At 43.4% G+C, this 67,994-nt stretch overlaps 1 protein-coding gene across 2 annotated transcripts; it reads right to left on the reverse strand.

Moving 5' to 3' along the window:
* Positions 1-869: 869 nt before the first annotated feature.
* Positions 870-13,518, reverse strand: fsta (follistatin a). 2 transcript variants are annotated; one of them, XM_036934621.1, is made up of 6 exons: positions 13,296-13,518; positions 11,868-12,059; positions 11,113-11,331; positions 10,523-10,747; positions 5,713-5,943; positions 870-2,656 (listed from the first exon to the last, which is right to left on the reverse strand). In XM_036934621.1, the coding sequence occupies exons 1-6, from the start codon at positions 13,387-13,389 to the stop codon at positions 2,565-2,567; spliced, it is 1,053 nt and encodes a 350-aa protein (XP_036790516.1). In that variant the 5' UTR covers positions 13,390-13,518; the 3' UTR covers positions 870-2,564.
* Between the last annotated feature and the right edge of the window lie 54,476 nt (positions 13,519-67,994).

A 67,994-nucleotide genomic window follows, 5' to 3' on the forward strand; every position in this document is an offset into this window, starting at 1 on the left:
GGACAAACCCCATGATTCAGCTGGCTAGGATCAACCCCATGAATTTGCTAGCTAGGACCAACCCCATGAATTTGCTAGCTAGGACCAACCCCATGAATTTGCTAGCTAGGACCAACCCCATGAATTTGCTAGCTAGGACCAACCCCATGAATTTGCTAGCTAGGACCAACCCCATGAATTTGCTAGCTAGGACCAACCCCATGAATTTGCTAGCTAGGACCAACCCCATGAATTTGCTAGCTAGGACAAACCCCATGAATTTGCTAGCTAGGACCAACCCCATGAATTTGCTAGCTAGGACCAACCCCATGAATTTGCTAGCTAGGACCAACCCCATGAATTTGCTAGCTAGGACCAACCCCATGAATTTGCTAGCTAGGACCAACCCCATGAATTTGCTAGCTAGGACCAACCCCATGAATTTGCTAGCTAGGACCAACCTCTTACAGACACACCTCTTAGTATAATATAAACAACAAAGCGTCTCAACGTAAGTTTGATCTAGGCACATGTATCAGATTAGGTAGGAGTGCTGATCTAGGATCAGTCCATATGATCATATTAGTTATGATTTAACATTATAGACTGATCTCAGATCAGCACTCCTACTTGAGATCATTCTGCCTTAAACAGCATTATTGTTACTCAATACATCTATGGAGACACATTTCATAGGGCTTGTAGTCAATGTAATTTCTTAAGGGCCCAAGATATGGATCAATTTATATTGCATATCACAGTGTTGAATTCTTTGGTGAAATACTTTTTTGGTGTTTTGGTGTCAGTGATTTTTAAAATATCTAATACGTTTTGTATATCAAAGACAGTGAGATTTCAGTCTCCTTTACGAGTCAGAAACAACAAACATGTAAGGATTAAAAAAAAAACGTTTTTTATTGTTTTACTCTTCATATCTGTACAAATACCATCAGACTTTCTGTATGTACACATGACATTTACATTTAAAAAAAATAACTATATACTTATAACAGAATTTTGTATTTCTCTTGTGATTTGTTAAAAATGAAAATGTGTTCTGAGAAAAACAACGGCAGTATGAGAAAAGCAAAGTGATGAGGATTACTACAGTGTATGTGTATAGCATTTTAGTCAGGTGAGCTCTGCAAGAGCTACATGGAGCACAACGTTGGCAGCACACAAATGTTCATGGCACATCTTGTGACAAAAATCAAGTGTTGCCGCCCCCCCCCCCCCCCCCCCCCCCCCTGGGTTAGACAGACATCTCCATTGGGGAAACACATTGTAGGGTAGGGAGTAAATAAGGCTGCATTCATAACCAAGTGGGAATTCAATTCCATTCCATTCAGGAAGTACACTGAAATTCCAATTCTCTTCAATGAGGAACATTTTTTAATTGGGTTTACTTCCTGAAAACGCGTGGAATTAAAATAGATTTGACCCCCAACAACTGTCCCTTTAGCAAGTTATAATAATGGGTTAGACAAAAAAACAAAAAAAGCAGAAACATTTCTGTACATAAAATGATTGACAGATAAGATTCCTCCCCATAAATAAACACACCGTAGGCTAAAGCATGCATTGATGTGTGAATGATAAACATCTGTGATAGAGATATCTAACAGTGAGGACATAGGTAGGTTAGTACAGCACAGGGAATCATGAGAGTCCGCTACAGCTTACAGAATGGAGACGGAAACTTCACTCAATAAATAACACTGCTTCTCTTTGGAGAAATATATCTTTCTTCATTATATATAAAAAATAAAAAATGAAGGAAGGAAGGAAAAAAATAAACAGGACAACAAAACCAATAGAAACAAGTGGTAACAATAACATGGTACATAGTAATCCTGAACATTGTAAATGTATAAATTATTTTAAAAAAATAACACAAAACACAGTATAAATAAAACATCTAGCAGAACTGAACAATATGTATAAATAAGCATATACATATGTACTGTACAGTATGGACAACATGAGACCTGGCCCTAGGACTGTTCCCTTCGTGGAGACCAGGCAGGTAGATAGACAGCCTATCCAACCAATAAGGAGAGCATGTGGATATGATAGACAGATTATCCAACCAATAAGGAGAGCATGTGGATATGATAGACAGCTTATCCAACCAATAAGGAGAGCATGTGGATATGATAGACAGATTATCCAACCAATAAGGAGAGCATGTGGATATGATAGACAGCTTATCCAACCAATAAGGAGAGCATGTGGATATGATAGACAGATTATCCAACCAATAAGGAGAGCATGTGGATATGATAGACAGATTATCCAACCAATAAGGAGAGCATGTGGATATGATAGACAGATTATCCAACCAATAAGGAGAGCATGTGGATATGATAGACAGCTTATCCAACCAATAAGGAGAGCATGTGGATATGATAGACAGATTATCCAACCAATAAGGAGAGCATGTGGATATGATAGACAGATTATCCAACCAATAAGGAGAGCATGTGGATATGATAGACAGCTTATCCAACCAATAATGAGAGCATGCGGATATGATAGACAGCCTATCCATCCAAGAAGGAGGTCAGGTGGATATGATAGACAGTCTATCCATCCAATAAGGGGGACAGATGGATGTGAACCATGTAGTCCTGATCTTCTTGCTCCTCCTCCTCTTCCTCGCGGTCTTCTGTTATGGCTAGATGGGAGAATATATGATAGCTGGTGTATGAATAAAGAGCACAACAGCAACGCAGCAGAAAAATATTCAGTGAAGGTTCTCAAAAGCCCCGCCCCCCCCGCCCCCCACTCCCGGCACAAAGCCACAGGAAAGCGTGGTGGTGTTGGCATGTTTCAGGGAAGAGACGGGACTTGGCAGGGAGGAGGGGGGGGGGGGGGGGGGCGAGGGGTATGAGGTATTCAATGGCTTTCTCTTCTTTTTTTTTTTTTTAAAAGTCTCCTTTTGTCTCAGACACAGTACAGTGGCTGCCATTGGGCGGAGTGTTTCTCTGGGGTCACAGCAGTTTGACCTATGAAACCCCTATCGAGCAGGACATGAGCCAGGCCAACCACAGAGCTTTGATTTTTGGAAAATGTAAAAGGCAAGAGAGACAACAATACAAAACGAGCAGTACCTCATCAAATCCAAAAGGGATTTGTTTTTATATATATACATATATTCTGATAGACAACATTCATTACATTCAACACACACAGCAGTCAGTACAGATAGATGGATAGAACACGTGTTAATTTTCTACAAGAAGAAAGTGACTGAGGAGAAATAAGATAAAAAAAATTCTGCAAGCTGCTACTTCTGCTTATAGGGTAAATGCTTCTTTCATGAGGTGATCATGGCAAAGGTCCTTTAAAAGAAGTTGTAATCTACACGTACCTTAATAAGGCACATTTACATTAAAGTAGTCAGTCGAACATCATATAATCATGTAGTGTAGTGGAGGAAATGTAGTCAGTCGAACATCATATAATCATGTAGTTTAGTGGAAGAAATGTCGTCAGTCGAACATCATATATAATCATGTAGTTTAGTGGAAGATGTCCACTCTGACTCTATATTACATGTTAGCAGAGTGGTGTGTGTTGTCATTCTGACTCTATATTACATGTTAGCAGAGTGGTGTGTGTTTTCATTCTGACTCTATATTACATGTTAGCAGAGCGGTGTGTGTTTTCATTCTGACTCTATATTACATGTTAGCAGAGTGGTGTGTGTTGTCATTCTGACTCTATATTACATGTTAGCAGAGCGGTGTGTGTTGTCATTCTGACTCTATATTACATGTTAGCAGAGTGGTGTGTGTTTTCATTCTGACTCTATATTACATGTTAGCAGAGCGGTGTGTGTTGTCATTCTGACTCTATATTACATGTTAGCAGAGCTGTGTGTGTTGTCATTCTGACTCTATATTACATGTTAGCAGAGCGGTGTGTGTTTTCATTCTGACTCTATATTACATGTTAGCAGAGTGGTGTGTGTTGTCATTCTGACTCTATATTACATGTTAGCAGAGCGGTGTGTGTTGTCATTCTGACTCTATATTACATGTTAGCAGAGCGGTGTGTGTTTTCATTCTGACTCTATATTACATGTTAGCAGAGTGGTGTGTGTTGTCATTCTGACTCTATATTACATGTTAGCAGAGCGGTGTGTGTTGTCATTCTGACTCTATATTACATGTTAGCAGAGCGGTGTGTGTTGTCATTCTGACTCTATATTACATGTTAGCAGAGCTGTGTGTGTTTTCATTCTGACTCTATATTACATGTTAGCAGAGTGGTGTGTGTTGTCATTCTGACTCTATATTAAATGTTAGCAGAGTGGTGTGTGTTGTCATTCTGACTCTATATTACATGTTAGCAGAGTGGTGTGTGTTGTCATTCTGACTCTATATTACATGTTAGCAGAGCGGTGTGTGTTTTCATTCTGACTCTATATTACATGTTAGCAGAGTGGTGTGTGTTGTCATTCTGACTCTATATTACATGTTAGCAGAGCGGTGTGTACCATTACAGACATAGTCTATTTTGAATTGATTGATTACACCCCAAAATAAAAAACATAATGCATTATTAACATAAAATTAGCAATGTGACCATGGAATGTCGAAGCTGTAAAGATATTACCATTATCTGTCTGTCTCGATGAAAAATAAAATTAAAACTATGACAATAAAAATAAATTAAAAACTGCACGGAAGTGAGATTATGACCACAAACTCGATGTTAAATACTGAACATTTCACTGTTCTAATTGTAAAAGTTAGTCTCTTGTTATTTTCATGGAGTTAGCATCTCGACCTCTCCCCCCCAAAAAAGAGTAGTTCTCTTTTGAACTGTCCTTAACCTGTTGATATATACAGTGGAGAGAACAAGTATTTGATGCACTGCCGATTTTGCAGGTTTTTCTACTTACAAAGCATGTAGTGGTCTGTAATTTTTTAGCATAAGTACACTTCAACTGTGAGAGACGGAATCTAAAACAAAACTAAGGAAGGGCTCCGTAAGAAGCATCTCAAGGTCCTGGAGTGGCCTAACCGGTCTCCAGACCTGAACCCAATAGAAAATCTTTGGAGGGAGCTGAAAGTCCGTATTGCCCAGCGACAGCCCCGAAACCTGAAGGATCTAGAGAAGGTCTGTAAGGAGGAGTGGGCCAAAATCCCTGCTGCAGTATGTGTAAACCTGGTCAAGAACTACAGGAAACCTAAGATCTCTGTAATTGCAAACAAAGGTTTCTGTACCTAATATTAAGTTATGCTTTTCTGATGTATCAAATACTTATGTCATGCAATAAAATGCAAATTAATTACTTAAAAATCATACAATGTGATTTTCTGAATTTTTGTGTACCTATGTGTACCATAGTGTACCCTATGATAAAAAAATTACAGACCTCTACATGCTTTGTAAGTAGGAAAACCTGCAAAATCAGCAGTGTATCAAATACTTGTTCTCCCCACTGTAGATATATATTTTTAAAAACTTTTACGTTTGTTTTTGCAGATTTTTTTGTTATTTTTTGTTAGAGAAGCCAGCAACACAGACAACATCATGCAAGTTCTCCCATTCTCAAGTCCTTTCAGATGCGTTAAGCTGTGCTGAGCTGTGCCGGGTGGGTGGGGGGGTGGGCGGGGGGCGGTGTAGGAGTTTGCAGGGGCGGGGGCTCAAGACGAGACGAGGGAGGGATTATTGTTGGGAAAGATCATGGAATTGTCTTTTGCTGTGGTGATTACTTACAGTTGCAAGATCCTGAATGCTTAACCTCCAGGAGCGTTCCCAGAGAGCAGGCAGTCTGCTTCATAACACACTCTGAGGGGTAGGTGGTGTTGTCGCTGGCGCACACCGCCTCGTCCATCCGGCTCTCTGGACACGCCTCCTCACAGAGGGAGCAGCGGCCTCGGCTCATCCTGGCGTCCCACAGACACTTCTTTCCCACACTGCATTGGATGTCCTCGCACGACTTGGCCTCTGGAGCCAGAGAGAGGAGAGGAGAAGAAAGACGGAACTTATCAGACTGACGCCTCGTTGGTGCTGCTTGGCATATCACCATGTAACCGTAGTGGGTCGTGGTGAGTCATATCACCATGTAACCGTAGTGGGTCGTATTGAGTCATATAACCATGTAACCGTAGTGGGTCGTGGTGAGTCATATCACCATGTAGTGGGTCGTGGTGAGTCATATCACCATGTAACCGTAGTGGGTCGTGGTGAGTCATATCACCATGTAACCGTAGTGGATCGTAGTGGGTCGTCGTGAGTCATATAACAATGTAACCGTAGTGGGTCGTGGTGAATCATTTCACCATGTAACCGTAGTGGGTCGTGGTGAGTCATATCACCATGTAACCGTAGTGGGTCGTATTGAGTCATATAACCATGTAACCGTAGTGGGTTGTGGTGAGTCATATCACCATGTAACCGTAGTGGGTCGTGGTGAGTCATATCACCATGTAACCGTAATGGATCGTAGTGGGTCGTCGTGAGTCATATAACCATGTAACCGTAGTGGGTCGTGGTGAGTCATATCACCATGTAACCGTTGTGGATCGTATTGAGTCATATAACCATGTAACCGTAGTGGGTCGTGGTGAGTCATATCACCATGTAACCGTAGTGGGTCGTGGTGAGTCATATCACCGTGTAACCGTAGTGGATCGTAGTGGGTCGTATTGAGTCATATAACAATGTAACCGTAGTGGGTCGTGGTGAGTCATATCTCCATGTAACCATAGTGGGTCGTGGTGAGTCATATAACCATGTAACCGTAGTGGATCGTATTGAGTAATATAACCATGTAACCGTAGTGGGTCGTAGTGAGTCATGTCCTATGTTAGGTCACGTTTGGTCAAGTATCATTGTAGTGGGGAGGAAAAACGTCCTCAGCTGTGTTGCGGGTAATGTTGCCAACTTCAGGAAACAATCAGACGTCCATCATATTCTAAACAGTAACAAGTACAAAGTAGACCCAGGTACACTGAACATCCACAGCTTCAATGGCTCTGCTTGGAGAACCTCCATTTATGTGGAATGTTGGCAAAGAGAATCAGGCCATAGAAATAGAATGTTTAGAACGAATACCGATGAGTTTACCAGTCAGATTGCCAGGGTTAGGGGCTCTAAATCCCTTCTATAGATTACATTTCTATGGTAAAGCCTACATTCAGACTATATTGTAAGTACTGTACAGCATGGTTAAGAACTGAAATCATTTTCCAATTATTTCCTTCGGAACAGAACCACTATTTTTTCCCCATTCTGTTCCACTGTTCCGACCAGCATAATACAATTCTGGTGAGAACAAAATAAAAGTACCGGATTCAATCGTTCCTTTCAGTTCCTTTTTTTTAACCTGTGATATATATTTTTTTATTTTACATTTAGCTCCAGAGCGGGCAAGCTAGTTGTTGACATTGTGTGATGGACAAGTGTACGGCGCGAGATGCGACAGAAATGTTAAGGGTTGGGAGATAGCGAGAGAGAGGATGCAGGAGGTGGCTTGAAGCCCTGGGGAGTGGGGGGAGTGGTGGTACAACTGGTTGGGAGATAGCGAGAGAGAGGGTGCAGGAGGAGGCTTGAAGCCCTGGGGAGTGGTGGTACAACAGGTTGGGAGATAGTGAGAGAGAGGATGCAGGAGGAGGATTGAAGCCCTGGGGAGTGGGGGGAGTGGTGGTACAACAGGTTGGGAGATAGCGAGAGAGAGGATGCAGGAGGAGGATTGAAGCCCTGGGGAGTGGGGGGAGTGGTGGTACAACAGGTTGGGAGATAGAGAGAGAGGGTGCAGGAGGAGGCTTGAAGCCCTGGGGAGAGGGGGGAGTGGTGGTACAACAGGTTGGGAGATAGCGAGAGAGAGGATGCAGGAGGAGGATTGAAGCCCTGGGGAGTGGGGGGAGTGGTGGTACAACAGGTTGGGAGATAGAGAGAGAGGGTGCAGGAGGAGGCTTGAAGCCCTGGGGAGAGGGGGGAGTGGTGGTACAACAGGTTGGGAGATAGCGAGAGAGAGGATGCAGGAGGAGGATTGAAGCCCTGGGGAGTGGGGGGAGTGGTGGTACAACTGGTTGGGAGATAGCGAGAGAGAGGATGCAGGAGGAGGATTGAAGCCCTGGGGAGTGGGGGGAGTGGTGGTACAACAGGTTGGGAGATAGAGAGAGAGGGTGCAGGAGGAGGCTTGAAGCCCTGGGGAGAGGGGGGAGTGGTGGTACAACAGGTTGGGAGATAGCGAGAGAGAGGATGCAGGAGGAGGATTGAAGCCCTGGGGAGTGGGGGGAGTGGTGGTACAACAGGTTGGGAGATAGAGAGAGAGGGTGCAGGAGGAGGCTTGAAGCCCTGGGGAGAGGGGGGAGTGGTGGTACAACAGGTTGGGAGATAGCGAGAGAGAGGATGCAGGAGGAGGATTGAAGCCCTGGGGAGTGGGGGGAGTGGTGGTACAACTGGTTCAAAAGTTGGTTTATGTCTTTTCTGGGGCCTGGAGTTTTTTTCTGATCTCATGATCTGGTCAGGTAAAACTCTGGGCCATGACAGGGTCTTGATGTCAGACATGGTGCTGTTTTTAAATGCATTGGGGTCATGCAGAGACTATAGGTTGACAGGCTTTCTTTCTGTATTCAGCTGTGAATAAGCTACATTTGGTTATTATGATGTGTATTAAAAATAATATAATATAATTTAGCAATGTAACTCATTTTAACGTTGTAAAATAGGACCCTGCCCCTTTATAAGACAATTGCATTCCAAAAGCGATATGGACCTGGCTACAGTAAGTTAGTCAAGACTAATGATAAAGAGTATTTTGTAGCTTTCAATTAGCAGACTAGCAACAGTAGCCAGCGTATTGCTACTCTGTCCACTTATTGGTTTACTTTTGTAAATCTCTTTCCCTAAAATGAATAAGCTCCGCGAGTAGATAGGTGGACGCTTCTTTCAGCTCTGGACAGCTCGCGTGTGCTGTGTGAACGTAGCTATCAACTTCTGTACCGCTCGAGAAGTTGTGATTCGTTAGAGTCGTAGTGGATGAACAGCCAATCATATTGCTTAAATACAAAGAGCACAACTTTTCATGAGTTTAGTCATCAACGGGTTTTTTAAATGATAAGAGGTAAGTGTTGGAACTGGAACGAGACCTGTTCTATTTTTAAAAAAAAACATATTTGGTTCTGTTCCCTGAACCGGTTCCAACCCCTGGTGTACAGTGTGAGTTGGGACGGATTTGAGTGTCCCAAGAGGGACCACAGTACGTAGGCCATGTCCAGAAATAACCCCTAGCCCCTTCCGTTAGAAACGTGTGGATCTCTTATGCTGCATTTACACAGGCAGCCCAATTCTGATATTTTGCCCAATTATTGGCAAAAAGATCTGATCTGATCAGTCAAAAGACCAATTAGTGGTGAAATATCTGAATTTGACTGCCTGTGTAAATGCAGCCTTAAAGAATTGGACATGTGTAAACCATATGGTTACGTGTCTAGAGGTTAGGGGCTAAAGTTTTTTTGGGGGGGGGACAGGCTGACTAAGCTGAATTACTGTATATACTGTTGCTTCAAAAGCTTAGGCCTACTGACTGATGCTACTCCTATGGATGCTCCCAGGAGACACTACTGACTGATGCTACTCCTATGGATGCTCCCAGGAGACACTACTGACTGATGCTACTCCTATGGATGCTCCCAGGAGACACTACTGACTAATGCATTTCCCCTTGGTGCGCTACTCCTATGGATGTTCCCAGGAGACACTACTGACTGATGCTACTCCTATGGATGCTCCCAGGAGACACTACTGACTGATGCATTTCCCCTGGTATGCTACTCCTATGGATGCTCCCAGGAGACACTACTGACTGATGCTACTCCTATGGATGCTCCCAGGAGACACTACTGACTAATGCATTTCCCCTTGGTGCGCTACTCCTATGGATGTTCCCAGGAGACACTACTGACTGATGCTACTCCTATGGATGCTCCCAGGAGACACTACTGACTGATGCATTTCCCCTGGTATGCTACTCCTATGGATGCTCCCAGGAGACACTACTGACTGATGCATTTCCCCTGGTATGCTACTCCTATGGATGCTCCCAGGAGACACTACTGACTGATGCATTTCCCCTGGTATGCTACTCCTATGGATGCTCCCAGGAGACACTACTTACTGATGCATTTCCCCTGGTATGCTACTCCTATGGATGCTCCCAGGAGACACTACTTACTGATGCATTTCCCCTGGTATGCTACTCCTATGGATGCTCCCAGGAGACACTACTGACTGATGCATTTCCCCTTGATGTGCTACTCCTATGGATGTTCCCAGGAGACACTACTGACTGATGCATTTCCCCTTGGTATGCTACTCCTATGGATGTTCCCAGGAGACACTACTGACTAATGCATTTCCCCTGGTATGCTACTCCTATGCATGTTCCCAGGAGACACTACTTACTGATGCATTTCCCCTTGGTATGCTACTCCTATGCATGTTCCCAGGAGACACTACTTACTGATGCATTTCCCCTGGTATGCTACTCCTATGGATGTTCCCAGGAGACACTACTTACTGATGCATTTCCCCTGGTATGCTACTCCTATGGATGTTCCCAGGAGACATGTCGCCCTCCTCAGATGGCACGCGCTGGTGTAGATGATCCCGTCGTTGCCACACAGGAACTGCTGCGGTGACGTCTGTTCAGGGCAGATCCGATTACAGGTCACACAGTACGCGTTATTTGTCTGGTCCACGACGCACGTGGAGCTTCCCGGGCACAAGACGTCACGGCAGGTCTCTGTCAGAACGAAAGGGAGTCAAATTAACATGGCGATTCATATCAGCAGAGTAACAAGCCAACCAGATGTCCCTTAATTAAACACCTGTGAATCGACCATTACTCACTGTGATCCAATAAAATGCAATCAGACTGAATCCCATTGGTTGCCTTTAGACAGGCATCCCCATTGGCTGCCTTTAGACAGGCTGCCCAATTCTGATCTTTGTTTCACTAATTGGTATTTTGACCAATTAGATCTGATGTGATTGGTCAAAAGACCATTATAATGGGAAACGTTTCCAAAGAATTGGATATGAATAAGTAGCTGATGTTATTATTATTATTATTTTAATGCATTGGGTCTGCCTGCCCGGTGAACTTACTTTTGCATTTGCCCTGGTACTGCACATCCAGGTCCAGATGGACTTTACATTTGGACTTGAGCAACGCGCACTCGTCTTTGTATGTCTTTCCATCCGACCCGCAGACAGGTCCTTTCCAAGTGACGTCGGAGCAGTCTGGCGCGCAGACGCAGCGCGGCTTACTTCTCCGGTTCATCTTGCAGCTCTTTCCGGGTCCACAGTCCACGTTGTCACACGTTTCTGGAGTTAGAAGAGATATCAATATATCAAGTTTATTAAATGATATGAAACACAATTATGGAGAATAGACAATGTTTAGACGCAACGAGGTCAATAAATTTTAAACGTGTCGACAAATTATTCTAATTGAGTTTTCACTTAAATATAAATTAAGTTGTAACATTGTTTTATACACAAGTCACAACTGTTGCTACCAGACTCTATGATTTCTAAATACACCTCCATTTAAACAATTTCCGCCAATCCCCCCTTCCCCAAAACACGAGTAAATATTGGACTATAAATTGTGCCTTCGTGTATTATACTAATGCTAAAATGTGTATTATATTTTATGAGACATGTACTTTATGTTCCCTATTCTTAAATTATATTAGTTCATTGTATTAGTTCTTATTGTTGTTGCATTGTGGAAAAGGAACCTGAAAGAAAGCATTTTGTTAGACTGTATAACGCGTGTATCCCATACATATATTTTGTTAGACGGGGTATACTGTATAACATGTCTATCCCATACATACGACTAATAAAACTTGAACCTTTGCAGGGTATGCAGTTAGGAGCTCCGCCGTTAAAGATCATCCACCGGAACAAGGTGCTGTTGGGTACATCCTCCTCGGTCCATGACGTCCCCAGCCTCCCGTTTCGACAACACTCCTCTCGGCTCATCCCCGGCACGTAGAGCACCTGACACCTCCCGTTCTTCCCTTGCTGTAACCAGCAGTTGCCAGCTGGAAACAAACATGAAAACGTCCCAGTCGTATTAAAGTCTGAAGCCAAAGCGCTGAGTTACTGACCCAGACAAGTGTTGTGTCTGGTTTTTTCTTCTTTTTTTTTTCCATCGTAATGAAAATATTTGGTTATCCCGTCACCAGTGTTCAATACTGAGAGCCCGTGTGATAAAACTGTATACAAAGTACTGAGTTATCCATGTTCAAAATGCAGACAGTGGAGCAATCTAGTTATATTGCCAATCCATTCTGTGTCCGATTATAACAGTCCAGAACAACAACTGTAGGCTATTCTTGACATTCATGAATTTTGACGCTCGAACTATACGCATGGTAGTGTAAAATCTGTTCCAAATATATTTGAGCAATTCGCATCCGTGGACGCAGATCACAACGAGACCTGTCATAGCAGCATTTTACGAATAGCTACCAAAACAACACGTTGCCCAAATACACATATGGACACCAACCAATACGACTAATTTGTAACTTTTTTTTGTTTAAGGGTGCATTTAAAACGGTTTATATTGTTGACGTTAATTTCAGCGGCAGAAAATGAAGGGACATTTTCTGTCATTATGTAATTTCTGAGCATCATTATCAGCAAACTGTATTAAAATCATTATCAATGTAACAATAATAAAGGTAGTACCGATCTCCATATGACAAATAGATCGGAAATGGGTTGGTTGCAACGCACATAAACAACATTCTATGGGTCAAATAATATGTGCTCACAAATTTCAAGCATTTTTCTCTGCCATGCACCGTCTCCAACTCTATCTCAGTTTGAGTTAACTGTGTATACAGCCACACCACACTGCTGCGTCCCATCATATTGACCGTAGCGGACTGGTGATATGGCAATCCGTGAAACTAACAAAAATGTATTGTATTACAGACTTGGAGAGCAAGTGGGAAAGAAATCCATCTAAAAATGCCATTCCATGTGCCTTGATCGTGTGGGCTAGAAAAAAAACGTGCAATAACATCTCGTTGAAACGACCCGAATGGCACCTGTTTAGTACAGTCAATCTGATCGTGAGCAATTTCAAACCAAATGGAAAGAATGTAGAACTCTCTTTGAAACGTTTGCAACACTGGAAATTCTGACACCGTTACAATTCACATCAAGACGCAGACAGAATAGGATACACTTTGCAGTAAAAGTTTTTTTGTTGTTGAGGGGGGTGGAGGGGGGGTCGAAAAGATTTGGAAAATATAATAATAATGTACCTTGTACTTTTTGATCTTCCATGAAATGACAGAGCCATATCAATAATATAATCATCCCTGGCTGGAGACGGAGTTTCTGTAGCATCCTGAGCATGGTGCTGGAGACGAAGTGAAGTGAACAAGGTATCGGGTATTGACACTAGCAGCGAAGCGAACAGAGTAAATCTGTTTAAAAGGTGGCTGTGAGTGCTGAATGAATGTCAGTCTGAGAATGCAGCGTCTCTTTTTAAATCTATAAGGGGTCTCGGGTCGTCTATCTGTGGTAGGCGGTCTTCTGGTCCGTGGGGGAGGGGAGAGGGAGAGAGGGATGTCCCCCCCCCCCGCCACATTTTTTTTGAAAAATTTCAATCCTAATCAGGTGACATCTATAGTCGCAATTTTCTCTGTCTGACCAAAAATAGTGTCATAAAAGTACACTTGATGGCAGATTACTTGCTTTTTTTCGTGTTCTAAGTCAATAATATATATATATTTTTTTTAAACAATAGAGGAGCAACAAGACACAGAGCAATAATAAGAAGACTAGCAGGACCAGCATCTACCAGCTGTTAACGTATATGACCTGGTTTATTTCAGTGTGACCTCAATTAATTAAATACATTCAATTTTATCCCTACTTTGATGGCAAAATAAAAGTATAGGCCGCTATTACGGCAACCATAAACGATTTATACTAGGCCTACTGAAACTAGCACTACTAACACCAACAGGGTTAATTATAATAGTAATAACACCTACTGTAATTATAATGTTAAATAATTGCCACGCTAATATTAATATAACCTATATGTAACCTATCAATACTTCATCTACATAAAACAGGCAAAATGCATATCAAGTCTACGGGCCGGGAATTCCCCAACTTCAGATGACTGGGTTACCATGGATATTGTTTTCCCCGACAACTGCAGATAAACGTGTTCATCTTTTAACTAGTCTATTGGAATGACCTGTCCATGCTGCCTACCAATAATACATTTCAGAGTACATACAGGAAGGGATGATAATATTAGATGAGGCAGTTGTTTTGAGTTTCTGATAAATATAACTAACCCCGTTTCTGAATAGTCTTCAGTGTGACGGAGAGTATTACATTTAAATACTATCTATGTAGGCTAGACTAGGCTAGAACATCAGCTATCGTCCATGGATCACGGAAAACCTCTTCTGCAGCCTGTTGGTTATACAACTGGCTTGTCAAGACAAGTGCACCGAGGGATGTTCGTAACGACGCTAATTATGTAACGACTCTATGTTGTAGCCAGTAAGTCTTTTTCCGAAAACTACCGACAAAACAACGCTTTTTCCCGAAACCCACCGACAAAAACAACGATTTTTCCCGAAAACTACCGAATAACTACGCCTTTTTCCGAAAACCACCGATAAATAACGCAATAAAGCAACCCCCCCTCTTGAAATATAGCCTATTCTCCCTCGTCTCCAAACACGCGTCAAGCGTTGACATGCATCCGGAATATTAGGACTGTCAGGCAAAACACTAATTTACAGATTTAAAAAAAATCACATTTAAACTAATAAAAATATAAAATAAATAATTAGAAAAACGTGACTAGTTCACTCAGGGACAATAATATGTTTAATCATTATGCACACGGTTTAAAATGTATTAATTTCGTCATTTGAATACATCTATGGTATTTAAATTATTGGCATACTTGACATTGACTCATCGAAATGCATTTTTCAGCAAATCATATTTACTTTGCCTATACAGTAAGCAGTAAATATGTTCGATTCAGGTAGGCCTACATTTAAGTATTTAATAACATAACCCACTGGGCAAGTCATCGTTGTTACCATGTCATTTCAACCAAACAAGTGATGACGTTGAATCAACGTGGAAACCTGATTGGACGGTTGGAAACCTGATTGGACGTAGGGATGTTGTCTTTTTTTCACCCAACTTTTAACCTAAATCCAATGTCATGGTGAAATGTTTTGTTGATTTGATGTTGAATTCACATTGGTTGGAAACTCAACCAAATAAATCGTAACTTCTGAACTTGACATATGTGCCCAGTGGGATGTTTTCAAGCTGGTGAAGAAATCAGAATCGCATTAATTTACCAAAAATAACAGAATCAAATTATGTTAAAATCTGTTGAGATAAAGTAGACTACAAGACCAGGGTTTGAGTTAAATTACATCCACATATCCTTTTCAAAACACAAAATCAGCTACTTTTGGCTAATGTGCTTTTGACAAAACAAACTTATTTTCACAATAAATCTTTTAATTTATTAGCCGGGTTCACTAAACTACTTAAGATACACGTTGAGGAAGCATAACAAAGGGGAAGCCTTTGAGTTTGTGTAATGGGGATGGTTTGACTATCCAGTATGGTGTGGTATTGTTTTGTTACATGTTGCCTATAGCGATGATGTTCCCAATACAATGCTGACATCTGGTGTTAAAACAGCGTCATCACCTCAAGCACTAAAATCCTTTTTAGTCAGTCCTACAGACTAGTTGTATGTAAATTGTGCCAGTAACAGTATAACTTTATTACCGTTCCCTCGCCCATACCCGGGCGCGAACCAGGGACCCTCTGCACACATCAACAACAGTCACCCACGAAGCATCGTTACCCATCGCTCCACAAAACCCACGGCCCTTGCAGAGCAAAGGGGAACCACTACTTCAAGGTCTCAGAGCAAGTGACGTCACCGATTGAAACGCTGTTTAGCGCGAACCACCGCTAACTAAGCTACATCCGTTACACTTGTGTATTGCGTGAATTTCTGATTATATTTTTTGAGAATATTTTTGTAATTATACCAAAAGGTATATTTTCAACTGTGATTTGATTTGTGTTATAATTTGAGCCGCCACACAAACGTACCCCAAACAGCCACCAGGAAGTGATTGTATAGAACGAAGTATCTCATAATGAGATCTCTTTCATGTTAAATTTCAAGAAAGAAAAAAATACAAATAATTTAAACAAATCTTACAATTCAATTTTCCCTGTGGAATAAATCATGATTTCTTCTGTTCAGAAACGTTTTTTTTGTTCCCAACTAAGAGTGTTATTGCATTTCATGGGTTAATTAAAATAAACCCCATTGCATGTACTACAATTCAGTGCATGACAGCTAAACTGCTGCTGTACAATCCCAGAGAGCACATGTCAAACACAACTAAATCAAAAACATTCTCTCAACTGGCTGTCAGCAGTTTAGTCCAGGACTATCGGCTTAATCTTTGTCTGGTGAAGCAAATAGTCCTGCAAATGGGCACATCCACATCTCATTGTGTGATAAACAGTATGATACATTTCATTTTCTTTTGTGTGATATGGACAAGGACGAGCTGTTCCCTGTGTCATCTGTCATTGTTCGTCTGTCTGTCCATCTCATGGCCCGTTTTCCTGAGGTGCCTGGCTGGTTCGTCTCATGGCCTGTTCTCTTGAGGTGCCTGGCTGGTTCGTCTCATGGCCTGTTCTCCTGAGGCGTCTGGCTGGTAATTTAGCTTGCAGTTGCTAGGTAATTTGTCACGGGATATAAATGTTACGTTGTTATTTTACCTGAAATGCACAAGGTCCTTTACTCCGACAATTAATCCACACATAAAACGGTCAACCGAAACGTTTCTAGTCATCTCTCCTCCTTTCAAGGCATTTTCTTCTTTGGACTTTATATGGCGATTAGCATCTAACTTTCATGGTATTACCACGACTGACCGACCTCGGTTCATTTTTCAATCCCCCACGTGGGTATAACCAATGAGGAGATGGCACGTTGGGTACCTGCTTCTATAAACCAATGAGGAGATGAGAGAGGCAGGACTTGCATCGCGTTCAGCATCACAAATAGAACTGACTTCTATTGCTTGGCAACGCAGACGCTCGTTGGCGCGCGCGAGCGGTGTGGGTGCAACGATTGAATAACATGTATGTGTATTATGCAAAGCATGAGCAAGAGACGTGAGCGGTGTGGTCAGCATGTGAGACAGTTGGAGCAGATCTCCGATCTCACTGTCCACGATCACTCCCACAGGTGCATCTAATGTCTCCCTTGGCTTACTGACTGTTACAACAGACATCTACAGTACTGTCTCCCATGTCTTACTGACTGTTACAACAGACAACAGACATCTGCTGTTTTCCTTGGCTTACTGACTGTTACAACAGACAACAGACATCTGCTGTTTTCCTTGGCTTACTGACTGTTACAACAGACATCTACAGTACTGTCTCCCATGTCTTACTGACTGTTACAACAGACATCTACAAAATAAGTTACAAATAGCAGGAGCCATTCTTGTATGTCACAGAACCGACGCCAACATGACCTCTTTGCCTGACAGATAGTTCTCCTCCTCAGGGCCTGGGCCTGTTTATACTGAATCAGACTGAGGGATAGTTCTCCTCATCAGGGCCTGGGCCTGCTAAAACTGAATCAGACTGAGGGATAGTTCTCCTCCTCAGGGCCTGGGCCTGTTTATACTGAATCAGACTGAGGGATAGTTCTCCTCACCAGGACCTGGGCCTGTTTATACTGAATCAGACTGAGGGATAGTTCTCCTCACCAGGACCTGGGCCTGTTTATACTGAATCAGACTTACTGATAGTTCTCCTCACCAGGGCCTGGGCCTGTTTATACTGAATCAGACTTACTGATAGTTCTCCTCACCAGGGCCTGGGCCTGTTTATACTGAATCAGACTGATGGATAGTTCTCCTCCTCAGGGCCTGGGCCTGCTAAAACTGAATCAGACTGAGGGATAGTTCTCCTCACCAGGACCTGGGCCTGCTAAAACTGAATCAGAATGACAGATAGTTCTCCTCATCAGGACCTGGGCCTGCTAAAACTGAATCAGACTGAGGGATAGTTCTCCTCATCAGGACCTGGGCCTGTTTATACTGAATCAGACTGAGGGATAGTTCTCCTCATCAGGACCTGGGCCTGCTAAAACTGAATCAGACTGAGGGATAGTTCTCCTCACCAGGGCCTGGGCCTACTTAAACTGAATCAGACTGAGGGATAGTTCTCCTCACCAGGGCCTGGGCCTACTTAAACTGAATCAGATGTTGGAAGTTCTGCATCCTTTTCAGTACTCTAAATCTCCTGTTCCTACTCTTCCCCGCTGCCCCACACTCCTCTGTCCACCATGGGACTGCTTTCCTCCTCCTCCTCCTCCTCCTCCCTGAACTCTTAGGCATCACCTCAGTAGCTGCCCCCACTAATGCTGCTCTCACCCAGTTATTCATACTGTCCACATCCCCTCTCATATCCACCCGAGACATCACCTGCTCACTCAGCTCCTGAAACACTTTGCCTTTCCAAACACCCACCTGCCTACTCCATCCACTAACACCTCCTCATCCCTCCGGCCTACTGTGCATACTATGGGTAATGACTACTTGCTACTGTCATTAGAGTGTGTTGTGGGCCTTCAAATCCCCATACCACATTACCTTACATATATCCTGGTCCTTCCACCCTCCCCAGCACTTCCAGGTCCAATATCTGACAGGGATTATAGTAATTCACTACCACTATTACCCCTCCTCTCAAACACACCTCCACCACCACATATTCCTGTTCAATACCTCTGCCTAGCATCCTGTAGGATAGTCCTTGGATTACGAAGGTGGAACATCCCCACCTCCCCCTGCATCTCTCACTAAGAACCACTACATATCCCTGTGTGATACACTCCATAGTCAGTTTGAGACATGTTTCCTGCACACAAATCACATCAGGCTTAGCTGGCATATATCTACAATGAACTGCTTTGAACTCCTGCCTATTAGCCAACTGGCTTTAAGCATTCCATTGTGGTATTACCGCCATAACTAAGATCCAGTAATACATGACTCCAGCTTTTGCTGATTGAGGTAACAATATGGCGTCAATAGAGATGGCAGCTTTGTTTCTTGTCCTTAGGAAACTGTGCAGTTTAAAAAAAAAATGTGTATGTATAATTTACAGAAAACCTTAAGTGGTATTACATATATACTCAGCAAAAAAAGAAACGTCTATTTTTCAGGACCTTGTCTTTCAAAGATAATTCGTAAAAATCCGAATAACTTCACAGATCTTCATTGTAAAGAGTGTTTCCCTTGCTTGTTCAATTAATCATAAACAATTAATGAACATGCACCTGTGGAACGGTCGTTAAGACATTAACAGTTTACGGACGGTAGCCAATTAAGGTCACAGTTATGAACAATTAGAACACTAAAGAGGCCTTTCTACTGACTCTGAAAAGACCAAAAGAAAGACGCCCAAGGTCCCTGTTCATCTGAATGAACCTGCCTTAGGCATGCTGCAAGGAGGCATGAGGACCGCCGATGTAGCCAGGGCAATAAATTGCAATGTCTGTACACTAAGACAGCGCTACAGGGAGACAGGACGGACAGCTGATCATCCTCGCAGTGGCAGACCACTTGTAACAACACCTGCACAGGACCGGTATATCTGAACATCACACCTGCAGGACAGGTACAGGATGGCAACAACAACTGCCCGAGTTACACAAGGAATGCACAATCCCTCCGTCAGTGCTCAGACTGTCCGCAATAGGCTGAGAGAGGCTGGACTGAGGGCTTGTAGGCCTGTTGTAAGGCAGGTCCTCACCAGACATCACCGGCAACAACGTCGCCTATGGGCACAAACCCACCGTCGCTGGAACAGACAGGACTGGAAAAAAGTGCTCTTCACTGACGAGTCGCGGTTTTGTCTCACCGGGGGTGATGGTCGGATTCGCGTTTATCATCGAAGGAATGAGCGTTACACCGAGGCCTGTACTCTGGACCTGGATTGATTTGGAGGTGGAAGGTCCGTTATGTCTGGGGCGGGTGTGTCATAGCATTATTGGACTGAGCTTGTTGTCATTGCAGGCAATCTCAACGCTGTGCATTACAGGGACGACTTCCTCCTCCCTCATGTAGTACTCTTCTTGCAGGCTCATCCTGACATGACCCTCCAGCATGACAATGCCACCAGCCATACTGCTCGTTCTGTGTGTGATTTCCTGCAAGACAGGAATGTCAGTGTTCTGCCATGGCCAGCGAAGAGCCCGGATCTCAATCCCATTGAGCACGTCTGGGACCTGTTGGATCGCAGGGTGAGGGCCAGGGCCATTTCTCCAGAAATGTCCGGGAACTTGCAGGTGCCTTGGTGGAAGATTGGGGTAACATCTCAAAGCAAGATCTGGCAAATCTAGTGCAGAGGAGGAGATGCACTGCAGTACTTAATGCAGCTGGTGGCCACACCAGATACTGACTGTTACTTTTGATTTTGACCCCCCTTTGTTCAGGGACACATTATTCAATTTCTGTTAGTCACATGTCTGTGGAACTTGTTCAGTTTATATCTCAGTTGTTGAATCTTGTTATGTTCATACAAATATTTACACATGTTAAGTTTGCTAAAAATCAATGCAGTTGACAGTGAGAGGACATTTATTTTTCTGTTGGATTTAGCTGGGAAGAACTATTTGATATCAGCTCTAACTTCCGCGATGCATACAAGGCCCTCCCTCTCTCTCCTTTTGGAAAATTTGACCATGACTCCATCTTGTTGCTCCCTTCCTATTGGCAGATATTAAATCAGGAAGCGACCGTACTTATGTCTATCCTACGCTGGTCTGACCAATCGGATTCCACGCTTCAAGATTTCTTCGATCACGTGGACTGGGATATGTTCCGGGTAGCCTCAGACATTAACATTTATGCTGACTCGGTGACCGAGTTTATAAGGAAGTGTATAGGAGATTTTGTACCCACCGTGACTATTAAAAGGTTCCTTAACCAGAAACCGTGGATTGATGGCAACATTCACGCAAAACTGAAAGCACGTACTACTGCACTTAATCATGGCAAGGTGACTGGAAACATTGCCGAATACAAACAGTGTAGCTACTCCCTCCACAAGGCAATCAAACAAGCAAAGCATCAGTATAGAGACAAAGGCTCAAACAAGAGACGTGTGTGCCAGGGTCTACAGACAATCACGGATTACAAAAAGAAAACCAGCACTTTGAGGACAATACAGTGCCACCGAGCATGCGCAGACCAGCTGGCTAGTGTGTTTATGGACTTATTGAATCATTCCTATCCCAGTCTGCTGTCCCCACATGCTTCAAGATGGTCACCATTGTTCCTGTTTCCAAGAAAGCTAAGGTAACTGAACTAAATGACTATCGCCCAGTAGCACACACTTCTATCATCATGAAGTTCTTTGAGAGACTAGTCAAGGATCATTTCACCTCCACCCTACCTGACACCCAAGACCCACTCTAATTTGCTTACCGCCCCAATAGGTCCACAGACGATCACCATCACACTGCACACTGCCCTATCCCATCTGGACAAGAGGAATACCTATGTAAGAATGTTGTTCATTAAATACAGCTAAGCATTCAACCACATAGTACCCTCCAAGCTGATAATCAAGCTGGAGGCCCTTGGTCTCAACCCTGCCCTGTGCAACTGGGTACTGGACTTCCTGACGGACCGCCCCAGGTGGTGAAGGTAGGAAACATAATCTCCTGATCCTCAACACTGGGGCCCCACAAGGGTGCGTTCTCAGCCCTCTCCTGTACTTCCTGTTCACCCATGACTCTGTGGCCATGCACGCTTCCAACTCAATCATTAAGTTTACAGACGACACTACAGTGGTAGGCTTAATTACCAACAACAACGAGACAGCCTACAGGGAGAAGGTGAGGACCCTCAGAGTGTGGTGTTAGGAAAATAACCTCTGTCTCAATGTCAGCAAAACTTAATAGATGACCGTGGACTTCAGGGAACAGCAAAGGGAGCACCCCACTCTCCACATCGACAGGACAGCAGTGGAGAAGGTGGAAAGTTTTAAGTTCCTCGGTGTACACATCACCGACAAACTGAAATGGTCCACGCACACAGACAGTCTGGTGAAGAAGGCGCAAGAGTGCCTCTTCATCCTCAGGAGGCTGAAAAAATTGGCTTGTCACCAAAAACCCTCACTAACTGTTACAGGTGCACAATCGAGAGCATCATGTCGGGCTGTATCACCGCTTGGTATGGCATCTGCACCGCCCACAACCGCAGGGCTCTCCAGAGGGTGGTGCGGTCTGCACCGGGGGCAAACTACCTGCACTCCATGGCACCTACACCACCTGATGTCACAGGAAGGTCAAAAAGATAATCACGGACAACATCCACCCGAGCCACTGCCTGTTCACCCCGCTTCCACCAGAAGGTGAAGTCAGTACAGGTGCATCAAAGCTGGGACCGAGAGGCTTAAAAACAGCTTCTATCTCAAGGCTATCAGATTGTTTGACAGCCACTACTACCTACCTACAGCCTTGATACCATTGGCCACTTCAATAAATGGAACACTATTTACTATTATAATGCCACTTTAAGAATGTTTACATATCTCGCATTTCTCATCTCATATGTACAGTACATACTGTATACTGTATCCTTCACTATCTAGTATTTAATATCTATTGCATCTTAGCCGCTCTGTCACTGCTCATCCATATATTTATAGTTATATATTCTCATCCCATTCCTTTAATAGGTTTTCTTGTGGAATTTCTTAGATATTAGGTTTTTGTTGTGGAATTGTTAGATATTACCTGTTAGATACTGTTGCACTGTCGGATCTAGAAGCATAAGCATTTCGCTACAATCGCGATAACATCTGCTAACATCTGTATATGTGACCAATAAAATTGGATTTGATTTGGTTTGATTTAGTCTCAAACCTCTTACCATGACAGCCCTGTCATGTCTAGAGGCGAAAGAAATGCACACCTAGTTATGTGAGGTGCTGGCTAGCGGAGTGGAACACTTAAAATAAATAAATAAATAATAATAATAATAATAAATAATAATAATAATAATAAATAATAATAATAATAATAAATAATACTACTAATAAAAAGTAATAATAATAATAATGAGACATAATAATAATAATAATAATTATAATTAATAATACTAATAATAAAAAGTAATACTAATAATAATAATACATAATAATAATAATAATTATAATTAATAATACTAATATTAAAAATTAATAATAATAATAATAGGAAGCTTATCTCTAACCCAAACACCAGATGACTTAAACACGAGAGCAGTGGACCAGGCCTTGAAGAGTGAGCAGCCTCTAGTTTAATATCAGTCCCAATCTTCTTCAAATCACTAAGATATTGCATTATTAGAATGCTGTCTGAAAGCCAATTAAAATTCACTTTGTTACTTTCTTCTTCTTCATAATCTGTTTCCTTCAAATAAAACCCTTTTACTCTTTCCAGTAGAAAATAAAACATTCTTAATCACTACTACTAATACACACAGATCACTCTCAAACAATGTTCTGCTTTTACCCCTATTGCAAGGTTTAAAACAAAACAAATGGGATAACTTTCTCCATATTGGAAAGCATTGTTTTCATTTTAGTCTTGCCTAACGATGTTACTCTTAATAGTTATTTCAAATTTCTGTTGGCTACTCACTTTTCTCAGAATATTTTTTTACATAATTTACGTACATCTACGTGTGGGTCTCCAAGATGTATATTAGTATTATTATTTTGTTTTTTTCTATTCTTACTTCATCAAATTATCATAATAGCCCATTATACTCAATATTATATTACTTTATCTCTAGTAACCCATTATACATTAAGGTTATGTCAGAAATTCCTCCTTTAGTGTCCTATTGGGGCGGCAGGGTAGCCTAGTGGTTAGAGCGTTGGACTAATTTTGCAAGTTCAAATCCCCGAGTTGACAAGGTACAAATCTGTCGTTCTGCCCCCTGAACAGGCAGTTAACCCACTGTTCCTAGGCCGTCATTGAAAATAAGAATTTGTTCTTAACTGACTTGCCGTGTTAAATAAAGGTACAAAAAAATGAAAATACAGACAAGTCATATTTGCATGATTTAGCTTACTCATAATGAATTAATCATTAACGTTTACTTCATTCATGTAAACGACCAATACTGGGTCATGCATGTGAAACAACGGAGATGTTCCTTTCTCTAAACAAGTTTTCTGAGCGTACTTCCAAATTGCAGACACTGATAGTGAGAATTCGTTCAATCAGTCACTTGCATGAACACAGAAATAGGTTAACAGAAAAACATAGAACAGAGAAATTGGTAAATAGAAAAGCAGCAACATAAAATGTTCCATCAATCAATTATCAACCCTTCTCACCTGGACCACACTGCCTCAGCATATAACACCCTTCTCACCTGGATATAACACCCTTTTCACCTGGACCACACTGCCTCAGCAAATAACACCCTTCTCACCTGGATATAACGCCCTTCTCACCTGGACCTCACTGCCTCAGCAAATAACACCCTTCTCACCTGGATATAACACCCTTCTCTCCACTCTCCCTTGTTGCACCTCCACTGCCTGCTTCATTGCCTCACACCCACCACTATGAGCTGAAGCATGTATGTTTATGAGCTGTATCTGTATCCTCCTGACTGGTGGTTCTTTAAAAAAATGTAAAAAATGTGGGTATAGATTGAACATTGGACACACCTTCTCATTCAATGTTTTTTTTTCTTTATTTTTTAAAACTAGATATGAGTCTAATTTAGTCTTATTTAGTAATTTTCTAAAGTCTATGGACCTTAATGACTTTTTTTTTAGTTTATTTTTTATGGATTCTCAACCCTCATTACCTGAGGTTGATAACCTATCTGGGCTAGCCAAAGTCTACTTCATAAAATGGCTAGGTGGCTAGCAGCAAAAAAATACACTTTTTTTTAAACAGAACAAATCTGATGGAGCACGTGTCCCTGTGCCACCTGTGGGCATGACGCCTCTACCTATCTACCCTTACCTTAATCGTTATCTTAACCATTTAAAATGTCCAATTCAATGGGGTAGGGACATCCCAAGGATCCCAGTTAGCAAGGGCCCTCGCTCCAGTGCACACGCAGGCTCTATTGGCTCTGTAAAGCAGATGGCATCATTCACGAAACGACGTGTGCGAATGTGAGTAGATTGCGTTGATAGAAACAGGCGTCCATCTTGGAAGCAGTCTCCAGTTATTTTATAGCTCAGTGACTCGAACGCAGGCCCGTTTGCCTGTCAAACGTCAACCAGGAAGCATGAAGAACTTCTTTTTTGAGGAATTGAGGAAAATAACGATTTGATTCTAAAGTTAGTTCTACATTTTAGTCAACAAATGCATGCATGAATGGAAAGAGTAGCCTAATTATCTATGTGAGCCTTAAACAATATGTTTGGTGCCAAAAATCACGAGTTGGAGTGCACTACCACAAACTCATTCACTGATTTTTCTTTCCTAGGATGATCAACAGTTGAAAAGAAAATAACAAAAACGTTATTACTGCAGTTATAAAATGTCATTTAAATAAAACTTTTAAAAAATCTTGTTTGATATAGAATGATTAGCCTAGGCCGGGTACGGAGTGTAGAGTAGGCCGTGACTGGCAAATTGTTCTAGAACAAGCTCATGTTCTAGAACTGACCATCCGACCAATCAGTCATCAACAATAACTATTCAGGCCTTTGGATTGGTCAAAGGTGTACACAGAGTACAGGGAAATAGGGCCACTCCCAAGCCAAACAAGTAAAGGTCAGGTGTATATATACCAAATGTTTAAAATATATTTCGTTTTAGTTATTATAGAAGCTATGACACCATTTTAAAAGAAGATGGCTCTTGTGTTATTATCCCATGTCCTGGATCAGTATGTTTTACGTTGCCAGATGGATGATATTTACTGTTTACTGACTGTTTTCCTGTCCTTTACAAAGAATAGATTATGCCTACTCAAAGAGGCCTGGCAGGGCGGCGTCCATACGAAGTACTTAAAGCTACCATATGATGGCAGTATTGGTCTAGGTTTGGTTCTCACAGACGAGATGAGGGTGCTGATCTCAGGAGAAGGTTAGATACACAGACAGACACACACACACACACACACACACACACACACACACACACACACACACACACACACACACACACACACACACACACACACACACACACACACACACACACACACACACACACACACACAGGGTGCTATCTTGATTGTCTCTGACTTCACAGGGACCAGCAAAATGGATCAGAGAACTGGGGCCTGTTCCCATTGGGTGTATGTACAGTACAGCACCAGTCAAAAGGTTGGACACACCTTCTCATTCAATGTTTTTTTTTTCTTCATTTTTTAAAACTATATTTTCTACATTGGTGAATAATAGTGAAGACATAAAAACGATGAAATAACACGTATGGAATCACGTAGTTTTGATATATTTGATACTCCTCAAAGTAGCCAGCCTTTGCCTTGATGACAGCGTTGCACACACGAAGGTCAACATTTTCCCAGGACCCTTCGGGTTACTAAAAATGTTCCCCCATGTGTGCAACTTTCCATCAGTGCTTCTACTCTACGCCAATACACAAACGTGATGACGTCGTGCTATGCTTTGTTACGAGGCTGGGGTTTTCGTAATACCGCATGACTCCCCAGGTCACCCCAGTCTCACGCTTCACTGTTTGTTTCCCGGCACCTCCCAGGTTGGTGATTAGTTCATAGTGATCGTAGCCGGTGCCTAGTGTTGTACAGTCGGCTACCTGCAGGCCTATAGGCTCTGTTTTGGTGGAACCCTTCCCTTATAAACAGAGTTTGAAATCACTAAAATACTATTTTAAGTCATTTTTCCACAATGGGCTTTTCTCAAGTATGGGGCGTCAAACTAAAATGTTATCTGTAAAAATGAAAACGTATAAAATAAAGCCCAGGTACTGGAATACAGACATTCATGATAATCTGGGTCAATTTGAACCCCACAATTTGATTTTGGTCTATATAACCTTTGAACAGTGCATCCTAGAAACAAGCTGGTTTTTCAGCACACGAATGGAGTCAGTGTAATGTCCATATGATGCTCAGAGGCTGTGCAACACTGACCTGAAGTACATGTTAAGTCAATTTCACCTTGACCTTTGGGACAAAATTATCTTCTGTGCAGAAACGATTTATCATGATAAAAGATAAGTATGTTCTCCCTGTGATCTTCAGAGGCCGAGGAACAGTGATCTGACTTTGGTACAGTAATCCAGCATCGGGCTCCATTTTGAAAGGTTGGGTCTATCAATTGCTTTGAATGAGAATGTTATTAGCTATTGGAAAATACATTGGGATGTTCAAACCATACATTTATTTACATTTAGTAATTTACCAGACGCTCGAGGTGAGCAGGGGGATTATTTAAGAAATACTTTGAAGAGGTAGGGTTTCAGGTGATTCCGGGAAGATGGGCAGGGACTCTGCTCTCCTAGCTTCAGGGAGAAGCTGATTCCACCATTGGGGTGCCAGGACAGAGAAGAGCTTGGACTGGGCTGAGCGGCAGCAGCCCTCCAACAGCACCTCTGAGGGCCAAGAGACCAGAGGTGGCAGAACAGAGGGCTCGGGTTGGGGTGTAGTGTTTGAGCCTGAAGGTAGGGATGGGCAGTTCCTCTTGCTGCTCCGTAGACAAGCACCATGGTTTTGTAGTGGATGCGAGCTTCGACTGGGAGCCAGTGGAGTGTGCAGAGGAGCAGGGTGACATGGGAGGAGCAGGGTGACATGGGAGGAGCAGGGTGACATGGGAGGAGCAGGGTGACATGGGAGAACTTGGAAGGTTGAACACCAGGTGCGGTGTTATGGATAAGTTGTAGAGGTCTGATGGCACAAGCAGGGAGCCCAGCCAACAGTGAGTTGCAGGGGTCTGATGGCACAAGCAGGGAGCCCAGCCAACAGTGAGTTGCAGGGGTCTGATGGCACAAGCAGGGAGCCCAGCCAACAGTGAGTTGCAGGGGTCTGATGGCACAAGCAGGGAGCCCAGCCAACAGTGAGTTGCAGGGGTCTGATGGCACAAGCAGGGAGCCCAGCCAACAGTGAGTTGCAGGGGTCTGATGGCACAAGCAGGGAGCCCAGCCAACAGTGAGTTGCAGGGGTCTGATGGCACAAGCAGGGAGCCCAGCCAACAGTGAGTTGCAGGGGTCTAATGGCACAAGCAGGGAGCCCAGCCAACAGTGAGTTGCAGGGGTCTGATGGCACAAGCAGGGAGCCCAGCCAACAGTGAGTTGCAGGGGTCTGATGGCACAAGCAGGGAGCCCAGCCAACAGTGAGTTGCAGGGGTCTAATGGCACAAGCAGGGAGCCCAGCCAACAGTGAGTTGCAGGGGTCTGACGGCACAAGGAGGGAGCCCAGCCAAAAACGAGTTGCAGTAATCCGGACAGGCAATGACAAGTGCCTAGATAAGGACCTGCGCCGCTTCCTGTGTGAGGTAGGGTCGTACTCTACAGATGTTGTAGAGCAGGAACCTGCAGGAGAGAGTTGATGTTTGCAGAGAACAGGGTGTTGTCCAGGGTCACGCCAAGGTTCTTTGCACTCTGGAGGGCCACACTGGAGTTCTCAACCGCGATGAAAAGGACTTTGAGCGGGCAGGCCTTCCCCAGGAGGAAAAGCAGCTCTGTCTTGTTGAGGTTGAGCTTGAGGTGGTGGGCCAACATCCAAGTTGAGATATCTGCCATGCATGCAGAAATTTGTGTCGCCACCTGGGTGTCAGAAGAGGGGAAGGAGAAAAGTAGTTGAATGTCATCTGTATAACAACGATAGGAGAGACCATGTGAGGATATGACGGAGCCCAGTGACCTGGTGTATAGAGAGAAGAGGAGAGGTCCATCCTCATAGCAGTGATAGGAGAGACCATGTGAGGATATGATGGAGCCCAGTGACTTGGTGTATAGAGAGAAGAGGACAGAGCCTAAAACCAAGCCACTTGGAGATACCAGAAGTGAGAGTATGTGGTGCAGACACAAATCCTCTCCACATCATCTAGTAGGAGTGTCCTGCCAGATAGGATACAATCCAAGAGGGTACAGAGCCTGAGGGCCCAATTCTGAAAGGGTGGAGAGGAGGATCTGTCAAAGACAGCAGATAGATCTTGGAGGATGAGAAAAGAGGAGAGAGAGAGAGTTAGCTTTGGTAGTGCTAAAAGCAGTCTCTGTTGAGTGAACCGTCTTGAAGCCTGAATGTTTAGGGTCAAGAAGATTGTTCTGAGAGAGATAACGAGAGAGTTGATCAGCACGCTTAAGTGTTCTGGAAAGAAAAGAAAGGGATACATGTTTATTTTCTTTAGATCAGATGAGTCGAGTTTCTTGACGGAAGTGACTAGGGACATTTTCGAGTTAGAAGGGATGCAGCCAGTGGTCAGGGAAGAGTTGAGGGAAGTGACTCGGGACATTTTCACGTTAGAATGGATGCAGCCAGTGGTCAGGGAAGAGTTGAGGGAAGTGAGGAATGGGAGAAGGTCTCCAGAGATGGTCTGGAGAAGGGAGGAGGGGATGGGGTCGAGTGGGAAAGTTGTCGGGCGGCCAGACCTCAGTAGTCACAGGATTTGATCTGGAGAGAAAGAGGTCAATGCCTAGGGTAGTAATGTGTGAGTGGGACCAGTGGACTCAATAGGCTGAGTGAATAAAGAGTGGATGTTGTCAACATTATTTTCAAAGTGGTTGACAAAGTAGCCCGCAGAGATGGAGGAGGTGGAGGATTAAGGAGGGAGGAGAAGGTGGTAAAGAGTTTCCTAGGGTTAGAGGCAGAAGCTTGATATTTAGAGTGATAGAAAGCGGCTTTAAAAGCAGATACAGAGGAAGAGAATGTAAAGAGGAGGAATTGAAAGAATGATAGGTCCTCCTGAAGTTGAATTTTCTCTCAGCTGCCCACAGCCCTCTTCAGTAAGCTCGCAATGAGTCAGTTAGACATTGAGCAGGAGGGCCGAGCCAGCCAGGAGGAAAGTGGACAGTGCGAGTCATAGGATGCAGAAAGGGAGGAGAGCGTAGTTCCTCTGTCCAGTGTCTGTGTTCTTCTGCCCATCTTAATCTTTTATTTTTATTGGTCAGTCTGAAATATGCCTTTTTCTTTGCAACTCTTCCTAGAAGGCCAGCATCCCGGAGTTTCCTCTTCACTGTTGATGTTGAGACTGGTGTTTTGAGGGTACTATTTAATGAAGCTGCCAGTTGAGAACTTGTGAGGCGTCTGTTTCTCAAACTAGACAATCTAATTTACTTGTCCTCTTGCTCAGTTGTGCACCGGGGCCTCCCACTCCTCTTTCTATTCTGGTTAGTGCCAGTTTGTGCTGTTCTGTGAAGGGAGTAGTACACAGTGTTGAACGAGATCTTCAGTTTCTTGGCAATTTCTCGCATGGAATAGCCTTCATTTCTCAGAACAAGAATAGACTGACGAGTTTCAGAATACAGTACATGATTGCGCAAGTATTTTCTAATGATCAATTAGCCTTTTAAAACGATAAACTTGGATTAGCTAACGCAACGTGCCATTGGAACACAGGAGTGATGGTTGCTGATAATGGGCCTCTGTACGCCTATGTAGATATTCCATAAAAAATCTGCCGTTTCCAGCTCCGATAGTCATTTACAACATTAACAATGTCTACACTGTATTTCTGATCAATTTGATGTTATTTTAATGGACAAAAAATGTGCTTTTCTTTCAAAAACACGGACATTTCTAAGTGACCCCAAAATTTTTGATTGGCGGAGACATATACACTCCGGACTTAATTCCATTCTTTTACTTTTAGATGTGTGTATTGTTGTGAATTGTTAGATACTACTGCACTGTTGGAGCTAGGAACACAAGCATTTCACTACACCTGCAATAACATCTGCTAAATATGTGTATGTGAGCAATTTGATTTGAAGAGCTATGTCAAGGGTCTCTGTCTGTCTGTCTGTCTGTCTGTCTACCTGCCTGCCTGCCTGCCTGCCTGCCCGCCTGCCTGTCCGTCTGTCTGTCTACCTGCCAGCCTGCCTGTCTGCCTGTCTGCCTGCCTGTCCGCCTGCCTGCCTGCCTGCCCGCCTGCCTGTCCGTCTGTCTGCCTGCCAGCCTGCCTGTGCCTGTCTGCCTGCCTGTCCGCCTGCCTGTCCGCCTGCCTGCCAGCCTGCCTGTCCGCCTGCCCGCCTGCCCGCCTGCCAGTCTGCCTGTCCGCCTGCCAGTCTGCCTGTCCGCCTGCCTGCCTGCCCGCCTGCCAGCCTGCCTGTCCGCCTGTCCGCCTGCCTGTCTGTCTGCCTGTCCGTCCGTCTGTCTCCTAGCACTGACTCGTGAACTAATGTTTTTAAATTGTTCAGTGAACAGAACCGTTATTATAACACATGGTCATTTGTCATTACTCACACCACGCACATATCATTAGGTTAGTGTTGTTTTTACACTCTGCACAGCCAGCTAGCCATCTGTCTGCATCTCCTGGCCTTGGACCATGGCACAGTGACCACACGTTGAATACCTCAGACACAGCGAGCTAATGGTGCGGATGACGGTTCAAAATTGTAATAGCATTTTAGGTTTTTCACCTCAATTAATAATAAGCAACTAAATTATTACATCAAAAATACCTGTTTCTTATTATTATTATCCTTTATTTTAACCAAGGACAAACTAATTAGCTACTTCTATTATATTCTATCATGTTCTATTCTATTTTATTCTGTTCTATTCTATTATGTTCTATTCTATTCTGTTCTATTCTGTTCTGGTCTGTTCTATTATGTTCTATTCTATTCTGTTCTATTCTGTTCTATTCTGTTATGTTCTATTCTGTACGGTTCTATTCTGTTCTATTCTATTTTATTCTGTTCTATTCTGTTCTGTTCTATTCTGTTCTATTCTATTCTATTATGTTCTATTCTATTATGTTCTATTCTATTCTGTTCTGTTCTGGTCTGTTCTATTCTGTTCTGTACTGTTCTATTCTGTTCTATTTTATTCTGTTCTATTCTGTTCTGTTATATTCTGTTCTATTCTATTCCGTTCTATTCTATTCTATTCTATTCTATTCTATTCTGTTCTGTTCTATTCTGTTCTATTCAGTTCTTTTCTGTTATATTCTTTTCTGTTCTGTACTGTTCTATTCTGTTCTATTTTATTATGTTCTATTCTGTTCTGTTCTATTCTGTTCTATTCTATTCCGTTCTATTCTATTCTATTCTATTCTGTTCTGTTCTATTCTGTACTGTTCTATTCTGTTCTGTTCTATTCTGTTCTATTCTATTCTATTATGTTCTATTCTATTCTGTTCTATTCTATTCTGTTCTGTTCTGGTCTGTTCTATTCTGTTCTGTACTGTTCTATTCTGTTCTATTTTATTCTGTTCTATTCTGTTCTGTTATATTCTGTTCTATTCTATTCCGTTCTATTCTATTCTATTCTATTCTATTCTATTCTGTTCTGTTCTATTCTGTTCTATTCAGTTATTTTCTGTTATATTCTTTTCTGTTCTGTACTGTTCTATTCTGTTCTATTTTATTATGTTCTATTCTGTTCTGTTCTATTCTGTTCTATTCTATTCCGTTCTATTCTATTCTATTCTATTCTGTTCTGTTCTATTCTGTACTGTTCTATTCTGTTCTATTTTATTCTGTTCTATTCTGTTCTGTTCTATTCCGTTCTATTCTATTATATTATTTTCTGTTCTGTTCTGTTCTGTTCTATTCTATTCTTTTCTGTTCTGTTCTGTTCTATTCTGTTCTGTTCTATTCTGTTCTGTTCTATTCTGTTCTGTTCTATTCCGTTCTATTCTATTCTTTTCTGTTCTGTTCTGTTCTATTCTGTTCTGTTCTATTCTGTTCTGTTCTATTCTGTCCTGTTCTATTCTATTCTGTTGTGTTCGTATGAGGTGCACTAGGCTTCATGCTTGCTGACTGAATGTAATGTCAGACCAGACCGGACCCAGCTACAGTAACCTTACAGGGGGTCACTCACACAGTCACTCTTTCTCCTTTGTTAGCTATGTGATGTGCTGGGTGCCTGCTGGATCCGTCCTGCTGAATGCCCTCTAGTCTTTACTCGACGAGCAGGAACAAAAGAGAAGTGAGGCCTTCTGGGTAGGCAGCTAGAGTATAGTGAGAGGGCGGTCAGACCAGACCAGACCGGGCTGACTCACACCCCAGGGCGTCCCTTTATTGGGACAGTGTCTGTGTGTGTATTGGGTCAGTCACAGGGAACCCAGGACTCGCAGGGCTTTTTTGCACTTTGGAAAATATTGACGGCCCGGGCCTCTGGCTTGTGCCATTGATTTGGACTTAAGCCGCACTGCCTCTTGCGACTGGCTGACTGCCTGCCATTGTATTGGCGTAATTAATTAAAAAGAAAACGTTTTTTTTAGCATGGGTGACAGCCTTTCACCGTAGGGTGGAGAGTGAGCAGGAGGGGGAGAAGGGTGGGTGGGGGGGGGGGGGGGGGGGGGGGGGGTGACTGTGTGTGGCTTTCTTATGCCTGCGAGCTCGAGCGCATGGGCGGGAGGCAGGGAGGGGTGCCCTCCTCCTCCTCAAATGGATGAAAAACATTAGCCATTGGTGCACTGCTGAGTTTGGACAGTTCCTGCTCCGGGGCCTGACTTTATGAGCCATTAGGCGTTGCAGTGAGGGATGTAGTTGGTGCATTATGTTCCGTGTCACCTCCCATTAGCCTGACCAGGCCTGATGTCCATTGAGAAAGCTACTTCTGCCCCACAACTCCCTTCATGTAGGTCTGCGTCCCAAACTAGCAACCTATTCTCTATGTAGTGCATTACTTTTGACCAGGACCCATAGGCCATTATATAAGGGTTAGGGCCCTAGTCAAAAAAAGTAGTGCGCTACATAGAGAATAGGGTGTCATTTGGGACACAAAAATGGTCTGGGGGGCACTGATAGGAGAGTAACGATCGGACCGCCAGCCACATTACATTGTTATGCTGTTTGGGCTCTGTTCTTCTTGTGCTTCCAGTCCAGTTGCTGCCCAGCAGTGTTGAGACGGGGCTGGACGGGACAGACAATATCTCTGTAGTGTACTGTAGTGTATTGACTCAAGCCCCAGCTGGCATGTATACACTGAGGCTTTTACAGAAATACGTTTTTTTTAGGACACACAGGACATTGTGTTTGTTTATAATGTAATGGGGAGGAGGAAGGAGAGAAGAAGACATGGTGTCAGGAGGGGGAAAAGAGTTTAGGGTTAGGGAGGAGGGAGGAGGAAGGAGGGCGGAGGGAGGAGGAGGAACAAGTGAGGAGGGAGAAGAGGGTAGGAGGGAGGAGGGAGGAGGGAGGAGGAAAGAGGGAGGACGGAGGAAGACATGGTGTTGGGAGTGGGATAGGAGTTTAGGGTTAGGGAGGAGCGAGGAGAGAGGAAGGTGGAGGAAGGAGGGGGGAGAGAGGAGGGAGGAGGAAGGAGGTCCTTTTGTCGGGAAGGGGATAGAAGTTTAGGGGTCTACCAGAGGGTCTACCTGAGGGTCCTCACAGAGGGTCTACCTGAGGGTCTACCTGAGGGTCCTCACAGAGGGTCTACCTGAGGGTCTACCTAAGGGTCTAACAGAGGGTCCTCACAGAGGGTGTACCTGAGAGTCTAACAGAGGCTCCTCACAGAGGGTGTACCTGAGTTTCTACCTGAGGGTCTAACAGAGGGTCTACCTGAGTTTATACCTGAGGGTCTACCTGAGGGTCTACCTGAGGGTCTAACAGAGGGTTCTCACAAAGGGTGTACCTGAGTGTCTACCTGAGTGTCTACCTGAGGGTCTACCTGAGGGTCTACTAGAAGGTGTACCTGAGGGTCTACCTGCTACTCAACCAATGCTTGCCATTTGCATAGTTATCAACCTCTTCATTTATTGCACTCATTTGTTGTTATTTACACACTAGGTGACAGATCTTTTCACTTGGTGACAGATTTGTAAGGACCGACGCCAGAGACGTGAAGCAGGTACGGGGAGTCAACATTTAATCAGGAACAGACAGGTATCAGAACAGGAACATACAGGTATCAGAACAGGAACAGACAGGTATCAGAACAGGAACAGACAGGTATCAGAACAGGAACAGATAGGTATCAGAACAGGAACATACAGGTATCAGAACAGGAACAGACAGGTATCAGAACAGGAACAGACAGGTATCAGAACAGGAACAGACAGGTATCAGAACAGGAACATACAGGTATCAGAACAGGAACAGACAGGTATCAGAACAGGAACAGACAGGTATCAGAACAGGAACATACAGGTATCAGAACAGGAACAGACAGGTATCAGAACAGGAACAGACAGGTATCAGAACAGGAACAGATAGGTATCAGAACAGGAACAGACAGGTATCAGAACAGGAACAGACAGGTATCAGAACAGGAACATACAGGTATCAGAACAGGAACAGACAGGTATCAGAACAGGAACAGACAGGTATCAGAACAGGAACAGACAGGTATCAGAACAGGAACAGACAGGTATCAGAACAGGAACATACAGGTATCAGAACAGGATCAGACAGGTATCAGAACAGGAACAGACAGGTATCAGAACAGGAACAGACAGGTATCAGAACAGGAACAGACAGGTATCAGAACAGGAACAGACAGGTATCAGAACAGGAACAGACAGGTATCAGAACAGGAACAGATAGGTATCAGAACAGGAACAGACAGGTATCAGAACAGGAACAGACAGGTATCAGAACAGGAACATACAGGTATCAGAACAGGATCAGCGTCGGCACACAGCAGAAACAAAGACATTCGACAATCAACGCTGAAGCAGGGAACAGAGCGGGGAACCGAGGGTCTACCTCGGAAAGGTAACGACAGAGGTGATAGAGTCCAGGTGAGTCCAATTATCACTGATGTCGCGTGACGGGGGGAAGGCAGGTGTGCGTAATGTTGGGGAGCCTGGCGCCCTCGAGCGCCAGGGTCGGAAGAGTGGAAGCAAGCATGACAAGACTTTTATGCAAATATTCAAAAGTTTGCATGTAAACAATATGTGCATTTTCCCACCAGTGATGTGCTTCCATCAAATTGACTTGTTGTGCATGACAATCTGTGTTTGGTGACCGTGTCGTTAAATTGTAGTTAAATTCCCATGTACTGAATACAAAAATACAAGTTAAATAGGTATCCGTTCCATTTTCAAACTAAACTAATGGTTTCCTCACAAAAACTGTTATTTATAGTGAATGTGCCCACTCTGGTCTTGCGCTCGAGCCAACAGCTCGCAGAAAACCCGTGATTCTAAAGCATGTGTTGGTATGTTGTTCACAATAGGGGTTCATATGAGATGTCATTTGTGACTGAGACTTGTAAAAGTGTGCTTAAAAACAGTGTACGTTTTTTTATTGCTAGGAATACAAGGGACGAAAATATTTCTTGATACATTTGAAACGAGGTCTAGCTGTGGCCCAACCGGACTAGATTGTGAACGACTCTTGGCAGAAGGCATTGCTTGACGGCTGTGATGGTGATAAGCACAATATCGTTTGAGAACTGTAGCCCTCCAATGATTCAAATCAAATATTATTCATCACATGCTTCATGAACAACAGGTGTAGACTAACAGGGAAATGCTTGGTAAACAACAGGTGTAGACTAACAGGGAAATGCTTGGTAAACAACAGGTGTAGACTAACAGGGAAATGCTTGGTAAACAACAGGTGTAGACTGACAGGGAAATGCTTGATAAACAACAGGTGTAGACTGACAGGGAAATGCTTGGTAAACAACAGGTGTAGACTAACAGGGAAATGCTTGGTAAACAACAGGTGTAGACTAACAGGGAAATGCTTGGTAAACAACAGGTGTAGACTGACAGGGAAATGCTTGGTAAACAACAGGTGTAGACTGACAGGGAAATGCTTGGTAAACAACAGGTATAGACTAACAGTGAAATGTTTGGTAAACAACAGGTGTAGACTAACAGTGAAATGCTTGGTAAACAACAGGTGTAGACTGACACGGAAATGTTTGGTAAACAACAGGTGTGGACTAACAGGGAAATGTTTGGTAAACAACAGGTGTGGACTAACAGGGAAATGCTGACTTACTGGGACTTTCCCAACAACGCAGAGAGAAAGAAAATAGAGAAATAATATTAAAATAATGAGTAACGATAACTTGGTTATATATATATATATATATATATATATATATATATAGAGAGAGACCTAGAGAGGAACCAGGCTATGTGGGGTGGCCAGTCCTCTTCTGGCTGTGCCGGGTGGAGATTATAACAGAACATGGTCAAGATGTTCAAATGTTCATAAATGACCAGCATGGTCCAATAATAATAAGGCAGAACAGTTTAAACTGGAGCAGCAGCACGGTCAGGTGGACTGGGGACAGCAAGGAGTCATCATGTCAGGTATTCCTGGGGCATGGTCCTAGGGCTCAGGTCCTCCGAGAGAGAGAAAGAAAGAGAGAATTAGAGAGAGCATATGTGGGATGGTCAGTCCTCTTCTGGCTGTGCCGGGTGGAGATTATAACAGAACATGGCCAAGATGTTCAAATGTTCATAAATGACCAGCATGGTCGAATAATAATAACAATAATAACTTGGCTATATACACAGAGTACCAGTACTGTGTTAATGTACAGGGGTACGAGGTAATAACATGGCTATATACACGGGGTACCAGTACTGAGTCTATGTACAGGGGTATGAGGTAATAACATGGCTATATACACGGGGTACCAGTACTGAGTCAATGTGCAGGGGTACGAGGTAATAACTAGGATATATACACAGAGTACCAGTACTGAGTTGATGTACAGGGGTACGAGGTAATAACTTGGATATATACACGGGGTACCAGTACTGAGTTGATGTACAGGGGTACGAGGTAATAACTTGGATATATACACAGGGTACAGGTACCGAGTCGATGTGCAGGGGTACGAGGTAATAACTTGGCTATATACACGGGGTACCAGTACTGAGTTGATGTACACGGGTACGAGGTAATAACTTGGCTATATACACGGGGTACAGGTACCAAGTCGACATGCAGGGGTACGAGGCAATAACTTGGCTATATACACGGGGTACCAGTACTGAGTTGATGTACAGGGGTACGAGGTAATAACTTGGCTATATACACGGGGTACCAGTACTGAGTCGATGTGCAGGGGTACGAGGTAATTGAGGTAGATATGTACATATAACTAGGGGTAATGTGACAGATAGTAAACAGTAACAGCAGCGTCTCATGTGATGAGACAAAAAACGTTTGTGCAAAAAGGGTCAATGCAGATAGTTAAATAGATAGACAAATAGCTACCCAGTCTAACTATTTAGTAGGTTCCCGAGTGGCACAGCGGTCTAAGACACTGCATCTCAGTGCAAGAGACGTCACTAGAGTATCTGGTTTGAATCCAGGCTGTGTCACATCCAGCCGTGATTGGCCCAGCGTCATCTGGGTTTAGCCTTGAGTAGACCGTCATTGTAAATACGAATGTTCTTAACTGACTTGCCTAGTTAAATAAAGGTTAAATACAAATTTAAAAAATGATGGCTTGAGGTTAGAAGCTGTTCAGGGTCCTGTTGGTTCCAGACTTGGTGCATTGGTACCACCTGCCGTACGGTAGCAGAGAGAACAATCTATGAGTATGCTGGAGTCTTTGACAAATTTTACACCGCCTGGAATAGAGGTCCTGGATGGCAGGGAGCTTGGCACCAGTGATGTACTGGGCCGTACGCATTTCCCTCTGTAGCGTCTTGCAGTCGAAGGCCAAGCACTTGCCATGCCAAGCGATGTTGCAGCCAATCAAGATGCTTTCAATGGTGCAGCTGCAAAACCTTTTGAGGATCTGAGGGCTCAATTCCAAATCTTGTCAGCCTCCGGAGTGGGAAGAGGAGTTGTCGTGCCCTCTTTACGACTGTGTTGGTGTGTATGGACCATGATAGGTCCTTAGAGATGTGGACACTGTCGATTTGGTCCATGATCAGCTCCTTTGTCTTCCTGACGTTGAAGGAGAGGTTGTTGTTCTGGCACTATGGTGTTGAACACTGAGCTGTAGTCGATGAACAGCATTCTCACATAGGTGTTCCTCTTGTCCAGGTGGGAAAGAGCAGTGGGGTTTGAAATAGAGATTGCGTCATCTGTGGATTTGTTGGGGAGGTATGTGAATTGGTGTGAGTCTAGGGTTTCTGGGATAATGGTATTGATGTGACCCGTGACCAGCCTTTCAAAGCACTTCATGGCTACAGATGTGAATTCTACGGGGTGATAGTCATTTAGATACTGGGCATCTCGCGGCTGGGTTTCCCTCTTTAATCCGTGATAGTTTGCAAGCCCTGCCACATCCGACGAGCGTCAGAGCCGGTGTAGTATGATTCAATCTTAGTCCTGTATTGACACTTTGCCTGTTTGATGCCTCGTCGAAGGTAGTAGCAGGATTTCTTGTAAGCGCCCGGGTTAGTGTCCCACTCCTTGAAAGTGGCGGCTCTAGCCTAGCTCATTGCGGATGTTGCTTGTAATCCATGGCTTCTGGTTGGGATATGTACGTACGGTCTCTGTCGGGAGAACTTCCTCTATGCACTTATTGATGAAGCAGCTGAGTGATGTGGTGAACTCCTCAATGCCATTGGATGAATCCCGGGAACATTTTCTAGTCTGTGCTAGCCAAAACGGTCCTGTAGCTTAGCATCCGCTTCATCGGGCCACTTCTGTATTGAGTGCGTCAACTGGTACTTCCTGCTTTAGTTTTTGCTTGTAAACAGGAATTAGGAGGCTAGAGTTATGTTCAGATTTATCCAATGGAGAGCGAGGGAGAGCTTTGTATGCATTTCTGAATGTGGAGTAAAGGTAATCTAGAGTTTATTCACCTCTTCTTGCACCCGTGACATATTGGTAGAAATGAGGTAAAAACGGATTTCAGTTTTCCTGCATTAAAATCACCGGCCACTAGGAGTGCCACCTCTGAATGAGCATTTTCCTGTTTGCTTATGGCCCTATACAGCTCGTTGAGTTCAGCCTTAGTGCCAGTATCGGTTTGTGGTGGTGAATTGACAGCTACCAAAAATAAATATGAAAACTCTCTTGGTAAATAGTATGGTCTACAACTTATCATGAAGAGCAGTACCTTGAGACGTCCTTATTAAAGATGCACTGTTTTAAACGTGTATTTTTATTCTCCATGCCACCTGCAGCATAGTATATTTTCCTGCATGCATATACACTGAGTTGACAAAACATTAGGAACACCTGCTCTTTCCACAACATAGACCAGGTGAATCCAGGTGAAAAGCTACCATCCCTTATTGATGTCACCTGTTAAATCCACCTCAATACGTTTAGATGAAGGGGAGGAGACAGGTTAAAAAGAATGATTTTTAAGCCTTTGAGACAATTTGAGACATGTGTACGTGTGCCATTCAGAGTGTAAATAGGGAAGACAAAAACAATGTGTCTTTGAAAGGGGTAGTAGAGCATGTTCTCCGGAGCTGGAGGACTGTGTATCAATCTGTTTGTAGGACTCATTGCGACCAGCAGGTCAAACGAACAACTAAAATGAACGAGTCACTTAGAAAAATGAATCATTTTGCGAACTGCACATCACTGCTAGAAACTTAGCTAGCAGTTCACTGCTGTTAGCTGTTTTTTCTTACCATCATGTTTTCCCTGATTTCCAAACTTTTCATGACTGAATTATTAAATGTAACAAATCAAACATTAAAATACCGTTATAGAAGGTTAAGTGGAAATCCAAACCGTGAATAAATAATGGTAAACATTTTTTTTTAAATGGTTTTCAACCCAGCCCTTGTGTGTGTGCCTGTCAGTGCCTCCCTATTAGGTTATTGATTGGTTAATCACTCTGCCAATAAACTAACAGATCCTGACCTTTGAAGTGCTGGAGCGTTTAACCCTCCGGTCTGTAGTGCGCTGGGCTGTAGCCTGCATCGATCACTCTCTCTCTCTCACACACACACACACACACACACACACACACACCTCACTCTGTAAAGCCTACATCGATCATTTAATGGGACATCAAGTCCAATCTAATACAGTTGGCTGGCTGGCTGACTGGCTGGCTGGCTGGCTGGCTGGCTGAGTTTTGTCACACAGCACAGTATACATTGATCTATGGACTGCCGATACATTGACCTTCTAATGTTTGTTTACAGATGGGTAAAACAACAACAACAAAGACAGAGAAAGGACGGCTGTTATCAACCAAAGTCACCATCACATCACATCACCATCATCATCATCACCACCACCATCATCACGACCATCATCATCACCACCATCACCATCATCCCCACCACCACCATCATCACCACAACCATCACCATCACCACCATCATCATCATCATCCCCACCTTCACCATCACCATCATCATCCTCACCACCACCACCATCATCATCATCATCATCCCCACCATCACCATCCCCACCACCACCATCATCATCCCCACAATCACCATCATCATCATCATCCCCACCACCATCATCATCCCCACCACCATCACCATCCCCACCACCATCACCATCACCACCACCATCATCATCATCCCCACCACCACCATCATCCCCACCACCATCACCATCACCACCATCATCCTCATCATCCCCACCACCACCATCATCCCCACCACCATCACCATCACCACCACCATCATCATCATCCCCACCACCACCATCATCCCCACCACCATCACCACCACCATCATCATCATCCCCACCACCATCACCATCCCCACCACCATCACCATCACCACCATCATCATCCCCACCACCACCATCATCCCCACCACCATCACCATCACCACCATCATCATCACCACCATCATCTGTAATGTCTGTATAGAGGAGGGTCTGTTCAGATCTGTTCACACGTTGAAAACAATTTGCAACGTATTTTGTGTTCGCTGTGAGCTGTGTGGGTTATTTAACAAAGTGACTGTCAGCTAAACCGCCATTGGAAGTGAGTGAGTAATCTAGTTTGTTATTGATCATAATAATCCAGTCTATCAAATTATGAGCCAATAGACCTATGAGCCCGATCTACCACTTCCACACAACAATGCATATCAAAATCTCCCACTTAGCCTTTTGAAACAAATAATGCCATCTAAATTAATCCAAGGTGACAGACAGGTCGTCATTGTAAATAAGAATTTGTTTTCGTAATTGATTTACCTGCATGAATAAAAAGGTAGCAATAATAATAATAAAAAAAACAATCACCAACATTCTCTATTTGTGTGCATGCTGCAGTCCTGTAGATAGTTTGTCACATTTCCAATAATTCTGTAGCATGCAATTAGCTCTGCGTCCCACCGGGCCGAGGTAGTAAGTTACTAATCCATAATTAGCTACAACAAAGTGAATGCGTCCTCATACCATTTAAAAACACAACATACACAGCAACGACCCCCACATAGTACACACACACACACACACACACACACACACACACACACACACACACACACACACACACACACACACACACACACACACACACACACACACACACACACAGACACACACACACACACACACCGCTTCGCATGTGCTTCCTTATTAAAGGAACCAAAATGCTCCTCTGCTTGTTATTTAATGGACTTGAGTTCCTTGATTAGACTTCGGTTGTTCTTGACATTTCACATTGCGTCTGGATGGACGGGCAGAAAGCTTTCACAACTACTGAACCGAGAAAACTAATAAACTGTATAATTAAAGAAAATAAAGTGTGGCACGTAGAGAGGAGAATAGCAATTTTGTCGGCATGTTTGTTCATTAGCAAATTGCTCACCTTTGCGAGAGATGTGGGTGGGCTGTTGGTGGTGGGTGCAGTTCTCACCTGAACCAATAGGGGTCACTAGAGTCCTATTGCAGATCTCTGCCTGCTGACCGACTGGTTTATTGGTCAATTTTTAGGGGAAAGGGGGTACCTAGTCAGTTGCACAACTGACTGCATTCAACCGAAATGTGTTTTCCGCATTTAACCCAATCCCTCAATCAGAGAGGGGTCTGCCTTAATTGACATCATCAGCACTCGGGGGACAGTTGTTGTTTGCTCAAGGGCAGAACGGCAGATTTTTCCACTTTGCCGGTTCAGGGATTCGAACCAGCGACCTTTATGTTACTGACCCAACACTCTTAACCGCTAGGCTACCTGCTGCCTTCATTTCCTCCATGTACTGTGTTAAGTGACAGAGCAGCATGAATGACTGGTTGACCGGATGACTGGCTGATTGACTGGCTGGCTGATTGACTGGCTGACTAGCTGACTGGATGGCTGGCTGACTGATTGACTGGCTGGCTAGATGACTGGCCGACTAGATGACTGGCTGACTGGCTGGCTGACTGGCTGACTGATTGACTGGCTGGCTAGCTGACTGGCTGACTAGATGACTGGCCGACTGGCTGACTAGATGACTGGCTGACTGGCTGACTGGCTGACTAGCTGACTGGATGACTGGATGACTGGATGACTGACTGGCTGACTGGCTGGCTGGCTAACTGGCTGACTGGCTGACTGGCTAACTGGCTGACTGATTGACTGGCTGACTAGATGACTGGCTGACTAGCTGACTGGATGACTGGCTGGCTGGCTGGTCCATCCTTGCCTCCTCTATATACTGTATTAGGTGACAGAGCAGAGATGGTTGGCAGTTGGCACGTTTGTCCTATAATCTATCAGAGTATGTTTGAGTGGATTTCAAACATTTCCCTCCGAGGCACATCTCTTTAAGTCTCTCTCTCCATCCGTGTTCAGCTCTAGCTGGTTGGGATAAAATGCTTTTTTGCTGCAGGTACTCAAGGTAATGTAAGGGGCTTTGAGATACACAAGCGCAGACATTTTGTGCCAGCTCTAATGGCCCTCCTATGCCCCTTGGGATGAAATGAGAAAAGATTGGATCAACAAACATATTATATTAAAGCAGAGAACCGTGTGGCTTTTGTTCTATTTCAACTGTCTACTGTTCTCAGGAAGCTAGTCGTCTAAAAAATTACATTTTTATCACAAACGAAATACTGAATTTTAACATGGATACCCAGTCACAACATAACTACCATCTGTCCCCTAGAGCGTCTGTCACCTAGAGTGTCTGTCCCTCAGAGCGTCTGTCCCCTAGAGTGTCTGTCCCTCAGAGCGTCTGTCCCTCAGAGCGTCTGTCCCTCAGAGCGTCTGTCCCCTAGAGCGTCTGTCCCTCAAAGCGTCTGTCCCTCAAAGCATCTGTCCCCCAGAGCATCTGTCCCTCAAAGCGTCTGTCCCCTAGAGCGTCTGTCCCTAGAGCGTCTGTCACCTAGAGCGTCTGTCCCTCAAAGCGTCTGTCCCTCAAAGCATCTGTCCCCCAGAGCATCTGTCCCTCAGAGCGTCTGTCCCCTAGATCATCTGTCCCTCAGAGTGTCTGTCCCCTAGAGCGTCTGTCCCTCAGAGTGTGTGTCCCCTAGAGCGTCTGTCCCTCAGAGCGTCTGTCCCTCAAAGCGTCTGTCCCCCAGAGCGTCTGTCCCTCAGAGCGTCTGTCCCCTAGAGCGTCTGTCCCTCAGAGCGTCTGTCCCCCAGAGTGTCTGTCCCCCAGAGCGTCTGTCCCCCAAAGCGTCTGTCCCTCAGAGCATCTGTCCCCCAGAGCGTCTGTCCCCCAGAGCGTCTGTCCCTCAGAGCGTCTGTCCCTCAGAGCGTCTGTCCCCTAGAGCGTCTGTCCCTCAGAGTGTCTGTCCCTCAGAGCGTCTGTCGCCCAGAGCGTCTGTCCCTCAGAGCGTTTGTCCCTCAGAGAGTCTGTCCCTCAGAGTGTCTGTACTCTAGAGCGTCTGTCCCTCAGAGCGTCTGTCCCTCAGAGCGTCTGTCCCTCAGAGAGTCTGTCCCTCAGAGCGTCTGTCCCCTAGAGCGTCTGTCCCTCAGAGCGTCTGTCCCCTAGAGCGTCTGTCCCTCAGAGCGTCTATCGCCCAGAGCGTCTGTCCCCCAGAGCGTCTGTCACCTAGACAGAGCGTTTGTCCCCCAGACAGAGAGTCTTTCCCCTAGAGAGTCTGTCCCCCAGAGTGTTTGTCCCCCAGAGTGTCTGTCACCTAGACAGAGAGTTTGTCCCCCAGACAGAGAGTCTTTCCCCTAGAGAGACTGTCCCCCAGAGCGTTTGTCCCCCAGAGCGTCTTTCCCCTAGAGAGTCTGTCCCCTATGAGCGTCTGTCCCCTTTAGCATCTGTCCATTAGAGCTAGTAGCTACATACTGCTTCCACTGCTGTAGAAGACATACTGAGAAACCAGTGATTCCTGTTTTAGCTCAATTAGATGATTATTATAATGTGTGATTGTAGAGAGAAAGAAAGTTCCTCTCTGGTGTGATGTTTCCTATCTGGTGTGATGTTTCCTCCCTGGTGTGATGTTTCCTCTCTGGTGTGATGTTTCCTCCCTGGTGTGATATTTCCTATCTGGTGTGATGTTTCATCTCTGGTGTGATGTTTAATCTCTGGTGTGATGTTTCCTCTCTGGTGTGATGTTTCGTCTCTGGTGTGATGTTTCCTCTCTGGTGTGATGTTTCCTCCCTGGTGTGATGTTTCCTATCTGGTGTGATGTTTCCTATCTGGTGTGATGTTTCCTCCCTGGTGTGATGTTTCCTATCTGGTGTGATGTTTCCTCCCTGGTGTGATGTTTCCTATCTGGTGTGAAGTTTCCTATCTGGTGTGATGTTTCCTCCCTGGTGTGATGTTTCCTTTCTGGTGTGATGTTTCCTATCTGGTGTGATGTTTCCTCCCTGGTGTGATGTTTCCTCCCTGGTGTGATGTTTCCTCCCTGGTGTGATGTTTCCTATCTGGTGTGATGTTTCCTCCCTGGTGTGATGTTTCCTATCTGGTGTGAAGTTTCCTATCTGGTGTGATGTTTCCTCCCTGGTGTGATGTTTCCTTTCTGGTGTGATGTTTCCTATCTGGTGTGATGTTTCCTCCCTGGTGTGATGTTTCCTCCCTGGTGTGATGTTTCCTCCCTGGTGTGATGTTTCCTATCTGGTGTGATGTTTCCTCCCTGGTGTGATGTTTCCTATCTGGTGTGATGTTTCCTCATCCCTCCATATACATACAGTCACACACCATATATACACAGTCACACACCATATATACACAGTCACACACCATATACACACAGTCACACACCATATATACACAGTCACACACCACATATACACAGTCACACACCATATATACACAGTCACACACCATATATACACAGTCACACACCATATATACACAGTCACACACCATATATACACAGTCACACAGCACATATACACATTCACACACCATATGCACACAGTCACACACCATATATACACAGTCACACACCATTTACACACAGTCACACACCATGTATACACAGTCACACACCATATATACACAGTCACACAGCACATATACACAGTCACACAGCATATATACACAGTCACACACCATATATACACAGTCACACACCACATATACACAGTCACACACCATATATACACAGTCACACAGCACATATACACAGTCAAACACCATATATACACAGTCACACACCATATATACACAGTCACACACCATATATACACAGTCACACACCATTTACACACAGTCACACAGCATATATACACAGTCACACACCATATATACACAGTCACACAGCACATATACACAGTCACACAGCATATATACACAGTCACACACCATATATACACAGTCACACACCACATATACACAGTCACACACCACATATACACAGTCACACACCACATATACACAGTCACACACCAATATACACAGTCATACACCATATATACACAGTCACACACCATATATACACAGTCACACACCATATATACACAGTCACACACCATATATACACAGTCACACAGCACATATACACAGTCACACAGCATATATACACAGTCACACACCATATATACACAGTCACACACCACATATACACAGTCACACACCACATATACACAGTCACACACCATATATACACAGTCACACACCATATATACACAGTCACACACCATATATACACAGTCACACACCATATATACACAGTCACACACCACATATACACAGTCACACACCATATATACACAGTCACACACCATATATACACAGTCACACACCATATATACACAGTCACACACCATATATACACAGTCAAACACCATATATACACAGTCACACAGCACATATACACAGTCACACACCATATATACACAGTCACACACCACATATACACAGTCACACACCATATATACACAGTCACACACCATATATACACAGTCACACACCATTTACACACAGTCACACACCATATATACACAGTCACACACCATATATACACAGTCACACAGCACATATACACAGTCACACAGCATATATACACAGTCACACACCATATATACACAGTCACACACCACATATACACAGTCACACACCATATATACACAGTCACACAGCACATATACACAGTCAAACACCATATATACACAGTCACACACCATATATACACAGTCACACACCATATATACACAGTCACACACCATTTACACACAGTCACACACCATATATACACAGTCACACACCATATATACACAGTCACACAGCACATATACACAGTCACACAGCATATATACACAGTCACACACCATATATACACAGTCACACACCACATATACACAGTCACACACCACATATACACAGTCACACACCACGTATACACAGTCACACACCAATATACACAGTCACACACCATATATACACAGTCACACACCATTTACACACAGTCACACACCATATATACACAGTCACACACCATATATACACAGTCACACAGCACATATACACAGTCACACAGCATATATACACAGTCACACACCATATATACACAGTCACACACCACATATACACAGTCACACACCACATATACACAGTCACACACCACATATACACAGTCACACACCAATATACACAGTCACACCCCATGTATACACAGTCACACACCATATATACACAGTCACACACCATATATACACAGTCACACACCATATATACACAGTCACACACCATTTACACACAGTCACACACCATTTACACACAGTCACACACCATATATACACAGTCACACACCATATATACACAGTCACACAGCACATATACACAGTCACACAGCATGTATACACAGTCACACACCATATATACACAGCCACACACCACATATACACAGTCACACACCACATATACACAGTCACACACCACATATACACAGTCACACACCATATATACACAGTCACACACCACATATACACAGTCACACACCACATATACACAGTCACACACCACATATACACAGTCACACACCATATATACACAGTCACACACCATTTACACACAGTCACACACCATATATACACAGTCACACACCATATATACACAGTCACACAGCACATATACACAGTCACACAGCATATATACACAGTCACACACCATATATACACAGTCACACACCACATATACACAGTCACACACCACATATACACACTCACATACCACATATACACAGTCACACACCATATATACACAGCCACACACCATATATACACAGTCACACACCATTAACACACAGTCACACACCATATATACACAGTCACACACCATATATACACAGTCACACACCACATATACACAGTCACACACCACATATACACAGTCACACACCACATATACACAGTCACACACCACATATACACAGTCACACACCATATATACACAGTCACACACCATATATACACAGTCACACACCACATATACACAGTCACACACCATATATACACAGTCACACACCATGTATACACAGTCACACACAATATATACACAGTCACACACCATATATACACAGTCACACACCATATTATTGGTGCTGCAGGTAGCCTAGTGGTTAGAGCGTTGGGACAGTAACCGAAAGGTTGCTATATCGAATCCCTGAGCTGACAAGCTAAAAATCTGTCATTCTGCCCCCTGAACAACGCAGTTAACCCACTGTTCCTAGACCAGTTAACCCACTGTTCCTAGACCAGTTAACCCACTGTTCCTAGACCAGTTAACCCACTGTTCCTAGACCAGTTAACCCAATGTTCCTAGACCAGTTAACCTACTGTTCCTAGACCAGTTAACCCACTGTTCCTAGACCAGTTAACCCACTGTTCCTAGACCAGTTAACCCCACTGTTCCTAGACCAGTTAACCCACTGTTCCTAGGCCGTCATTGTAAATAAGAATTTCTTCTTACTAAATAAAGGTTAAACTAACACTTAATATACACACAGTCACAGACCCAGCTCATTCCTCAGCCTCGAGGCCCATTCAGCTATAGAGCACTATTTCATTTAGTAAATATCTTCTTAACTCTTAACTCTTTATTTTACTTAAAACTGCATTGTTTGGCTTTGGTTAAAGGCAAGTACAAACGCACACTAGTAGCAGTCATATCTCCAGAGTCTCACTGGCTTCCTCTCCGGCAAGGTCTCGTTGGCCATTGCTGATCGCCGTTCTCAAAACTTGTCTTTTACACATCTTAAAGAGCATTTCAGATTTTGTGCAGATAAAATCAAACATGTTCGAAAAATATTGGGACGTCTGGGACTGCTCAGAGACGGGGTTGGTAGCACCGACCCGCTCGAACCAGTGTCGCTAACGGCTGCCCGCTCCGAGTAGGCAACGACATGGGGATTTTGTCTCCGTTCTCAAAAACGTGTCTAGGACTGCCAAATCGGGGCCAAATCGGTAACGACATGGGGATTGTGTCTCTGCTCTCAAAAACGTGCCTAGGACTGCCAAATCGGGGACAAATAGGCAACGACATGGGGATTTTGTCTCCGTTCTCAAAAACGTGTCTAGGACTGCCAAATCGGGGACAAAATCGTGTCGTTAACACCCGGGTTAACTTGTCCTCTTGTTTTGATTAGGCAGTTGATGGAATTAACTACGATCACTTGATTCACAGCTTGTCACGAGACATTTATTTTGTAAGCTGTATTTGTCATACATTACGGGATATGATACTGTACTGTGATGATGTATGCACTTTCACACTGTTGCTATTTGAAATGCTTTCCTAGTCTTTCACAGACAGCGGTGCGTCATCAAATGTGATCCGTTTCAGGAAACTAGGCGTATGTCGTGGGGTCACTAATTCACAGGAGAACCATTTGAACGTAATCTTAAAAAAAAAAAAAAAAAGTGTTTATTTTGGGCAGAAATGCCTTCTGGAGCAATTTAACTTTTATGTGCCTTAATAACAAACTTGCCATCTGTGAATACGAATAAAATTGTTATATTACGAGCCTAGTTGGTTTAGCCACAGAAAAAGTCAGCAACCTTCCTGCTGGCCCTGATTGGCTGAGATAATGAGTGGGCTGGACATGCCGAGAGATGTTTTTGGATTGGTCTGCCATATAGCACGCTTCTGTCTATTTGAGCTGGTTAGTATGTGTAGGTAATTCAGTCAAAAACTGCTTTTAAACGTAATAAAATGGTGGTCCGATAGTCCAGGATTATGAGGAAAAACAAAGATCCACAACATGTATGCCATGAGACAAAACTAGGTCCAGAGTACATAAAATATGTATATTGCTTAGTAGAAGTGCCTAGGGGTTGCTCTGCACTTTCTAGAGGACTCCATTTTGAAATCAGTGGAATTTGAGTATGATAGCTAAAGAGATGGAAAAAACACCTGTCTCTGGATTACATCTTCAAACTAAGAGCTACCATGGTATCCATGACAAGGAGAAGAGTCCAACCATGATGTATGTGGGTAAGATAGTCTAGCAAGCTACAGTTTTAGATATTTCTAATTTTGACAAGGTCATTTTCATTTCAAGTTAGAGTGTACTGTTAGCTAGCTTGGCTAGTTATAGCCTAATGTTAGCTAGCTAACATTGAATCTGGTTGGTTAGCTACCTGCAGATTCATGGAGGGTAGTAACGTCAAGAGTTGGGGTTATGGTTCAATGTTTAGCTAGCTAGCTACATGTCTTAACAAAAGACTCCATCCACTATGCAAGTAACCATTTCAATAGAATGTCACTGCGACAACTGTTGATAGATAGCCTGAGCGAATTTACCAGCTACTATATTTACCAGCTACCAGCTACTATCTACTATCTATTTCAGACCACGGGTAATATAGTTTAGCTAGCTACATTTTCAAATATTACACATTTCTAACAACTGTTAGCCAGTTAGCTTTGGTGCTTGACAGCTGTGGCTAGGACAGAACGCTCAGATCAACCCTTAAAGAGATAGGTAGAGCTAAAGCTTAAGAGGGTATGAACAATGCTGAATGGGTGTAGACAAAGAAGACCTCTCCAGTAGGTACCAAAACATTCAAAGACCATTTTCTCAAAAGTGTAATGTAAAAAACACCATTTCATATTTTGCTATGTTAGACCGAATCAAGGCGGTCGGTCACAAATGTGAAATTAACTCTGATGACGCGGCCTGACCTGTCGAGATAAGCCACACCTTCTGATGACGCCGATGGAGGATTCCACGATGGGACAGCTCATCATTCTAGGCTGGGTACTCCTGAAGACTGACGTTGCACCCTGGTGGGAGGATACCTTCTGTGAGGAGAGCTCCAGGACTCTAAAGACCATGGACAAGAAGTTCACTCAGGCCAAACATACGGTGAACTATCTTGTCGAGAGTCTCCACTGTGTCCTGGCAAGCCTTAGGTTGGTAACTACTAAATGGACTCCATTTTGTTATTTAAAAAAAAGTCTAATCACTTCTCTCCACATATTCCTCTGGTTCCTCTGGTTGTCTTCTACAATGCAGTGTATCCAAAACTGAAAATGGATGAATTAGAGGTGATACTAGCGACTGGCGACTGTAATGGATACATTAGAGGTGATACTAGCGACTGGAGACTGTAATGGATACATTAAAGGTGATACTAGCGACTGGCGACTGTAATGGATACATTAGAGGTGATACTAGCGACTGGCGACTGCAATGGATACATTAAAGGTGATACGAGCGACTGGAGACTGTAATGGATACATTAAAGGTGATACTAGCGACTGGAGACTGTAATGGATACATTAAAGGTGATACTAGCGACTGGCGACTGTAATGGATACATTAGAGGTGATACTAGCGACTGGCGACTGTAATGGATACATTAAAGGTGATACTAGCGACTGGCGACTGTAATGGATACATTAGAGGTGATACTAGCGACTGGCGACTGTAATGGATACATTAAAGGTGATACTAGCGACTGGAGACTGTAATGGATACATTAAAGGTGATACTAGCGACTGGAGACTGTAATGGATACATTAAAGGTGATACTAGCGACTGGAGACTGTAATGGATACATTAAAGGTGATACTAGCGACTGGCGACTGTAATGGATACATTAGAGGTGATACTAGCGACTGGAGGGCTGTAATGGATACATTAAAGGTGATACTAGCGACTGGCGACTGTAATGGATACATTAGAGGTGATACTAGCGACTGGCGACTGTAATGGATACATTAGAGGTGATACTAGCGACTGGAGGGCTGTAATGGATACATTAAAGGTGATACTAGCGACTGGCGACTGTAATGGATACATTAGAGGTGATACTAGCGACTGGAGGGCTGTAATGGATACATTAAAGGTGATACTAGCGACTGGCGACTGTAATGGATACATTAGAGGTGGTACTAGCGACTGGCGACTGTAATGGATACATTAAAGGTGATACTAGCGACTGGCGACTGTAATGGATACATTAAAGGTGATACTAGCGACTGGCGACTGTAATGGATACATTAGAGGTGGTACTAGCGACTGGCGACTGTAATGGATACATTAGAGGTGGTACTAGCGACTGGAGGGCTGTAATGGATACATTAAAGGTGATACTAGCGACTGGCGACTGTAATGGATACATTAGAGGTGGTACTAGCGACTGGAGGGCTGTAATGGATACATTAAAGGTGATACTAGCGACTGGCGACTGTAATGGATACATTAGAGGTGGTACTAGCGACTGGAGGGCTGTAATGGATACATTAAAGGTGATACTAGCGACTGGCGACTGTAATGGATACATTAGAGGTGGTACTAGCGACTGGAGGGCTGTAATGGATACATTAAAGGTGATACTAGCGACTGGCGACTGTAATGGATACATTAAAGGTGATACTAGCGACTGGCGACTGTAATGGATACATTAAAGGTGATACTAGCGACTGGCGACTGTAATGGATACATTAAAGGTGATACTAGCGACTGGCGACTGTAATGGATACATTAAAGGTGATACTAGCGACTGGAGACTGTAATGGATACATTAAAGGTGGTACTAGCGACTGGAGGGCTGTAATGGATACATTAAAGGTGATACTAGCGACTGGCGACTGTAATGGATACATTAGAGGTGGTACTAGCGACTGGAGGGCTGTAATGGATACATTAAAGGTGATACTAGCGACTGGCGACTGTAATGGATACATTAGAGGTGGTACTAGCGACTGGAGGGCTGTAATGGATACATTAAAGGTGATACTAGCGACTGGCGACTGTAATGGATACATTAGAGGTGGTACTAGCGACTGGAGGGCTGTAATGGATACATTAAAGGTGATACTAGCGACTGGCGACTGTAATGGATACATTAGAGGTGGTACTAGCGACTGGAGGGCTGTAATGGATACATTAGAGGTGGTACTAGCGACTGGAGACTGTAATGGATACATTAAAGGTGATACTAGCGACTGGCGACTGTAATGGATACATTAGAGGTGGTACTAGCGACTGGAGGGCTGTAATGGATACATTAAAGGTAATGGATACATTAAAGGTGATACTAGCGACTGGAGACTGTAATGGATACATTAGAGGTGGTACTAGCGACTGGAGACTGTAATGGATACATTAAAGGTGATACTAGCGACTGACGACTGTAATGGATACATTAAAGGTGGTACTAGCGACTGGAGGGCTGACCATAGTTGGGGTCAAACATACCTTATTTGCGGTGATCACTAGGAAGATACATTCCCATAGAACCCTGGGAGCACGGACACCATTGGATGTGTGAAGACAGATGAAAACGTAAAAATGTACTAAATTAATGTTACTGTGTGAATTTAAATGGTCAAGTTAGGATTGTTTCAAGAGTTCATAAAAAGCCACACATTTTTGATGCTGTATCGCTACTGTAAGTGCCGTGGACCTGTTGCTCCAGGGAAACTCTGTTATTCTGTTCGTTTTCGACGGCGCTCAGTTCAAAGAGGAAGCAACGCTGATGTGCACTCCTGTCATTAAGATAAGAGATGTGTGATGATTAGATCCAGGAATGCTTGTGTTGTTTAAATGCCTTTGATTTAAATGTTTTTGGGCCATGCAAAGTGATGATAATTAGATAATTAGGAGATGCTGAGATTTGATTCTTGCAAGAATAAAAGGCTGGGTAGAATCTTCGTTCACGGAGAGTAAACCAATCTCCTGGTCTAGTGTTCCGTTACAGAATGTGTAAAGCTGTCGTCAAGGCAAAAGGTGGCTACTTTGAAGAAACTCAAATCTAAAATATATTTTGATTTGTTTAACACTTTTTTGTTGTTGTTGGTTACTACATGATTCCATGTGTTATTTCATAGTTTTGATGTCTTCACTGTTATTTTACAATGTAGGAAATAGTACAAATAAAGAAAACCCCTTGAATGAGAAGGTGTGTCCGAACTTTTGACTGGTACTGTAATTCTGAGTAATATTCTTTGAATTATTATTTGGTGAATGGTTATTCACATTACACATGGCATAGATGCTTGGCCTCTAAATGTGCAGATCTGAGCTAAGGTTAATTCAATAATTTAATGCTAATACATTAATCACAAGGTATTAGCTACGGTATGACTCAGTCTCTTACAGTGATAATTGCACACTTGGACACGTAACTTATAGTATTCCCAGTGGTGTCACTAGACTCGCTATCTTGGCAAGATCTGTTCGACAGAGAGAATCCCATGAAAGAGTTGGCCACTCCCTCAGCAGAACAGTCCACCCCATATCCTGACCACAGCCTCAAAGCCACAGCAGAACAGTCCACCACAGATCCTGACCACAGCTTCAAAGCCACAGCAGAACAGATGAAGAACCACCACAATCAACAGGCCCCACCTCCTCCTAGCAGCCCACATGAAAGCACCTCAACACCGGGGACACACAAAGCCACAAACTTTACTTCTTATTGCCTCGACTAGGAAAGAAAAACAAGAAAAGGTGTCCAAACACACATAGTGGTTCAACTCTGGTGTCCAAACACATAGTGGTTCAACTCTGGTGTCCAAACACACATAGTGGTTCAACTCTGGTGTCCAAACACACATAGGGGTTCAACTCTGGTGTCCAAACACACATAGTGGTTCAACTCTGGTGTCCAAACACATAGTGGTTCAACTCTGGTTTCCAAACACACATAGTGGTTAAACTCTGGTGTCCAAACACACATAGTGGCTAAACTCTGGTGTCCAAACACACAGTGGCTAAACTCTGGTGACCAAACACATAGTGGCTAAACTCTGGTGTCCAAACACACAGTGGTTAAACTCTGGTGTCCAAACACACATAGTGGTTCAACTCTGGTGTCCAAACACATAGTGGCTAAACTCTGGTGTCCAAACACATAGTGGCTAAACTCTGGTGTCCAAAAACACATAGTGGTTCAACTCTGGTGTCCAAACACATAGTGGCTAAACTCTGGTGTCCAAACACATAGTGGCTAAACTCTGGTGTCCAAACACACATAGTGGTTCAACTCTGGTGTCCAAACACATAGTGGCTAAACTCTGGTGTCCAAACACACATAGTGGTTCAACTCTGGTGTCCAAACACATAGTGGCTAAACTCTGGTGTCCAAACACATAGTGGCTAAACTCTGGTGTCCAAACACATAGTGGCTAAACTCTGGTGTCCAAACACACATAGTGGTTCAACTCTGGTGTCCAAACACATAGTGGCTAAACTCTGGTGTCCAAACACACATAGTGGTTCAACTCTGGTGACCAAACACATAGTGGCTAAACTCTGGTGTCCAAACACACAGTGGTTAAACTCTGGTGTCCAAACACACATAGTGGTTCAACTCTGGTGTCCAAACACATAGTGGCTAAACTCTGGTGTCCAAACACATAGTGGCTAAACTCTGGTGTCCAAACACACAGTGGTTAAACTCTGGTGTCCAAACACACATAGTGGCTAAACTCTGGTGTCCAAACACATAGTGGCTAAACTCTGGTGTCCAAACACATAGTGGCTAAACTCTGGTGTCCAAACACACATAGTGGTTCAACTCTGGTGTCCAAACACACATAGTGGTTCAACTCTGGTGTCCAAACACATAGTGGCTAAACTCTGGTGTCCAAACACATAGTGGCTAAACTCTGGTGTCCAAACACACATAGTGGTTCAACTCTGGTGACCAAACACATAGTGGCTAAACTCTGGTGTCCAAACACACAGTGGTTAAACTCTGGTGTCCAAACACACATAGTGGTTCAACTCTGGTGTCCAAACACATAGTGGCTAAACTCTGGTGTCCAAACACATAGTGGCTAAACTCTGGTGTCCAAACACACAGTGGCTAAACTCTGGTGTCCAAACACACAGTGGCTAAACTCTGGTGTCCAAACACACAGTGGCTAAACTCTGGTGTCCAAACACACAGTGGCTAAACTCTGGTATCCAAACACATAGTGGTTAAACTCTGGTGTCCAAACACACAGTGCACCCTAGATCTGATATCTGAGGACCAACTAGGGTCCCCCAGCCACATCATAATTCACACAGGCACAAATGATCTCAGAGCAAAGCAGGAAAGGGTGGACAAAGCACTCAAGGGAGTGATTGAAAAAGCTTCTTTCACTTTCCCCAAAGCACGAGTGGTTATCTCCACCCTGCTATCATACAGCGGGTAAAGGCAAGCATTACCTGGGACGGTGCCTAGAAACCAAGTGTTTACCTTGCCCACCACTCCACCCTGGACACGAACAGCCTTTATGACCAGGTGCACCTATATAAAGCAACAGTACCTACTTTTGCAAGGACCCTGAAAGACATCACCCTCGACCGCAAACTCAGCACCTCACAGGAGTAACAGAGCCACGGACACCCCGCCCAGACCAAGCAAGACAACCTCCTAGACCTCCTGACCACCGAGCCTACACCCAGAGGACCTACGATGAGAGGACCTACACCCAGAGGACCTACACCTAGAGGACCCATGCTGAGAGGACCTTCACCTAGAGGACCTACACCTAGAGGACCCACGATGAGAGGACCTACACCTAGAGGACCTACACCTAGAGAATCTACACCTAGAGGACCCATGCTGAGAGGACCTACACCTAGAGAACCTACACACAGAGGACCTACACCTAGAGGACCCAGGATGAGAGGACCTACACCTAGAGAACCTACACCTAGAGGACCCACGATGAGAGGACCTACACCTAGAGAACCTACACCTAGAGGACCAATGCTGAGAGGACCCACACCTAGAGAACCTAGGTCTGTTATAATATAGACAGTAGACCTTGTTCCAGACCATGTTCTGGTCAGTTATAATAGAGACAGTAGACCTTATTCCAGACTATGTCCTGGTCTGTTATAATAGAGACAGTAGAGACAGTAGACCTTGTTCCAAACTATGTTCTGGTCTGTTATAATAGAGACAGTAGACCTTGCTCCAGACTATGTCCTAGTCTGTTATAATAGAGACAGTAGACCTTGTTCCAGACTATGTCCTGGTCTGTTATAATAGAGACAGTAGACCTTGTTCCAGACTATGTTCTGGTCTGTTATAATAGAGACAGTAGACCTTGTTCCAGACTATGTTCTGGTCTGTTATAATAGAGACAGTAGACCTTGTTCCAGACTATGTCCTGGTCTGTTATAATAGAGACAGTAGAGACAGTAGACCTTGTTCCAGACTATGTCCTGGTCTGTTATAATAGAGACAGTAGAGACAGTAGACCTTGTTCCAGACAATGTCCTGGTCTGTTATAATAGAGACAGTAGAGACAGTAGACCTTGTTCCAGACTATGTTCTGGTCTGTTATAATAGAGACAGTAGACCTTGTTCCAGACTATGTCCTGGTCTGTTATAATAGAGACAGTAGAGACAGTAGACCTTGTTCCAGACTATGTTCTGGTCTGTTATAATAGAGACAGTAGAGACAGTAGACCTTGTTCCAGACTATGTCCTAGTCTGTTATAATAGAGACAGTAGAGACAGTAGACCTTGTTACAGACTATGTTCTGGTCTGTTATAATAGAGACAGTAGAGACAGTAGACCTTGTTCCAGACTATGTTCTGGTCTGTTATAATAGAGACAGTAGAGACAGTAGACCTTGTTACAGACTATGTTCTGGTCTGTTATAATAGAGACAGTAGACCTTGTTCCAGACTATGTCCTAGTCTGTTATAATAGAGACAGTAGACCTTGTTCCAGACTATGTCCTGGTCTGTTATAATAGAGACAGTAGACCTTGTTCCAGACTATGTTCTTGTCTGTTATAATAGAGACAGTAGACCTTGTTCCAGACTATGTTCTGGTCTGTTATAATAGAGACAGTAGACCTTATTCCAGACTATGTCCTAGTCTGTTATAATAGAGACAGTAGACCTTGTTCCAGACTATGTCCTAGTCTGTTATAATAGAGACAGTAGACCTTGTTCCAGACTATGTCCTGGTCTGTTATAATAGAGACAGTAGACCTTGTTCCAGACTATGTTCTGGTCTGTTATAATAGAGACAGTAGACCTTGTTCCAGACTATGTTCTGGTCTGTTATAATAGAGACAGTAGAGACAGTAGACCTTGTTCCAGACTATGTTCTGGTCTGTTATAATAGAGACAGTAGACCTTGTTCCAGACTATGTTCTGGTCTGTTATAATAGAGACAGTAGACCTTGTTCCAGACTATGTTCTGGTCTGTTATAATAGAGACAGTAGAGACAGTAGACCTTGTTCCAGACTATGTTCTGGTCTGTTATAATAGAGACAGTAGAGACAGTAGACCTTGTTCCAGACTATGTCCTGGTCTGTTATAATAGAGACAGTAGACCTTGTTCCAGACTATGTCCTGGTCTGTTATAATAGAGACAGTAGAGACAGTAGACCTTGTTCCAGACTATGTCCTGGTCTGTTATAATAGAGACAGTAGAGACAGTAGACCTTGTTCCAGACTATGTTCTGGTCTGTTATAATAGAGACAGTAGACCTTGTTCCAGACTATGTCCTAGTCTGTTATAATAGAGACAGTAGACCTTGTTCCAGACTATGTCCTAGTCTGTTATAATAGAGACAGTAGAGACAGTAGACCTTGTTCCAGACTATGTCCTGGTCTGTTATAATAGAGACAGTAGACCTTGTTCCAGACTATGTCCTGGTCTGTTATAATAGAGACAATAGAGACAGTAGACCTTGTTCCAGACTATGTTCTGGTCTGTTATAATAGAGACAGTAGAGACAGTAGACCTTGTTCCAGACTATGTTCTGGTCTGTTATAATAGAGACAGTAGACCTTGTTCCAGACTATGTTCTGGTCTGTTATAATAGAGACAGTAGACCTTGTTCCAGACTATGTTCTGGTCTGTTATAATAGAGACAGTAGACCTTGTTCCAGACTATGTTCTGGTCTGTTATAATAGAGACAGTAGACCTTGTTCCAGACTATGTCCTAGTCTGTTATAATAGAGACAGTAGACCTTGTTCCAGACTATGTTCTGGTCTGTTATAATAGAGACAGTAGACCTTGTTCCAGACTATGTTCTGGTCTGTTATAATAGAGACAGTAGAGACAGTAGACCTTGTTCCAGACTATGTTCTGGTCTGTTATAATAGAGACAGTAGAGACAGTAGACCTTGTTCCAGACTATGTCCTGGTCTGTTATAATAGAGACAGTAGAGACAGTAGACCTTGTTACAGACTATGTTCTGGTCTGTTATAATAGAGACAGTAGAGACAGTAGACCTTGTTACAGACTATGTCTTGGTCTGTTATAATAGAGACAGTAGAGACAGTAGACCTTGTTCCAGACTATGTCCTGGTCTGTTAGAATATAGACAGTAGGCCTTGTTCCAGACAATGTCCTGGTCTGTTATAATAGAGACAGTAGACCTTGTTCCAGACTATGTCCTGGTCTGTTATAATAGAGACAGTAGAGACAGTAGACCTTGTTCCAGACTATGTCTTGGTCTGTTATAATTGAGACAGTAGAGACAGTAGACCTTGTTCCAGACTATGTTCTGGTCTGTTATAATAGAGACAGTAGACCTTGTTCCAGACTATGTCCTGGTCTGTTATAATAGAGACAGTAGAGACAGTAGACCTTGTTCCAGACTATGTCTTGGTCTGTTATAATTGAGACAGTAGAGACAGTAGACCTTGTTCCAGACTATGTTCTGGTCTGTTATAATAGAGACAGTAGACCTTGTTCCAGACTATGTTCTGGTCTGTTATAATAGAGACAGTAGACCTTGTTCCAGACTATGTCCTGGTCTGTTATAATAGAGAGAGTAGACCTTGTTCCAGACTATGTTCTGGTCTGTTATAATAGAGACAGTAGAGACAGTAGACCTTGTTCCAGACTATGTTCTGGTCTGTTATAATAGAGACAGTAGACCTTGTTCCAGACTATGTCCTAGTCTGTTATAATAGAGACAGTAGACCTTGTTCCAGACTATGTTCTGGTCTGTTATAATACAAGAGACAACAGTTCCCACCATTCTACACACATAAGCCCAGTAGATTTGGATAATTATTCATAGTGTTGCTAAAATATATTGTCAATTTTTGTAATACTTCATATACACCGCTTTGGTATCCATGACAACAACCATTAATAGTATTTATTTAATTAAATTGAGAAGCAGAGAGACAGAAAGAGATGGAGATACGATGAGGAGAAAGAATGAGATATACATAGGGAGAGGGAGGGAGAGAGAGCGAGACAGAGAGAGAGAGAGAGAGAGAGAGAGAGACAGAGAGAGAGAGAGACAGAGAGAGGGAGAGCGAGAGAGACAGATATATACATAGGGAGAGGGAGGGAGAGAGAGCGAGACAGAGAAAGAGACAGAGAGTGAGACAGAGAGAGCGAGAGCGAGAGGGAGAGGAAGAGGGAGAGGGAGAGAGATATGGTGAAGGAGAGAGAGAGAGAGAGAGAGAGAGAGATATGGTGAAGGAGAGAGAGAGAGAGAGATATGGTGAAGGAGAGAGAGAAGGAGAGAAGCAGAGGGAAGAGACAGTGAGGAGAAAGAGCGAGGAAGAGAGAGAGAGAGAGAGAGATATGGTGAAGGAGAGAGAGAGAGGGAGAGAACCAGGGGGAAGAGACGGTGAGGAGGGCGCACCCTCCTAGAATCTGAAGTCAAATGTCTACTGTTTGCTGATGATCTGATGCTTCGGTCCCCACCTAGGAGGGCCTACAGCAGCACCTAGATCAACTGCACGGATTCTGTCAGACCTGGGCACAAAAATAATGTTGTTCCAAAAAAGGTCCAGTCACCAAGACCACAAATACAAATTCCATCTAGACACCTTTGCCCTAGAGCATACAACAAACTATACATACCTCAGCCTAAACATCTGGGCCACAGGTAACTTCCACAAAGCTATGAACGATCTGAGAGCCAAGGTAAAAAAGGGCCTTCTATGCCATCGAAAATAACATAAATTCAACATACCAATTAGGATCCGGCAAAAAATAATTGAATCAGTTATTGCCCTTTGTCGTTGTGAGGTCTGGGGTCCACTCACCAACAAAGAATTCATAAAATGGGACAAACACCAAATTGCCTGTAGAATTCTGCAAAAATATCTTCAGTGTAATGCATGCAGAGCAGAATTAGGCCGATACCCGCTAATGATCAAAATCCAGAAAAGAGTTGTTCAATTCTACAACCACTTACAGGGAAGTGATTCCCAAACCTTCCATAACAAAGCCATCACCAACACAGAGATGGACCTGGAGAAGAGTCGGTGTTGGGGCCCCAGCACAGAAACACAACTAGACACAACCAAATCTTGAAAAAACAAAAAGATAATTACTTGATATTTTGGAAAGAATTAACAAAAAAAATGAGCAAACTAGAATGCTATTTGGCCCTAAACAGAAAGTACACAGTGGCAGAATACCTGTCCACTGTGACTGACCCAAAATTAAGGAAAGCTTTGACTATGTACAGACTCAGTGAGCATAGCCTTGCTATTGAGAAAGGCCGCCGTAGACAGACCTGGCTCTCAAGAGAAGACAGGCTATGTGCACACTGCCCTCAAAATGAGGTGGAAACTGAGCTGCACTTCCTAACCTCCTGCCCAATGTATGACCATATTAGAGACACATATTTCCCTCAGGTTACACAGACCCACAAAGAATTTGAAAATGTATCCAATTTTGATAAACTCCCATATCTACTGGATGAAATACCACAGTGTGCCATCACAGCAGCTAGATGTGACCTGTTGCCACAAGAAAAGGTCAACCAGTGAAGAACAAACACCATTGTAAATACAACCCATATTTATGCTTATTTATTTTCCCTTTTGTACATCGTTACAACACTGTATATAGACATAATATGACTTTTGAAATGTCTTTATTCTTTTGGAAATCTTGTGAGTGTAATGTTTACTGTTCATATTATATTGTTCATTTCACTTTTGTTTATTTATTTCAATTGCTTTGGCAATATAAACATATGTTTCCCATGCCAATAAAGCCCGTAAATTGAATTGAGAGAGAGAGAGAGAGAGAGAGAGAGAGAGAGAGAGAAGGAGACAGTGAGAGAGAGGAGACAGTGAGAGAGGAGACAGTGAGTGAGAGAGAGAGAGAGAGAGAGAGAGAGAGAGAGAGAGAGAGAGAGAGAGAGAGAAGGAGACAGTGAGAGAGAGGAGACAGTGAGTGAGAGAGAGAGAGAGAGAGAGAGAGAGAGAGAGAGAGAGAGAGAGAGAGAGAGAGAGAAGAGATGGTAAGGGGGAGAGAGAGCCAGAGAGAGAGGGAGAGACAGTGAGAAAAGAGAGAGAGCGAGGGAGAGGGAGCGAGAGCACTTATGCCAAAGTCACAGGGAATTCTGGGAAGCGAGATGTGCACTCCTCGGGAAGACCTTTAATCACGCTGAGATTCCTCCTGTACCCACCTCACACACACACACACACACACACACACACACACACACACACACACACACACACACACACACACACACACACACACACACACACACACACCTATCTCTCACTTACGAGCGGCAGAGACTCACCTTTGTTCATGCGGTTAACATCTTCCGCAGATTGGGGGCTGCGAGGGTCACAATGCAAGCAGAGTCAGAGAATAAGGTGTCGCTGGTTTAGTGTAGTGTAGTGTAGTGTAGTGTAGTGTAGTGTAGTGTAGTGTAGTACCCAGATTGGGGGCTGCGAGGGTCACAATGCAAGCAGAGTCAGAGAATAAGGTGTCGCTGGTTTGACTCTTTATTCACAGTAGCTTTGAGTGTAGTGTAGTGTAGTGTAGTGTAGTGTAGTGTAGAGTAGTGTAGTGTAGTGTAGTGTAGTGTAGTGTAGTGTAGTGTAGTGTAGTGTAGAGTAGTGTAGTGTAGAGTAGTGTAGTGTAGTGTAGTGTAGTGTAGAGTAGTGTAGTGTAGAGTAGTGTAGTGTAGTGTAGTGTAGTCTAGTGGTCTAGTCTAGTCTAGTCTAGTGTAGTGTAGTGTAGTGTAGTGTAGTGTAGTGTAGTGTAGTGTAGAGTAGTGTAGTGTAGTGTAGGGTAGTGCAGTGTAGAGTAGTGTAGTGTAGTGTAGTGTAGTGTAGTGTAGAGTAGTGTAGTGTAGTGTAGTGTAGTGTAGTGTAGGGTAGTGTAGTGTAGAGTAGTGTAGTGTAGTGTAGAGTAGTGTAGTGTATTGTAGAGTAGTGTAGTGTAGTGTAGTGTAGTGTAGTGTAGTGTAGTGTATTGTAGAGTAGTGTAGTGTAGTGTAGTGTAGAGTAGTGTAGTGTAGTGTAGTGTAGAGTAGTGTAGTGTATTGTAGAGTAGTGTAGTGTAGTGTAGTGTAGTGTAGTGTAGTGTAGTGTAGTGTAGTGTAGAGTAGTGTAGTGTAGTGTAGTGTAGTGTAGTGTAGAGTAGTGTAGTGTATTGTAGAGTAGTGTAGTGTAGTGTAGTGTAGAGTAGTGTAGTGTAGTGTAGTGTAGTGTAGAGTAGTGTAGTGTATTGTAGAGTAGTGTAGTGTAGTGTAGTGTAGTGTAGTGTAGTGTAGTGTAGTGTAGTGTAGTGTAGAGTAGTGTAGTGTAGTGTAGTGTAGTGTAGTGTAGAGTAGTGTAATGTAGTGTAGAGTAGTGTAGTGTAGAGTAGTGTAGTGTAGTGTAGAGTAGTGTAGTGTAGTCTAGTGGTCTAGTCTAGTCTAGTCTAGTGTAGTGTAGTGTAGTGTAGTGTAGTGTAGAGTAGTGTAGTGTAGTGTAGGGTAGTGTAGTGTAGAGTAGTGTAGTGTAGTGTAGTGTAGTGTAGTGTAGAGTAGTGTAGAGTAGTGTAGTGTAGAGTAGTGTAATGTAGTGTAGAGTAGTGTAGTCTAGTGGTCTAGTCTAGTCTAGTGTAGTGTAGTGTAGTGTAGTGTAGTGTAGAGTAGGGTAGGGTAGTGTAGAGTAGTGTAGTGTAGTGTAGTGTAGTGTAGTGTAGAGTAGTGTAGTGTAGTGTAGTGTAGTGTAGAGTAGTGTAGTGTAGTGTAGTGTAGTGTAGTGTAGTGTAGTGTAGAGTAGTGTAGTGTAGTGTAGAGTAGTGTAGAGTAGTGTAGTGTAGAGTAGTGTAGTGTAGAGTAGTGTAATGTAGTGTAGAGTAGTGTAGTCTAGTGGTCTAGTCTAGTCTAGTGTAGTGTAGTGTAGTGTAGTGTAGTGTAGAGTAGGGTAGGGTAGTGTAGAGTAGTGTAGTGTAGTGTAGTGTAGAGTAGTGTAGTGTAGTGTAGTGTAGTGTAGAGTAGTGTAGTGTAGTGTAGTGTAGTGTAGTGTAGAGTAGTGTAGTGTAGTGTAGAGTAGTGTAGAGTAGTGTAGTGTAGTGTAGAGTAGTGTAGAGTAGTGTAGTGTAGAGTAGTGTAGAGTAGTGTAGAGTAGTGTAGTGTAGAGTAGTGTAGTGTAGTGTAGAGTAGTGTAGAGTAGTGTAGTGTAGAGTAGTGTAGTGTAGTGTAGAGTAGTGTAGTGTAGTGTAGAGTAGTGTAGAGTAGTGTAGTGTAGAGTAGTGTAGAGTAGTGTAGAGTAGTGTAGTGTAGTGTAGTGTAGAGTAGTGTAGAGTAGTGTAGTGTAGAGTAGTGTAGTGTAGTGTAGAGTAGTGTAGAGTAGTGTAGTGTAGAGTAGTGTAGTGTAGAGTAGTGTAGTGTAGAGTAGTGTAGTGTAGAGTAGTGTAGTGTAGAGTAGTGTAGTGTAGAGTAGTGTAGTGTAGTGTAGTGTAGTGTAGTGTAGTGTAGTGTAGTGTAGAGTAGTGTAGTGTAGAGTAGTGTAGTGTAGTGTAGTGTAGTGTAGTGTAGTGTAGTGTAGTGTAGTGTAGTGTAGTGTAGTGTAGTGTAGTGTAGAGTAGTGTAGTGTAGTGTAGTGTAGTGTAGTGTAGTGTATTGTAGAGTAGTCTGTGTATGATATCAGGTAGAATAATATGTGTAGTGTAGTATAGCACCCAATATAGCACCCAATATAGCACCCACTATAGCACCCAATATAGCACCCAATATAGCACCCACTATAGCACCCAATATAGCACCCAATATAGCACCCACTATAGCACCCAATATAGCACCCAATATAGCACCCAATATAGCACCCAATATAGCACCCACTATAGCACCCAATATAGCACCCACTATAGCACCCAATATAGCACCCATTATAGCACCCAATATAGCACCCAATATAGCACCCACTATAGCACCCACTATAGCACCCAATATAGCACCCACTATAGCACCCAATATAGCACCCAATATAGCACCCACTATAGCACCCAATATAGCACCCACTATAGCGCCCACTATAGCACCCACTATAGCGCCCACTATAGCACCCACTATAGCACCCACTATAGCACCCACTATAGCACCCAATATAGCACCCAATATAGCACCCAATATAGCACCCACTATAGCACCCAATATAGCACCCACTATAGCACCCAATATAGCACCCACTATAGCACCCAATATAGCACCCAATATAGCACCCACTATAGCACCCAATATAGCACCCAATATAGCACCCACTATAGCACCCAATATAGCACCCAATATAGCACCCACTATAGCACCCAATATAGCACCCACTATAGCACCCAATATAGCACCCACTATAGCACCCAATATAGCACCCACTATAGCACCCAATATAGCACCCACTATAGCACCCAATATAGCACCCACTATAGCACCCACTATAGCACCCACTATAGTGCCCACTATAGCACCCACTATAGCACCCACTATAGCACCCACTATAGCACCCACTATAGCACCCACTATAGCACCCACTATAGTGCCCACTATAGCACCCACTATAGTGCCCACTATAGCACCCACTATAGCGCCCACTATAGCACCCAATATAGCACCCAATATAGCACCCAATATAGCACCCAATATAGCACCCAATATAGCACCCAATATAGCACCCAATATAGCACCCAATATAGCACCCAATATAGCACCCACTATAGCACCCACTATAGCACCCAATATAGCACCCACTATAGCACCACTATAGCACCCAATATAGCACCCAATATAGCACCCAATATAGCACCCACTATAGCACCCACTATAGCACCCAATATAGCACCCAATATAGCACCCAATATAGCACCCACTATAGCACCCAATATAGCACCCAATATAGCACCCAATATAGCACCCAATATAGTACCCACTATAGCGCCCACTATAGCGCCCACTATAGCACCCAATATAGCACCCAATATAGCACCCACTATAGCGCCCACTATAGTGCCCACTATAGCACCCACTATAGCACCCACTATAGCACCCACTATAGCACCCACTATAGCGCCCACCATAGCGCCCACCATAGCGCCCACTATAGCGCCCACTATAGCGCCCACTATAGCGCCCACTATAGCACCCACTATAGCACCCACTATAGTAGTGTAGTTAAACATGCTATTCAAAGCTATACATTACAACCTACATTACAACCTACAATGAAAACCAGGCTAAACGTAGCAAGGCTAACTAGCGTTAGCGTTAGCCACCTAGCCACCTAACTGATGTTTTCCACAATAAATTGGAATTTGTATTATATCATACATTTAGCAAATTCGTAATGCATTGTACGAATTGTAATTTTGTATCATATTGTAAGAATTGTAATTGGTAACATGTCATACGAATTGTAATTGGTAACATAGTGTAACATATGAATTGTAATTGGTAACATAGTGTAACATATGAATTGTAATTGGTAACATAGTGTAACATATGAATTGTAATTGGTAACATAGTGTAACATATGAATTGTAATTGGTAACATAGTGTAACATATGAATTGTAATTGGTAACATAGTGTAACATATGAATTGTAATTGGTAACATAGTGTAACATATGAATTGTAATTGGTAACATAGTGTATCATACGAATGATATGTGCCAACAAAAAGAAGATGTTAAATATGTGTATACACTACAATATTTACTGAGCTTTCTTATATATCCTATATATAGGACAGATACTTCAACGTGTCTTTTTTATGCCTAGAATTCAAAATCAAAAAGCTCTCTATCCTAGTGGCTGAGTGATGTGGTGGCTGTGTAGAGCAGTCTATGTGTTGTATCTCTATCCTAGTGGCTGTGTAGAGCAGTCTATGTGTTGTATCTCTATC

This window comes from Oncorhynchus mykiss, chromosome 11 (genome assembly GCF_013265735.2).
Source record: "Oncorhynchus mykiss isolate Arlee chromosome 11, USDA_OmykA_1.1, whole genome shotgun sequence".
Classification (NCBI taxonomy): domain Eukaryota; kingdom Metazoa; phylum Chordata; class Actinopteri; order Salmoniformes; family Salmonidae; genus Oncorhynchus; species Oncorhynchus mykiss.

Excerpts from the sequence above, each read along its gene's own strand:
- fsta (XM_036934621.1), bottom strand. The coding sequence starts at position 13,389 with ATGCTCAGGATGCTACAGAAACTCCGTCTCCAGCCAGGGATGATTATA. Across the intron at positions 12,060-13,295 it reads GGAAGATCAAAAAGTACAAG|CTGGCAACTGCTGGTTACAG; the intron begins GTACATTATTAT and ends GTTTGTTTCCAG. Across the intron at positions 10,748-11,112 it reads GTACCAGGGCAAATGCAAAA|AGACCTGCCGTGACGTCTTG; the intron begins GTAAGTTCACCG and ends TCGTTCTGACAG.